Source organism: Mustela erminea, chromosome 21 (assembly GCF_009829155.1).
Source record: "Mustela erminea isolate mMusErm1 chromosome 21, mMusErm1.Pri, whole genome shotgun sequence".
Lineage (NCBI taxonomy): Eukaryota > Metazoa > Chordata > Mammalia > Carnivora > Mustelidae > Mustela > Mustela erminea.
In genome coordinates this window covers 25,215,980-25,287,574 of record NC_045634.1, presented here as the reverse complement: position 1 = coordinate 25,287,574, position 71,595 = coordinate 25,215,980, and the positions used below count along the sequence as shown (strand labels likewise).

General features: G+C 48.4%; 1 protein-coding gene across 1 annotated transcript; it reads left to right on the top strand.

Moving 5' to 3' along the window:
- Positions 1-57,395: 57,395 nt before the first annotated feature.
- HELT (helt bHLH transcription factor) lies at positions 57,396-59,543 on the top strand. The gene is made up of 4 exons (XM_032328807.1): positions 57,396-57,517; positions 57,972-58,076; positions 58,316-58,412; positions 58,839-59,543. Exons 1-4 carry the CDS (start codon positions 57,491-57,493, stop codon positions 59,333-59,335), a joined length of 726 nt encoding a protein of 241 aa, XP_032184698.1. The 5' UTR covers positions 57,396-57,490; the 3' UTR covers positions 59,336-59,543.
- The last annotated feature ends 12,052 nt before the right edge of the window (positions 59,544-71,595 follow it).

The following is a 71,595-nucleotide window of genomic DNA, read 5'->3' as shown; positions in this document are numbered from 1 at the left end:
AGGAGTGAAGAAGGACAGGTGGAGGGAAGCTGGTTAACAGTAAGACAAAACACAGACTACTGTCATGGAGGTCAGGACAGGCATTCTTAAAAACAGCATTGAGATATGATTATCACACTGTTAATGGTATGTATTTAAACTGTATAATTTTATAACTTTGGGACACATGCATATGCCTATGAACTATCACCCACATCAAGATAATCTAGATAATCTAGAGCTTCCTCCTCCATCTTTGTGGTCCTTTCTCCCCCCCAGTCACTCTCATTGCCAGGCAACCACTCATCCGTTTTCTATCACTGTACATTAGTTTTCACCTCCTAGAATTTTATGTGAACAGAACCACACAGTACATACACTTTTCTGTCTGATTTCTTTCACTCAGAATAATTATTCTGAGATTCATCCATGTCATTGCAAGTATCCGTTGTTCATTCCTTTTTAGTGCTGAGTACTATTCCACTGTATGGATGTACCACAGTTTGTTTACCCATTCACATGTTGAAGGGAGATTGAGTTTCCAGTTTTTGGCTATTCCAAATAAGGCTGCTGGGAACACTGGAGCACAAGTCCATGCAAGACTTTCGTTAGACACATGCTTTTGTTTCTCTTGGGTAAATACCTAGAGGTAGAATGACTGGATTGTATGGTAAGTATAGGTTTAATTTTTAAGAAACTGGTGGACTATTTAATGAAGTGGCTGTAACATTTTGTATTCCCACCAGCAGTATAAGAGAGTCCCTGCTGCTCCACATCCTTGCCAACATCTAGTGTGATCAGTCGTTTTAATTACAGCCATTATAATGTGGGCAGTGGTATCTCATTGTGATTTTAAATGGCATTCACTATTGACAGTGAGCATCTTTTTATCATGGGCCTATTTGCCATCCCTCTATCTTTTTGAAGTATCTTTTTAGCTCTTCTGCCCATTTTTTTTTTAATGGGGTTGTTTCTTATTATTGAGTTTTGAGGGTTTAAAACACAGATTTGGGATACAATTGGTCTATTAGATAAATTATTTGCAAATATTTTTGCCAGTCTGTAGCTGACCTATTCATTCCCTTAACAGTGACTTTTGAAGACCAGAAATTCTGAATTTTGATGAATTTCAATATATCAAGTAGTTCTTTTATGGATTGTGCTTTTACTATAATATCTCAAAAATCTTTACCTAGCCCAAATTCACAAAAGTTTTATCTCATATTTACTTCTATAAGTTTTATAGTTTTAGGTCTTACATTTACAGCTATCATCCATTTTGAGATAATTTTTGTGTACGGTGTGAGGTAAGGGGCCCAGTTTATTCTTTCACATGAAGATATCCAGTTGTCTAAGCACCATTTGTTGAAAAAATTATCTTTTCTCCACTGAATTGGCTTTAACCTCTGTCAAAAAATCAGTTTTTGTGTGGGTGTGTCTCTTGTCTTTATGCTCTATTCCACCGATCTTCTGTCTCTCTTTACACCAATATTATAATTAACATAGCTTTATAATAAGTCTTGAAATCAGGTAGTGCTAGTACTTCAACTTTTGTTCTTTTTCAAAGTTATTGTTGCTATACTAGCCCTTTGAATTTCCATATAAATTTGAAAACCTATTTTTTTAATCTTCACCCAAAAGTCTGCTATGATTTTATTAGAATTATGTTGAATCTACAGATCAATTTGGAGAAATTACATCCTAAATGGTCTTTGGATCCATGAACATAATATATAATTTTATTTATTTAGGTCTTTTCTAACTTTACTTAGCATGTTTTTGTAGTTTTCAGTACACAGGTCTGGTCTTTCACATCTTTTTTTCAGATTTATTCCTAAGTATTTCATATTTTTGATGCTATTGCTAATATATTTTTATTTAAATTTCCAACTGTTCATTGCTGGTATATAGAAATACAAATGACTTTGGTATATTGATCCCATATTTTTCAAGACTCATCTATTAGTTCTAGTAGCTTTTTGTGGATTCCATCAGATTTTCTACATGGATGATCATGTTGTCTGAGAATAAAGGCACCTGTACTTCTTCCATTCCAATCTAGCTACTTTTCATTTCTTTTTCTTGCCTTATTGCACTAGTTAGAACATCAAGTACAATGATGATAGAATAGAAATGGTGAGAACAGACATCTTTGACTTGTTCATGATCTCAGGAGGAAAGCATTCAGTCTTCTGACATTATGATGTTAGCTGTAGGTTTTTCATAGATTCTGATTATCAGGTTAAGGAAGCTCCCTTCTATTTCTAGTGTGCTCATCCTTTCCTATCAGGAAAGGATGATGAATTTGGTCAATCCTTTTTCTATATCTATTAAGATGGTCATGTGATTTTTTTGTAGCTTATTAATATGATAAATTATATTCATTAATTTTTCAAACATTAAACTAAACTTGAGTTCCTGGAATAAACTCCACTTGGTCATAATGTATTATTTATATATATATATATATTGTTGGATTTGACTGGCTTGTGGTTTTCATGTCTCATCTTTGGCTGAATACGGTATCAGGGCAATGCTTGACTCAGGGAAAGAGTTGAGAAGTTTTCCACCTTTCCAATTTTCTGGAAGAGTTTAGATAGAATTGAAGCAATTTCTTCCATAAATGTGTCATAAAATTAATCAGTAAAGCCATCTTGCTTGGATTTTTCCTTGTGGGAAGTTGTTTTTTTATTTTTAATTTTATTTAGTTATTTGAGAGAGAAAGAGAGAACACTCATGAATGGGGAGAAGGGGCAGAGGGAGAGGAAGAAGCTGACTCCCTGCTAAGCAGGGAGCCCAATGTAAGACTCAATCCCAGGACCCCGAGATCATGACCTGAGCCAAAGGCAGACATTTAACCAACTGAGCCATCCAAGTGCCCCTCTTTGTGGGAAGATTTTAACGACAAGTGCAATTGTTTAGTAAATATACAACTATCCAGGTTATCAGTCTCTTATTGTGTAAGATTTTGTGGTTTTGTGTCTGTCAAAGAACTTGTTTATTTCAACTACTTGTTGAATTTATTAACATTAAGTTATATACAATATTCCCTTATTATCCTTTTAATGTAGGTCTTCTTACTAGGAATTATTGCTATTTTGGAGTAGAGAAGTCTGTTGAGGGGGCATACTCTGTGCTTTGTGGGATGTTTAGCAGTGTCCCTGGTCTCTACCCACTGCATGCCAGTAGCATCCCCCCAGCTCCCCAACTGTGATAATAAAAACTGTCTCCAGACATTGCCAAATATCCTTGGGGTGGGGGTTAGAATAATGCCCAGTAGAGAACCATTGTTTTAACATCTGTAGAATCTGTAAGGATGGATTCTCAATCTTGATATTGGTGATGTGTGTTGTCTCTTTTTTACCCTCATCAATCTGTCTAGAGAGTCTTAAATTGATCTTCTCAAAGAAGGCAGGAGGGAGGGAGGGCGGCTGTTTCAGTTGCTGACTTGGCAGAGCCCTTGCTTCAATTCAATTTCATCCCAGCTGGCATCAGTTTTTCACGTTATGCACAGCCACCACAAGGATTATCCCAAATATCGCTCAGAAGGCACATGACAGAGAGATGAGCCCCAGATGTATATGAAAAATGGTTTGCATGTGTTCTATCAGCAGCTCTACAATGATCTACATTGGTCTGGAATCACTCCTCAGGCCATTTAAGGGCAATTTGTGAGTTACAGCTTATTTTGCTACTGTCGGTGTTGCTGGTCTTGATTATTTCCTTCATGTCTTCCCACCCATCTGTCCTTCCAATCACAGAAACAAAGATGAGCCCATGCGTGGAAAGGGGAGAGGCCACAGATCTCCAGAGGAGCTCGGCAGAACAACCTACTTTGCTCCTGGTCCTGGTCCTGGTTCCAGCACAGAATAAGCTCCCCCTTCATCTCCTCCCATGATCCCGAGCCTTCTCACTCCCCCTCCACTCCCTTGCCAGACTTCTTTTTCTTTTACTGTGGTTTTTCCACAGCCCCCAGAGGTAGGACCCAGACTCAATTACCACATTGCAACTATACTGAATGGCGCATGATTTTAGGCTGTCCCCAAACACTAACTTGCCTACTGTGTCTCTTAGTTTACAGTGAACTCATACTCTTAGGTAAGCATCTTCTGGAAAGTACCCAATGAACACGGTTGTACTTAAGTGACAGTATTTTAATGTGTTACCCCTCCTAGGGGTGTTTGGAGATCACTGAAGTGGGGGCTCTTTTCATCTTTCATGATGTTAGAACAGAAATGGAAGGTCTCTTCTATGAGAAGCAGTTTTCACACTTGGTGGACTTCTGGATTAGACTGTGATTCCCAAAGCAAATGTACAAGAGAACAGAAAATTATTTTCTCTATTTGGAGACCCAAGAGTGAGAAAATAGGCCATGGAATGAGAGAAGAGAGAATTTGAGGGGGAATCCCTGCTTTGAAGTGGGGGGGTCTAAAAGGAGAGGGAGTGAAGTTATAGGAGGCCAGAACTCTAAGATACCCTCAAAGTACTGTGCTTTACACTTCTACATCTTTCTATCAAAGAAATACAATCATGACAGCAAAAGCAGGCATTTGTGACAGGCTAGTGGAGAAATACTTTGTACACAGCCCTACTTCCCAAGGTCCCTCATAGTAAGCCCTGGTGAGGAACTGCCTGATCCACCCACAGATTGGGAGTCTGAGGTGGGGCCTCAGACTGGGGGGGGTTCATGGACCCGGGTCCCCATTAAGGACGAAGGCTCACAGCCAGGATGCTTAGGACTGTGAGGCCAACTGCCCATCTAAGCATGGGGCCTGGACCAAAACTCCCAGAGCTGTACTGAGGCAAGGAATTCAAGACTCTGTGGGCTAGATTTTCCACCTCCCTAATCACCTGTCCCTTAAATGAGAAGCGTGAGGGTACATCATCACGAATACTAAGTGCTTAGCAAAGTAGCACGTTGTTAAGTGTTGACGGCTAATATTTTTACTAATCCAGCATCATTTGGGATTGAAATTTCAGGCCCAAGTGGTTTGCTTGATCTTTGTGCCCTGCCATGTGTATTCTTCAGGAGCAAGCATTTGATTGGGTTAATTTGTCACCTTTCCATTTGAAATACAGAATCGCTCTAGATCGTCTGGGATGCAGCCAGGCTCTCCGGGGCCCATCTCAGCACATGGCTGCCTCTGGCTTAGGTATCAATCAGCTGTGGCTGGAAGGACATGTTTATGTCACTTCCCATCTGTGACACTGGCCGTGACAGCTTATGGAGCACATTTAGGCCCCATCCCTGGGAAGAGAGACAGGAAGAAGCCAGGGGTGTGGCAGGCACTGCGATGCACTAGATGGAACTGAACACTCCGCAAGACAGAATGACGTCATTCGTAACCCAGAAGGGAAAAAGGCTATACTAACAAGCCAACCGGAAAATTCTTTCCTTCTCCAAAAAAACATTTATTCAGTCTCCATTTCTACAAAGTGTCCATTTCGATGCTATATTGTAGGGTGCAAATATGACCAAGACATAATTCCAATGCCTGCTCTGGACAAATCTATATTCAAATAGAGGGGGAGAAAACGCGCTATGATACGAAAGTGCCAAATGCTTTTGTGGGGCAGAGCGGGGGCCGAGGGAGAGGACCCACCTGGGGTGAGAAGATTCGAGGGTCTGAGGCACAGGAGAAGCAGGAGATGATTTCCCCCCTCCCCACCCTGCTCCCAGCACACAGCAACTAAGTGGCGATGCTAGGATTTGAACCCAGGCTGTTTGGCCTCCAGCCCACCTGCTTAAGGTCGGCTAAATGATATGGCAGGAGAAGAGGAAGCATAGAAAACAGGATCAGAAAGATCAGGTAGGATCAGAACTTGGAAGGCCTTGGACGCTGGGCCGGGGGGTCAGATTTTACTCTGCCTATAATCAGAAACTTGGAAGCAAATCTGGAAGATTCTTCTGGTAGAGGCATGAAGAGGCTAGAGGCGAAACAGGGAGAAGGCGCCCTGTTAGAAGGCCTTGTGAGCATCAGGTGACACGGAAGCAAAGGTGGGACCTAAGGGAGAGGCAGTGGGAGGGGGAAGACAGGGACGAAAATCCAGCCCATGGTTGCACGGACGATGTAGGACTTGGTGGCTGTGGCCTGGGGGCCAGTCAGTTCCACACAGGTGAGATCACTGTCATGCAAACCAATCTTCAGCTCACAGTTTGGACGCCATTCTATAATTTCCAGAAAGGCAGGCGCTCCGGGGCTGGAGATCTGTTTCTGATGAGACAGCACCCCACCTCTGGAGAAAGAATGTGGCGCTGGCCAACAAGGCCCCCCCGAGACCAGATCTTCAGCTGCCCCTGTGCTTGTAGACTCTAGAATGACGAGAAATTCCAACTGCAGGGATCTCGGGGAGCTTCGGCCACAGACGCCCGTAGCAACGAGAAAGTGCCGGGCGTCTCCGGTATTCCAGCTCGTAGGTTTGCTGCAGACTGCGTTTGCAACAGGAAGGTTGGGACACACCGGCCTCTGTGGCCCCAGCCAGATGTGCCTGAGCAAAGACGGCTGATATTACAGGTACTTTCATCACTTCACAACTGAACCGCCAGGAGTTTGCCTGCGGCTTCTAAAGGACCAAGAATCACTTTCAGGAAACTGAGGCTGCCCAACGTGTCGGTGAGGTGTTCAGTGGGAGATGAGGAGGGGCGAGGGGAGAAGGAGAAAACACCAGAAGATGCTGCCCGTTCACACCTACAGGACAGAATGTGACACCGCTCCCAGGAATGAGGAGGTTTGGAAGCTCACTTAATGGGTGACAATAGGCCCCTGCAGGGCAGAACTGATGCAGAGGCCCGGGGGTCCAAGCTGGGGAGCTGGGCGCTGTCACCATCAAGGGATCACTGAAGCTGGGACTTTCCCAGGAGACAAGGCCCGGGAGAGATCCTCAGAGGGATGCTGACGGCGCGACACTGTCCCCAAGTAGCTCAAGCCAGATGAAGACCTAGCACATCTCCCACGTGAAAAGATAAAAAAGACAGACTGACAGACACCAAGGCTCCTTGGTAGATGCCTGGGTTGGTTTACCAGGGCCACCGTAACACATGCCACACTTGGCGGGCTTACGCGACAGAAAGCAGTTCTCTCACAGTGCTGGAAGGTCCAAGAGCAAGATGTCAGCTTGGTCAGCTTAACACCCATGTATTTTCTGGTACAAAGGAGAGGCCCTAACCCTTGTGCTCTCGTCCTTTTCTCCAAAGGAAGGGGTTTCCCTTGAAGTAACTGTTCTACGTGACTGTAGAAGACTACCCTAGAGTCTCCCTCTTTTTAACTATATATATATTTTTTCCTACGTACATTTAAGATGCACCTAGCTGGAAACAGCCATTTCTTTCCTTACACAAAGCCTAAATATGATACAGCTTACTTACCTAAGCTATTTTTTAATTATCTTTCCTCTTCAGAATCTAGATATGACATCACTGAAAGGCAGGGCAGCTGCCATGGTAAGAGCAGGTGTTTGTATTTGCAAGAGCTGAGCCGAAGACCCACGCCACCAAGTGACGTGGACACTGGTGTACAAGTGCAGGGCGAGAGCGTATTTGTGCTAGAAGTCTCCGCTGCTTGTTCCAAACCCTCTCTGTTCCATGCTGCGTTGCAGTTTCTGCACAGTCCTTCTTGCTACTGCCGCATTCTGCGATTTGCTTGTTTGCATGTTTATGGCTGCCTCCCCCTCTAGGGTGTAAACTCTAGGACAGCAATGCCCTTCTTGCTTGTCCTGCTCCTTGGACACATGGTAGGTGCTCAGTTAATGTGTCTTGGATGAATGAATGTCTAAACCAACACTCCCTTTGGTGCATCATGATCCCTTAAGATGTTTGTTCAAAGTGCAGGCTCTTGGCCTTGTCCAAACCCTGAAATCAGAATCTCTGGTATGGGGGAGGGGGGCACCCAGGACATAGCATCGCTCGTTCCAGCCTGACCTGGGTCCAGAGAACTCTAAAGGAGCATAGGGTGTAGCTGGGTGTCCATTCCTCAGCAAACTCACTCTCTAATTGGCAAGCAAGTAGCCAATGATTCTAGAAAATGCATCACTATGTGCTCTGGGGTGGGGTGCCCATTCCAGGTATAGAGGAATTTTATCAAGGGGGGGGGTGTCTATCTGGCTCATGTGGTTAAAGAAGCTTTCTGGCAAGATACGGTTCTGAGAAAAGACACAGAAGGTGTGTTGAGTAGACCAGCTGGCTTTACGAAGACTTTGAGGTTGTTTATGAGGTTGGCAAAGTTGTACAAACCCAGAGAGGCCTGATACCTACCGCTCTCCAAGTGAGAAGGACCACCATGGAGGAAATGGACGGGCAGGAGCTCTCATCTTGCCTGAGTGATGGACTAATTGCGGAGCTGGGGGCACACCATGGCTTCTCTCTGAGCTTTAATTTCTTGGCTGAGAAAAGAGGGAGAAAAATTTACGTCAGCCCCTCCCGTAGGCCTGGGGTAAGGGGGAAAGGGCAGAAGTAGCTGGGATAACGGTTGGGATACCAAGGAACAAGGGGAAAAGGCTCTCGTTACTAGGACCTCTATGATTTGGCAGCACATAATTACCAGTTCCTCCGTATCCCAGCACCATGAAGTGTCTTGAAGCTATGAATTCTCTGTGGGCACTTTACCTTCAAACCCACCAAGTCTTTTTTTTATTTTTTTTTAAGATTTTATTTATTTATTTGACAGACAGAGATCACAAGTAGGCAGAGAGGGAGAGAGAGAAAGGAGGGGAAGCAGGCTCCCTGCGGAGCAGAGAGCCTAATATGGGGCTCAATCCCAGGACCCTGAGATCATGACCTGAGCAGAAGGCAGAGGCTTAACCCACTGAGTCATCCAGGTGCCCCAGAAACCCACCAGGTCTCGCAGCAACTAAAACCCAGTTTCCACGGTTTGATTTTCCATGCTTGAGCTTGCATATTCACTATGTGCTTAAATCCCTGCATCTCCTTCCAAGTGGCTCCTAACCCACGCTTGGGGTTGCCCTGGCTTGCAGAAAAGGGTCCCTAGAATGTGTGTTCTGACTTAAGCCACAGAAAAATGGAACCTATGACACACTTTATTATTTTTTTAAAAGATTTTATTCATTTTACATGAGAGAGAGAGAGAGGGAGAGAGCACGAGCTGGGGGAGTGGCAGAGGCAGAGGGAAAAGCAGACGGCTCTGAGCAGGGAGCGGATGCGGGGCTTGATCCCAGGACTCTGGGATCCCGGCATGAGAGGAAAAGCTTAACCCACTAAGCCACCCAGGTGCCCCCATAGGACACACTTTAAAATCAAACTCTCTCATATTTGGAGCCCCCCAGGTTGCGTCAGAATGGCCTTCTGCAACGAGCCCAGTTCTGTGTTTCCTCCAGCAAGGGTGCTGGGGGTGATGGAGACCCCGACTCTTCCTCGGGCATCAGATCTAGTTCTTGGGAACAAGTGTTAAATCTGATCAGCACAGTGAGTCAAACATGCTTCACTGGGTGTCTCTGATCTCACAAGCCTTTGTGTAAAAAGGAAATTACAATTCTCCTCTAATATCAAGATGTGGATGTCGTGGGTTCACACCAGGATTCTTGCTGGAATTTCCAAGAATTCCCAAGGGCGCTGCCTCCCGCTCTTCTAGGACAGATCACTTTGCTTTTGCTGCCCTGTTTTCCCTCTGAGGTGCTGCCCTGATGCAGTCTGGGATCTCTACAGTCTCATGAGATAGTTGCCCCCCCACCCCATCCTTGGCGGGTGGCCGCCAATGCCAGCTGCCATCAGCCTCCTCACGTTCCCCACTGCTCAAAGATGGTGCATTGCCTGTCAACTGAGTGTCACTGGGGACAACTGAGGCACCACTCAGGGTGACAGGGCCACACGACCAGAAGGGCACCCAGTCCATGCGCAGTCACCCTCGTGGTCACCCACACAGTCATCCAGGGCTTCCCTGGGGCACAGGGCACTACGGGAGCACCTGCCATCCAGCTGTGAGGCTCCCCAGGTGGCTTTGCCCCTTGTCATTAAGGCCACAGAAGCCCCAGAGAGAAAAGTCCTACTTCTCCTAGTTTCTGTCCTCTCTTCCCTCCCTACTCTGGGATTAAACTCTTTTCAGGAAGATGAATGTTTGTTTACTCAGAGGAAAACACCCATCGCCACCCATGGGGGCTGGTGACCACCAGTCGGCACCTGTCCCTAGAGTCACAGATGGCCCATTCCTCAGAGCCCAGCCCACTGTGACTCCGATGCCGGCAAGAAATCAGCCCAGGAGGGCAAATTCTGTGTCATTCCCCTCACAGGAGGTACCCTGGGTACTCAGGTTCAGTAGACGGGGTAGAGCGGGGTCGCCCCAAGCAGAGGTGGTGGGGGTCGGGGGGACGAAGAGGTGAGACTTAGTGGGGCCCGAGTTTCAGCTGCAGAGGTTGACGAAGGTTTGGAGTTGGTTGGCGGTGATGGTTGCACAACAGTGTGAATGAGTATCGAGCTGGGCTTTATTTCAAGGGTTGTGACAATGCATTTTCTGTTAGGTTTATTTTCCCATAAAAACAGAAAGAATCAGCCCAGGTCACACTATGCGGGGCTGGACAGCTCTTGCCAGCAGCTTGCTCCGGCGCAAGCGACACGGGGACAGGGCCCTCCAGCCAAGTTCAGCCCTCCTGAGAGCATGTTTGCCTGGAGAGGTTCACAAACATTTCCCAAGAGCGATCTACTTTTCTGCTCAGGCTAAATTCACATTTGAGGAGAAAAAAAAAAATTCTTCTAACTCTGCAGGGGTGCAGTGGGCTGGTACAGACTGGCCTCAGGGGGTCAGGATCAAGCACGCGCTCAACTCACTGACCTAAAGCTCCTTCCTGGCCTGTTTGCTCAAAACAAGGAGTCTCTCCGGGGCCTTGGGAGCTTCCACCTCCCCCAGGCAGAAAACTGCTGGCAACTTCTCAGCGGCAAAGGGTAAAACACGAAGTTCTAAAAGCCGTGAGTTGTGCATGGATGGCTAGACTGGCGGGCACCTTCCCATCTGTGTGCTTGGAAGAGATCAATCTTGAACCCAAAGAACGTTTTGTCTTTGCTCCGGCTAAGCTGCCCCCCACTGCCGGGTCCTCCAGCCTTCAGCAGCATTCTGGTGGAAGGGTTTGGGTAACCTGACACGAAGTCAACGGTTGCCAACCTCCCACACTGGGAAAGGCTGGGGTCGTGCTCCTCCTGGCTGGAGGCCTTTCACAGAACCTGGGAAATGCTCGCTGTGGGACAGATCACTCTTCTCCACTCAGGCACACTTGTGCTCTCAAGGAAGAAAAGGGTCCCAGCCCAGGCTTTCCACTGGAAGCTACTGACGAGAGAAGGCAGGGGCAAGGCAGGACGCATTTCAATGCCAGATGGTGGCGGCCGCACGAGTTCTAGAAACACTTCCAGTGGCTAGTCTCTGGTCCCTGTAGAGACATGAAAGGCTCTGGGCTATGATTTTGGTGGTTGTTTCTGGCCACATGGTTCCCAAGCCTAACTGTCTGGTCCCTCTGGAAATTCTGTCAACTACCTGATATCCTTTCTCCTGTAGCTTCTTTCTTATTAAGTAAACCTGAGTTGGTTCCTGTTGCTCAAAACTAAAATTCCCAAATGAAAGTCTCCTACTTGCATTATACCCAGCACCACGTATGGGAGAAATAGTATTTATTTTAGATTAAACCCTGATGTTGCAAAAAACAAAAACAAAAACAAAAAACAAACATACTAGTGTGCTTTCCAGTAATTTCTAGCTCTCTAAAAACATCAGCAGTAAGTTCTTACTACCTAAAGGACAGTCTTCCTGGAGGAGGCAGAGGAATAGACATTGTAAAGAATTTGCTGTATACCAAGTCTTTCCCAATGGGCTGAAGAATCAATGCCCCAGCTTAATGGATACCTAAAATTCAGGCAGTGCCAGGCTCCAGGAAGAGTCCAGACCAGGGCATACAGGTCTCAGAAGACAGGCTCAAGGAGGAAGAGGCCCCTGGTCGTCCCCCGTCTCCTTCACCCAACCTTCCTCACTGTTCCTCATGCAGGCAGGCCCAGGCTGGGTCCAGGAGGGTCCTTGGCTTCACAAAGGATGGAAATCAGATGCAAGCCAGCAGAGCTGACTGAAGATGGATATATATAGAGAGAGAGATGGACGGATTGTCCAGGAGACTCAGACAGGAAAGAGCATGGAGCTCTTCTTTGCTTGGGGCCTGGGGTTTTTATTGGCAACTGTAGTCTGGTGCGCGTGTCCACTTAGGCATCCAGGAACTGGTCGGAACTAGGATAGGGTCCAGGGATCCTTCATAAGTCACTCATTCCCAGCACTCATGGGTCTTGGTGTTAAGGTCTTTGGAGTCAGTGTTACCACCACCCTGCCCAGTCACTCCTTTGTTGTGACCTACAGTGCTGGAACACTCCGAAGATAGCGTGATCTCTTTGTCCCTTACAAGGAGGACATATGCCATCTGCATTACAAGGCACTTGCAGAGTGGGGCAGGATGCAGGCCCTATCAAGGATAGATTCCTGAAAAGCAGCAAAGGAAAACAAAACAAAACAAAAACAAAAATAAAACAAAAATGGCAGTCTGTTCAGTTTCCTGGTGTCATTCCCAGGACTATGTTACCCATCCGTGGACGGACAGGGGTGGGGTGGACAGGTACGTTGAACTTGGATTCAAAAGGCTCTTCCTGCACAGGGCTATTCCTCAGCTGGGAGCTGGCGCCCGAGACTGAGCCATGTTTATGGTCCCGTGGACCCTCAGTTTCCCCACTGGTAAAACAGGTGAGAGATGTGAACGAAATTAGCTTGTTCTGAAATCCTAACCCAACAGCTAGTATGGGATGGGGAAGAAGTTTTGTTTTTCATGGGAATGAGTAAACACCCCCTAAAAATGTAACGAGTTCTTCATAAAGCAAATTTATTTCTGTTAACACACTAAGTTATATTTTGTTATAATTCACTTTAGTGTGACGTCGTGGGGATGGTGGTGAGTAACAGGTGCTTTAATTTCTTGATCTGAGTGAAGAACGAATTGGCAAATTCTATATTGGTCTTTTGAATCCTTTTGTGGAATTTTATCAAAATTCCACAAAATTGTGAAATTCCGAAATCTGTAAACTGTTAGATGATCTACATTCTAAGTTCCCTGGGTCTGCTCTAAACTTCTTGGTATCTATAGCTTTGATCCACTGGAAATACCTGGAGAATATGAAGAGAGCTGAGAGTCAGATTTTTGATCTAACATTAAAAACTGTGCATAATGCTTAAATAATATATTCTCATAGCATTGACTGAATTTAACTGAATTTTAACAGAATCTAACGGTTTCTTATAAACAGATTATAGCACTGCCTGCCTGCCTCCCTTTTGTCCCTGGTAATAGTTAACTCTGGCTTTAGCTAGCTACCCATGGTCTTTCAGAAAACCTTGAACAAAGGAAATTACCCTCACCTTTTACCTAGATAGCAGTCAGCATTTGCACCATTAACAACCCTGCAAGCATCCCAGGCTTGCCGCACAGCCAGAGCTGAGCTCCTGTTCAGCACGTGTCATCTGACTTCATTTCAGAGATAGCTGGGAGGTAATTTCAACTGGCAGGACCCTAAGCAGATGAGTTTGTCCCTGTAGAACAGTAGGCTATTTCAAAGTCTCCATTTGTGAGTTGCTTATAATGTTTACTTCCATTTACCACGTAAGGGCCCTACTGGGCCCGGAGAAAGGGCAGGAATCTTAATCTATGCTAACATTTAAATATCACTATACTGACAATATGAAGCTTTATTTTTTTTTTAAAGCTCCATTAATTAGTTTCTTTTTGCCTGAGAATCTCAACTTCCACTCAATGTATATGATCCAGACTCTTCCTGAGTTCTACTCTAAACTAGGTTTTGTTTTTTTTTTGTTTGTTTTTTAAATTTTAAAGATTATTCATTTATTTGACAGACAGAGATCACAGGCAGAGAGGCAGGCAGAGAGAAAGGGGAAGCAGGCTCCCCACTGAGCAGAGAGCCCCATGCGGGGCTTGATTCCAGGACCCTGAGATCATGACCTGAGCAGAAGGCAGAGGTTTAACCCACTGAGCCACCCAGGCGCCCCATTTAAACTAGGTTTTTATGAAACTCTCCCTTTTATTCAGAGGACTTATTTCAGTCTGTGATGGGACATATATTACATATATTTATTTGTGTGAATATTTGAATAAGAGCTGTCACTCCCTCTGGGTGCAAAATGCTAAGAGACCCAGGATCAGGTGTATCATTACACGCCCAGCAAGCCGCAGGCTCTTGAGAACAATGTTTCCTGGTTGCAGGATGAAGTTCAGGGCACTTGTTCCTGTTTAAGGACAAGCTGTCAAAAAGTACTGGCTCTTTCTCAACAACCAGCCTTCTGCTGCTGTGTGCCTTCAAGTCTAATGGCTTGACATTCATACTAAAACCAAATCAAGGTGCTGATACAAACCATTTGGAACTTGCATAAAATCAATAGATAACCCTCCCTTGCTTTTTCTGAAACCTTTTTCCCAGACTGTTCACCTGTTAAGATAGTTCTACATCTGGCCTAGTTTACAGCAGAAGGTGATGAAGTTTGGGGTTGGGCTTTTTTCTCTTCTATCTGTGACAGAATCTGCCAGAAGCCATGACCACAGGGACTCACCCAAGTTGGCTCTTTACAGAACCACGGGCTGGAAGAGGTGCCTCTCTCGTTCTGCAAGCAGAAGCAGCCCCACCCCAGGGACAGAGCAGGTTCTGGAAACAGGGTAAAGGTTATCCCAGGGCAGTGAGGAGGGAGATGCTAAACCAAGTCCTGGCACCAGCTCAGTCCGAGCAGGTGCAGGGACTGTACAAGCTGAAGGAGATGATTTCTAGAGCCAAGAACCTTGGCCTCCAGGTCATAAGCATCTCAGGGTTGGCCATGACTCAGACTGGGACTTAATTTTCCTTCAAGTTCTGATGCAAGGAGCCCATTCCTGAACCCAAGGCAGGGAAACTGCACAGGGGCGCCCCTGGCCAAGTACCCTCTCCTTAGCTAGCTGTCTTGCTCCCCCATGTCTGTGTCTCAGGGCAGTACGGAGCCAGACTCACCCTCTAACCTTGAAACCCGTGAAGGTGCCTGGGGTCACCTTGGTGACATGACATCGCTTATGGGACTTGGGAATATCTTCCTTGTCCCTCTGAACATTTTCCAAGCCCAGCACCTCCCACCCTGTCTTTCCCCCACTACTGATGGGGTTCAGCGCACAGGCTAAACAGGGGGGTAGTCTGATTCCCTTTGCCCTTGGTGGTCGTGAGGGAGAGGGGAACTGACCCTGGGTTCTCCCCTGCCTCGCCCCCTCTAAGGGGCACTTGTCAATGCTCTATCCCTTCCCCTGTTTGTCACAGAGAAAACTCAGATGTTTGGGACTTCTTCAGTGCCCCCTAGTCTGGAGCAGACCCCGCCGGGGTTCCACCCAGCGTTCCACTTCAGCATCTCTCTTCCGACCAGCTCCCCCTGCGGGACTCTGGGTTTCTGTCACGGATGCAGAGATTTCCTCTGTGGTCCAGGGCCAGGACCACTTGCCCCTCCCCCACGCCCACGTGTGTCGGTGGCCACGCCCCCACGCAGCCCTTCCTCTGCGTGCCCCTCTCAGCCGTCCTTTCCCTGCACTGCGACACTGGCCAGGCCTCTGGGACCTAGTGAGCCCCCATCTCTAGCACGTCCTGAAAGGGCTCGGCTTCTAGCCTCTCTATTCTTGAACCCAGTAGATTAAAAACTGCTAGGTTTTTAAATTAAAAACCACGGATTGCACCCACAGGGTGTCCCAGGGGACTTGCTAGAACTCGGAAGACCGGGGCTTGATGCAGCCCTCGTATAATGCATCATTATTCAGAGGTGGCCCTGGAGAATGTGCCTTCCAGCTGAAATCCCCATGTCTGACCACGTTCTGAGTTCGAGGTGCTAATCCATCCGGGAAGGCATGGTGACAGCACACTCGGAGCTGCACACACCTTGGGTTCAGATCCCAGGGTGATCACTTACTGGTTTTGCGACCTTTAAAAAATGATTTAACTTCCCGGTGCCTCTGTTTCTTCCCCCACAAAATGGGGTCAGTGTGACAATTAAAACCCACGACACATGCAAAGCATCGGAACCAGCAGTAAGTACTCCTTAAAGGTAAGATGTCCTCTCCCAGTACGTCAGCCATACATGGAATTTCATTCCAAAATACTTTTCACTAAGTCCTTTTCTTTACTCAAAATTCCCCGATGCTTGCTTCCAAAGGGTAGAGTTTGGAAACCAGGGAAAAAGCAACTTTATGGTGGAGAAATCTGACAAACCGTATCTTGACCACAATGGGGTGCCTGGGTGGCTCAGTGGGTTAAAGCCTCTGCCTTCGGCTCAGGTCATGATCTTGGGGTCCTGGGATAGAGTCCCAAATCGGGCTCTCTGCTCAGTAGGGAGCCTGCTTCCTCCTCTCTCTCTGCCTGCCTCTCTGCCTACTTGTGATCTTCCTCTCTGTCAAATAAATAAATAAATAAATTTTAAAAAAATCCTGCAAGAGAAAAAGGACATTAGGAGAACTCTGAGTAAAGAATGGACTTCCGTTCATAGCACTGTATCAGTATCGGCTCACTAGTTGCGGGAAACATGCTGTAGTAATAGAAGATCTTAACATCAGGGGAAACTGGGTGAGGGATATGTGGGAACTCTTTGTATTATCTGTACAACCCTTTGGTAAATCTAAAACTATTCTAAAATAAAAAGGTTATTTAAGTAAAAAAGAGAAATCCCAACAACTCCCACCATCTACACCACCCACTCACTACTGGGACACCCAACCTACCTCCTCGCATCTCAGTGGGAACCCTCCCACTCGACCTGGTGGGTCTTCCAGACCTCACCACCCCGTCCCAGCAAGCTCTGCTCTGAAACCCACATGCTCAGCTCTGCCTCCCCCCACCTTCCTTCCAAACTCGAGATCCTGCCAGGCCGTTGGGGTGGAGGGACCCTTCTTCCACAGTTTTCCGGCCCTGACGCCTCAGACATCCCGATAGTGCCCTCTTCTGAATTCTTATACTCATTCCTTCCTTCTCTCCCTTTGGATTCGCATTTTGTCAGTCAATGTCATTGACTCCATCCCCCCCCCCCAGCAAAGCATAAACCACCAGAGGGCATTTCTGTGGGTCCCCACAGCACTTCTCCTGTTCCTCCCATTCTCCAGATCTCTTTCCTCCACCTAAGAGAGGCTTCGCAAACTGTGGTAAAACGTACACAGCATGAAATTTAGCATTTTAGCCATTTTTAAGTACATGGTCCTGTGGCATTAAGGACATTCACGTTGTTGTGCAACAATCGGCACCATCCACCTCCAGAACTTGTCCATCTCCTCAAACCGAAACCCCGTTCCATTAGACATGAGCCCCACATCTCCCTCCAGCACCCCTCCCCCAGGCCCCCAGGCACCTACCATTCTGCTTTTGTCTCTATGAAGTTGACTGCTTGACCTCATAGAAGTGCCATCATACAGTCTTTGTCTTTTGTGACTAGCTTACTTCACTTAGCACGTCTTTGAGATAAATTCACGACGTAGCATGTGTCAGAATTTCTTTCCTTTTCCAGGCTGAGTAGTATTATGTTGTATGTACACACCACCAAAACAAACAAACAAACAAAACACCTGTTTTTTAAACTGCCTAGAAGAACCACGGCTATCACAGGAAGACTCTAAGGAGATCATGGGTGGAAATACACCAGACCCAATTCTTGGGTTCATCAACCTCTGCCTGCTCAAGACCACTTGGGGCAGAGTAACTGTGATGGATGAATGTTTGCATTCTATCCTAGCCCCCAAGTTCATGGTATCAGGAGGTAGGACCTCTGGGAGGTGATTAGGTCATGAGGGTGGGGCCTTATGAATGGGGTTAGTCCCCTTTTAAAAGGGACACCAGGGAACTGTCTTGCCCTCTCTCCCATGTGATGATACAATAAGAAATGGGTCATCTGCCACCCAGGAGAGGGCCCTCCACAGAACGTGACCATGTTGACACCCTGGTCTCAGACTTCCAGCCTTCAGAACCGTACACAACAAATTCCTGTCGTATACAAGCTCTGCGGTCTGGGGAGATTTGCTACAGCAGCTCAAACCAAGGAAGACACAGCCACAGTCAGCCTCCAGCCCACTCCTCTACCTCAGTCTGCACTAGGCAAGTGGGGGCCTTTGTGTGGGGTTTGCTAACATCCATTTACAGACATGAATGGGGAGCCTGGGTGACTCCATTAGGTTAAGCGTCTGACTTTTGATCTCAACTTGGGTCTTGAGCTCGGGGTCATGAGTTCAAGTCCACATCGCACTCCATGCTGGGCATGGAGCCCACTTAAAAAAATGAGTAAATAAAGTGAAAACCACCAGTATCACAAATGAGATCCCATACCTATCAGGCCTTACGTGGATTCTTGGATAAAGGTAGCGACTGTGTCCACATCTTGTCATCCTCTTCATGTAATTATAAACCTGCTCTTAGCCCCAAACAACTGGATCACCTGTTCTTCCCACTGGCCCCAGGCCACAGCAATTTGCAGCTGACTGACCGAAAGTCAACCATCAGTCTGTGCTGTTCTCTCCCCCTGAATGCCTCATTTACTCTAACAGTGTTGCTGCTGTCCTGGGTTAACAGAAGCTGACATTTGCTCATCTTGGTCAGAGTAAATGAGGGTAACCACTTTAAGGATAACTCCTGAGAGATCTGTGACTTAATCCGATTAAGGCTGGTTTCTTGCCCTTGTCGGGCAAGTAGCTCTCCCACATGGCGACCTCCACAGAGTGACTCGGGGCCACCTTCTTTCTTGGGACGTCACTACAGCACACACCTTTCCTCCATTGTGGGGGGAACAGAGAGAGCAGAAAAGCCACCCCTGTCTGAACAGTCTCAGACTGGAGATGACATCTCGCATCTGTTTAGAGTCACGTGACACCACCTAGCTGCCAGAGGCGAAAACCCCTTCCTGAGTGTCCAGGAGAAGGACATCACAGAGCATGGTCTCTGCAACAGGATCGTAATGGATACCTCGAGCTCAGTGACCCTCTCTGAGACCGGAAAGGTCTTTGGCTAATTCTCTGCAGACCCTACAACAGAGATTTGCCCAGAAAATTCTGTTGTCAGGCTTCACGGTAATAATAGTCATCATTTACTGCATGCTTACTCAACATCAGATATCAAGCCAAATGTTTTATGGGCATCATTTCATTCCATTCTCTTGGCCACTTTATCAACTAATATAATCACTTAAAAAAAAATTTTATGTATTTGAGAAAGAGAGAGGGTGTGTGAGTGAAAGAGAGAGCTCGAGCAGGGGGAGGGATAGAGGGAGAGGGAGAAACAGACTCCCTGCTAAGCAGGGAGCCCAACATGGGTCTCCATCCCAGGACCCGGAACCATGACCTGAGCCGAAGGCAGATGCTCAACAGACTGAGCCACCCAGGAATCCCTAATTATTCTTATTTTACAGATTAAAAATACTTCTGATTCCCTGAGTTGGTTATCTAGAGTTGCCATAACAAAGCACCACAGACCAGGGGGCTTAAGCCACTGACATTTATTTCTCATAGCTCTGGAGGCTGGAAGTCTGAGATCCGGTGTCAGCAGAATTCATTTCTTCTGAGGCTTGTCTCCTTAGCTTCGAGATGGTTCCCTTCTCCCTGGTCTTCACATGTTCTCTTCTCTCTGTGTGTGTATATACTTGGGTCCTGATTTCTTCTTATTATAAGGACACTGGTCCCACTGGCGTGGAGCTCACCTTAAAGACCTTGTTTTAACTCCGTTTCCTCTTGGAAGAGTTCATCCCCAATGACATTAAGACTTGAACATATAAATTTTGGGGGAAACACAGGTCAGCCCATAACATCTCCCAACTTTTCTTTTGTGAACTTATCCCATAAAAGTAGTTAAGAATGTGTGTGAAGATTTCACCATTAGTTGCTTATTGTTTAGAACCTTGCTTCTAATAACAAAAATTACTTTTAGGAATGAATTCAGCAGCGATGGACAGAAAACCCAACTTCAAACTGCTTAAAGCTATCCAAGAGCTTGGGTGTAGGTGATTATTGGTATTGGTCACCGGCTCTCTGAAAATTTTTTGCTGTTCTCTCACACTTGTCCCCTCATGGTCACATAATGGCTGCATGTTTTTGTTTAGGTATTAAGAACATGGAAAGAAGGATCGCATTTTCTGCCTCTTTCTATGAGGAAAAAAAAAAAAATTTTTTCCAGAAATCTCCACAGAAAATTTTCCCTAATGTCTCATGGATTGAAACTGGGTCCCTAATCCGGTGGCAGCTGAACAACTGGGAAGTAGAGAAGTTTAGGGTGAGTTTTAGGTTGTGTAAAGCTCTGAGGTACCGGGTGGGAGAGAAGGAAAATCTGTATAGGGGTCACTGAGGCTCTATGTCAAAGATTAACGTTACTAGAACATTGGTGGATCAGGACTGCTGCAATTCAGGACTGCTCCAGTCCAGTCAGGACTGCTCCAGTCCAGTCAGGACTGGTGATGTGGGCTCCGCAAGTGGATCCAATAGTTCTTTGGAGAATGGCTGACCCTTACCTAGGGGTGGCTCAGGCAGCCCTCCCTTCCAGACTTAGCACACATTTTTGGAAGCAAGGGTAAATTTATGAGTGTGGCTAAATTTATGGGAATGTGGTACTCTAGGATTCAAACCACTTTTCTGTAATGATACTCCAGCCAGCAAGAGAATAAGGCGTGCAGATCACCCGGGTGACCAGCTACGCTCTCCAACAGCCTCTCCATCTTGTGTCTAGAATAAGAATCAAGGCTTCTGGCCCCTCGGGATTTTTAGGCAATTGAGGAGAAAGGCTGCCCAATGGCCACGTTCCGGGACTCAGACAATCAGCTGGAAAGATAGAAAGTGAGTCCACAGGTAGGTTGTAAACATGCCAAGCAACTTTTACTTCCTAAAACTTCTCTAATGAACATGGTTCAGCTTTGTAATAGGAAAGAAAACATAATAATTTTTAGGAATAAAGGTAGTTACTCTTGGAGTGCCTGGGTGGCTCAGTGGGTTGAGCCTCTGTCTTTGGCTCAGGTCATGATCTCAGTGTCCTGGGATCGAGCCCCACACCAGGCTCTCTGCTCAGCGGGGAGCCTGCTTCCCCCTCTCTCTCTGCCTGCCTTTCTGCCTACTTGTGATCTCTGCCTGTCAAATAAATAAATAAAATCTTTTTTAAAAAGGTAGTTACTGTTGACCCAAAGAGAACAAGCGCAATTTTCAATTATTTCTGGTTATCCTTCTCATAGTAGCGAAAAAAAAATTATTGACCATCCCTATGCCCAACTTTTAGGGTATTGTGGTACCATCCATTTGAAAGAGTTTAGAGTCATGAAAATAATAAACGTGGAGATTGTGTCAACACACGGCAAGTGTGTGTGCAGAGAAGGAAGAAAGACACGCATTCATTGATTGGTACCATGGAAAATCACATTTAGACAGTGATAAGACGGAAAAATAAGAGAGGCAAATAGTGGACATTTTCAAGTGAAAGGGTTCTTTGTGTTTATGGAAGGTGTGAAATGTAAATCTCTGTAAAAAATGGTTTTTAAAAAACAGCACATCTGGTTTGCTGTGGCCTCTGTCACGTGGCCCCATTTTCCCTCAGGTTCAAATCTTCAGGGCTGTCTTACGCCAAAGAACGTAAGAAGTAAGTTCCTTCTCCCATCTTCCTCCCTAGCTCTGCCCTTCCTAGAATCTCAGGGCTCCAGGTCCATCGTGGGTCAGTCTGTCTCTCTGTCGCCTTCTCACAGACCAAGTTCAGAGAACCCATTCTCTACAAACTTGCCCTCTGCTCCTTGGTAGTTAGCCAGCGTGGGTGCATTAATGTCTGCTATATAATCAGTGAGGACACACCAGGGTCTGCTATCTTACGTGGGAAATATTTTACTTTCCTCTAAGATACTGTTTTCTACTCCTTTTGTGCTCCGATTTGAAAAGTAACAGATGCCCATTATAAAGAACATCTAAATGTTGCAAATTACATTGCAAAGGGATCTGTTACGTCGTGGGAGCCTCCACGATTGCAGTCGTTCCTGGGGGCTCCTCACCCACGGTGTGCATGCCGCGTGCGTGCCTTGTGGCTCTGCCACTCAGCCAAGGCCGGCCGGACCGGGGTGGACACCTGCCACAGGGTTCAGCCAAACCGTGAGCCGGCCACCGTCTCTGAGGCAGGCTCTTGAGAAAGTCGGACCCTGCAGCCACTGGAACTCAGTGAGCTAACAAACAGATCTTCTCTCCTGGGGAACTTCAGCGTGAGGCACGCAGGCGAGAAAAGTGGACGAGGGGGGATATTTGCCTAAGGATGTAGGGTAGGAAAGAAAAGAATGAAAGCTGGCAGCGGCCGGAATCGGGCACACGCAGGAGCCACGGAGGAGAATTAAGGGGAAGAGACGGAGTTCAGCTGCTGGTAGGAGAAGAGGGAAGGAACCACGTTTGTATCGTACCTGGAGGTAAACAGTGGCTGGCACACGGAAGCCACCGATGGGAGTAAGAAGATGGCACACCCAGGTATTTTACAGAAGTTGGGGGAGAAGTACTATTGTTGCCTTGATGTCTCCCCCCGCGCGCACACACACACGCACACACACACACAGCTTGGGTGACCACAGAACCACTCCACTCCCCTTCATCTAAAGTGTCAGGACGAACGCCTGGGTGGTTCAGTCGGTTGTGAATGCCTTTGGCTCAGGTCATGATCCCGGGGTCCTGGGATCCAGCCCCAGGTCCCCAGGTCCCCAAGTCAGGGTTCCCTGCTCAACGAGGAGAGCCTGCTTCTCCCTCTCCCTCTGCTGCTCCCCCTACTCGTGTTCTCTCTGACAAATAAAGTATTTTTTTTTAAGATTTTATTTATTCATTTGACAGAGAGAGACACAGCGAGAGAGGAAACCAGCAGGGAGAGTGGCAGAGGGAGAAGCAGGCTTCCCGCCAAACAGCCCGATGCGGGGCTTGATCCCAGGACCCTGGGATCACGACCTGAGCCGAAGACAGACGCTTAACAATTGAGCCACCCAGGTGCCCCATAAATAAAATCTTTTAAAAAATAATAAAGTTTCAGGAAAATTCTGATCCACCAGCTTCATCCCTCCCTGAAGCCAGAATGCAGTGTCCCGCGGCTCGTCCAGCTGAACTCCCTGTGACCGTGAAAACTGGTCTGCATCTGAGTGTCCCCTCCACCCGCCACACTGAGCTGCGTTCTTGAAATCCAGCTAGTGCAAATGAGAGACCAAATTTCAGATTTCTCTTTAAATGTTCAGTCTAGGTGATTAGCCACACGAGGCTTACGGCAAGGCTACCAGACAGCCTTGCTCTGGGACAAATCTGATCCCCGAGGACAGGAGAAACGGAAGGGTCAGGAGCTTGGTGCCCAGCGTCCCGTCAGCCCGGCTGTGGGGGGCCCGCCAATGCTGCAGTGCCAGGACAGGGCTCCTATTTTGCCCTTCCTGCTGCGGCACCTGCTCAAGTTCCCTCCTGCTCCCCCCCCTTTGTCCCCCCACCCCCACTCTCTTTAGCCCCCTGGGGACCCACCCTGTCCTTGGGCCCCTTCACAGGGTGGACACCAGTGCTCCGGAAACCACGTTCCACTCAGCTGGCATCGGCCTGCCCCTCCCTCCTCTGAATCTTTCACTCAAGTCACGACCTTGTCTTCGAGAACCGACCTCACCCCGTGGGACTCCTCCTAAATGCCACCTACGCCAGGTGTGCTAGAGGGCTGAGCGGACAGAGAAGAGGCATGCGGAGGAAGAGGGGCTGCCGATCCGACCCTCTCCAGCCCCGCTGTCGGGAGCAGTCTCCAAAAATGACGAGATCTTGTCAATGATCATAGGGTTAACACAGTTCGTTGCTAATATGGCTGTGATGGCAAAAAGCTGTTAGAGGAAACCACAGATTTGCAGTACGTTTCGGAACACGAGTGGTGCGGAGAAACACAGCAATGTCATCGCTTGTCCGTGTTCATTGCCTCACTGACCAGAGCACAGCCCCCCCACCCAGGACATCACAGAGGGCCCCACTGGGCCCCTCCTGCTGTGTAGAGAAGACTGAAGAATAATGGGGGTGGGCAGTAGTCTGGAAAATCTAGTATTCCATTAAAAGAGCTTGCTAAAGTACAGCCATAAAAATCTTATGTGAGTCTGTCATCTACCACTTTATCCCTCAGCAACTCAACATTTAGTGTCAGACCTCTGAGGCTAAAACGATTAGCTGAAATGTGGGTAAACACATATGTGATACTTGATGACACACTCTAAGTCCCACTGCCGTCTGAAGATGTTTAATAATCAAACCGTATTTCTTTTGCCAGTAAAACGTGGCATCTTCTCTTTAGGTACAGAATATGTCCTAAAACCCGACTGGGGAGCAGAAGGCTCCAACTGAGTTCACACCCCGGATGCAGGACCCACAGCGATCATCCGACACAGGTCGTGAACAGGTGAACTGTGGCCTGGAGGAATTCTCAGAAATGGTGACCAATCTTCCACACGCCGAAAGGCAAGAGGTAACAGTTTTGTGAAGCTTTCCTGGGTGTTGTTTGGCCTTCCTCTGACGAGTCAGGTCTGTGACATCCCAGGGGTGCCCCGAGGACACCAAAGGGCACCAGAACCCAGGCTGCAGAAGACACGGGGCGATTGTGTGAACCCCCACAGCCAGATGCTAGAAACCCTTTGCATCGGTCTCTGTCCCACACGGTGGGGGGAGTGGGGGTATTTTGTGCACAATATTTGGTTCTGCGAGCTGAAGAGTTTGGATTTCAGCTGAAACCTTAGAGATGAGTTAAATAGTATGTTGTCAGCCCTACGAAGTGAGCGGTTAACACTGAACACACAAGCGCACTTTGTCACACCTGACACAGAGGCGTTCGGATCTGGTGAGCAGCTCACACTTGAAACAGCTCGCTTATCTCTTCAAAGGTCTGAGAGATTCAACTGATTTGGTGCATCACAAGAGCTTCAACAAGGCCCTGGTCTCCAACGGCCTCCACATCTCCGCCTCCACAGGACCCCAGACGCCCCGCCTCGGTCATCCGCGTGCACCTCCAGCTCAAAGCCTCCCCTCTGGCCCCTTCTCTCCCACAGAAACCTCCATGGCATCCGGTGAGCTGGGAAACTCACAGAGTCCACCTCCTTGCCCTCCTTCACCCCCAGCCCCCTGAGCCCCACGCCCGTGGGCGCTGGGTCAGAAACACCAGTCAGGTGCTACCCTGGCCAATCAGGCTTCCTCCTGCTCACCCGGGTTCCTGCAACAACCTGCCCACTGGCCTTCTGTCTCCAGGCTCCACCTTCTCGGCTCTCCTCTCTGCCCGACTGTCCTCCTGAGACTGATCAGGAGGTTTTCAAAAGATAGAATTCAAGCTCTCCAGAGGAGCCGACAACACCCTTGAGCCTCTGACCTCCATGTTAGCTTGGCACCCCTTCTCCTATCCACCTGCACACTCTCCGTGTGCCAGCGCCGCTGAGCTGGGCTTCAGGTCCTGGCCAGGTGCACGCTTCACCCCTAGCCCTTACCCCTCTGCCCACCTGCTCAACTCCCTCATCCTTGGAGGCCCTCCTATAAAGCTCTCCCAAGGCCCCCTAACAGCCACACCTCTCAGAGCCTTATATCATGTTTCGTACACGCGCGCATGTGCGTGTGTGTGTGTGCATGTGTGTGTCTCCCACCAGACTCTGAGCTCCTGGGGGGTAGGCAGGAAACTCAGGCCTGGGGCACACCATCTAATAGAGTGTAGAAGATGTTCAGGGCTTGGCTTGGAAAATCAGTTCTGTCCATGCTGATTTGACCAGTCCCATTATGGCTGAGACTGGGGAGGAGAAAGCCCCTGAACACAAGATCCCACTCACTAAGCTTCTGTGCCAGGTGTGAGACACTGTGCCAGGCACTTCCTACATCATCTCACCAGATCCTCACCATGGGTCTGGGAAGACAGGAGTACTGTCACATCTTACAGGAAACCAGGTCCTACAGCGTACTGAGCCTCAGAGAAACCAAGTCTTGGGCCCAAGGCCCAAAGCCCAGTCTCTCAACTACTATACTGGCAAAGCAAGTGTTCTAGAATATGTCCTTTGATATCCAACAGTGGTGGTGTGGCTAAGTGTCCTTGGGGAACCTGTCACAGTTTAGGGGTAGCTGGGGTTGGGGGGGAAACATGCTGGCTGGGCAGGAACACTCAGGGAGTGGGTTCACTGGAAATGGCATTCTGATTGGTTGAATGGAGTTTCTTCCTATCTGGGGTCTCATCTACTGATTACCGGGTGCCTCGTACGTGTACACTAAGTCCACATACGAAGCAGAAACATCTAGGACCCTGTTGATCCAGCCCACTGACCAATTATTAAGTTTGGGTTGAGTGTGGAGTGCCCTGGGCTGTGGCTACCAGAATCTTCCCTAGAGACTTGGCATTAACTGATAAAAATGGCTTTGGATGGTTTAGGCAAGACCCATCCCAAAATACATGCCATGCTGTTACTCTGTCTCATCTGTAAAGGACCCTCCCTTGATCTGACCCGATGAGGGACCCAAGTGTGGGGCCTGGGCAGCTCCTAGCTGGGCAGACGCCAACTCGCCCTCTCTCCAGAGGCCCCTCCTGCCGTTTAGTCATGCTCCGGATCTATTCTGGGCCACGTTCGTTTCCTGTGGTGGAAATGAGGTTTGGACAGTGTTCCTTTCACATGTAATCTGTTCATTCTCATTACAGCCAGGGTCTTCAGCTCAGTGAGGACTCTTCCTGAATTAGACGAATGGATCTGCCAGAACACAAGGCCCCTTCAAAAGACCCCACCCACCCTTTTTTTGCACCTCCTCCTGAGGCAGGAAATCATGGGATTTGTAGGAGACCCTTGCCTTTTACCCACTGTCACTCCACAAAGGATGTGCAGGAAAGCCCCATTCTGGCTGCTGTTTGCTAGCCAGGGAGACACCTAGTGGTGAAAGGGATAAACTACAATAACAAGGGATTCAGAACTTTTTTTTTTTTTTTAACAATTTTATTCATGTATGATGGACATAGAACCATTGTATATGTTAAGATATACATATGCATTGTGAAATGACCACTGAAATCAAGCTAATTAATATATCCACTGCCTCCACATAAGTTCCTTTTCTTTTTGAGAGAGTGTGTGTGTGTGGTGAAAAGACTTAATCCGAGATCTGCTCTCTTAGCAAATCGTAAGTACACAACACAGTATTGTTAACTATAGTCACCTTGCTGCACACAGATCCCTACAACTATTTCATCCAGCCAAAGGAAAACTTTGTGCCCTTTTAGGTTATTTTTTTTTTAAAGGTTTTATTTATATATTTGACAGAGCGATCACAAGTAGGCAGAGAGGCAGACAGAGAGAGAGGGGGAAGCAGGCTCCCTGCTGAGCAGAGAGCCCAATGTGGGGCTCAATCCCTGCTGAGCAGAGAGCCCGATGTGGGGCTCAATCCCAGGACCCTGAGATCATGACCTGAGCCGAAGGCAGAGGCTTAACCTGCTGAAACACCCAGGCGCCCCGAGGTTAAGTATATTATTATGAGTCTCTCATTGGTCTTCATTCATTTCTTAGGGTTTGTAAATAGTACCACTGAAGGTAGAGGCTGTATATCGGAGCCTCACTACATTTTTTAAATCTGGTGTCTCTAGGGGAACTGGCCTCACTCCCTCTTTCAACTGCTTTGGGTCCACGAGTGTATGTCTAAAAACTAAACTCTTACTTTCAAAGTATGTTTTCATTATCCCCCAAAGTAATTTCAAGCATCCCTTAACTGAGGGGCAGGGTTAGCATTTGGCCAAATAGCGGTAACAAGAGGTGGGGGGAAGGGCCAGCAGGGGCGGGACAGGATTCTGGTCCCTACTCTTGCCCCATGGGTCCTGCCTATCAAGCAAGCCCTGAGCCTCAGCTACCAGAGCTGCCCAACGAAGATGGTTAACTACAGACCTCAAAGCTTCCTTCCCACTGTAAAGCTGCATAAATATAGGTGATGCAATGGACTATCATTCAGAGCTCTCGGGGGCTTGAGAGGCTGAAGGTGCTAGAAAATTAGAATCTGTCCCAGTAACCTTTCTGGTATGTGAGCACTAGTTATGTGCAAGGGAACTGGCCTAAGGGTCCTCCAGTCCCATTCTGCAATCCCATTTATGAATTATTCATGTCTTACACACAGCATGAAAGGGGAGGGGGTAATTGCTGAGTTGACCTCTGAGAGGAGATAAGGTTGGAGAAGGAATGTTGTTTGCCAGAGAGCATAAACATGGGCTTTTGGGATGAAAAAGGACTTTACAGATGATCTAGTCTGCACCCAGCCACCTCCAGATGAAGGAAACAACACCTAGCCTGACTTAAGAGGTGGGATCCAGATCACACAGCTAGCTTACTGCTAAATCAGAACATCCCAGCGAGAACGAAGAAACAAGGTATTCATGACCCCGCCCATCCAGAGAGAGAGAGACAGGTTTCCAAGTCAGTATTCACCAAAGGCATAGAAGACAACACAGAACTGTGACGAATGTTAAAGGTCATTGCTCTGTGCATGCCCCAGTCACAAGCAGACCCCAAATGTCCTCGAGAGAGGAGAGAGAGCTGGTCCCCAGGAAAAGGAAAGGACAACTCTGGGGAGGCTACTGATTTCTTGGATACAGAGCCTGACCAGGGACGAAGGCCCCATCTTCCTGAATCTTGGGTCAAGTAATAAAATGTTCCATTTAAGAATTTTCTAATGGTGTTACTAAACACAAAGAATTACAATACCACTAAATTTTCTCCCCGAGTGTTGGCAAACTGAAGCAAGGTCAACCTTACCAGCCTCATGTCTTTCTACTGTGCTGCTCCCCGACCCCCCCCCCCCCAACCTCACTGCTGGTCCCCTTGCCGGTCCCTGAACCTGGCGGTCCCCTTCCTGCCTCGGCACCCGTGCGCAGACGGCTCCTCTGCTCGGCATGCCAGCCTGCTGGGACCCACCTGACTCACTCCCCCGTCTCCCTCAAGCCTGCTCAAATGCCATCTTTGCAGGAGGCCTTCCCTGACAACCCTATGATCTAGAGGGCCATCCCGCCCCTGGTTCCCCTTGCTCGCTTTCAGTAAAACTCACCTCCTCCAACCCCGATGCTTGTCTCTGTCTCCCCTCTAGCGTGCAAGCTGGCTCTGCCCGCAGCCCCGTGTTCCCCCGGGGGACAGACGCGTCCCACCCGGAGCTGGATCTCTCGGCTGGCACGCAAATGCTGCACTCCGACTCTGCCACCAGGCAGACGTGTGGTTTTGGCCAAGTTACTTGACTTCCCTCTGTCTTGAGCTTCTCATGCCTTAAGGGGAATATCTGCCTCACAGGATGTTCCAAAGGATTAACCAAGATGGGGCAGCACAGGCCCTTCCACTGTGCGAGGCTACAGCTTGGCTGTTTCCTTCCCTTTTGCCGGTTTCTGAGGAAAGGTTAAAAAAAAACCCAAAACACAAGAAATTACATTTCTCAGAGTCTCCTGTGTTGCCTTCAATTCCAGGGCTAAACTCCTGGCAGACACTGAAGAAATACTTTGGGAGTAAAAGCAAATTTAAAGGGGAGTTGAGGGGCACCTGGGTGGCTCAGTCAGGGAAGCATCTACCTTCAGCTCAGGTCATGATCTCAGGGTCCTGGGATCGAGCCCTGAGGCATCGGCTGCTTCTCCCCCGCCTTCCCCTCCACTTACACTCGCTAGCCATCCTGCTCTTTCTACTCAGAGAAGGAAGCTGACCCAGATTGTAACCATTAAGGCAGACTTTCCAGAGACAAAGAATGAAAAATGCATGAGTGTGTGTGTTGTCGGAGAGATGGCACCAGCACTGAGAGAGGTGCTCTCGCCTAGAGTGGATGATTCGTCCCCCCAAAACCCCAGCCCGGCCTTCTCCTGCCTTCGCATGTTCTTAGGAATAGTTGAGAACGTGCCAGGTCTGTGTCGGAGGAGGGCTACACGCCGGGACCCACCGTGAGAGGCCGGACAATGGTCCCCAGGGTTATCTGTGTTGCAATTCCCAGAACTTGTCGATGTCACTTCCTACACAAAGGGGACTTTGCTGGTGTTTAGGTGAAGGATTTTGAGGTGGGGAGATTATCCGGAATTAGCCGGGAGAGAGGAGTACCCTACATGCAATCACAAGCGTCCTTCTAAGAGGAAGACACAGGGACATCTGGCTCCAGAGCGGAGAAGGCTCCACGCTCATGGTGAAGGTACAGGAAGAACCCTCAAGTCACAAGGACACACGGCCGCTAGAAGCTGGGAAAGGCAAGGAAACAGATACTCCCTGGAGCACTTAGAAGGAACCAGACCTGTCTGCGACTCACAGAGGCCAGGGAAAGTGATTCTGGACTTCCGATCTCCAGAGAACTAACTTGTGTTGTCTGAGGCCACTCCATTGCGGAGATTTATTCCAGCAGCATTAGAAAATCAGCAGTTAGATGACGACACTCCGGTTCGCTGTGGGAAGGCAGCGCCACCCACATGCGGAGAGCGCTGGGGGTGGCCCGCCGGGTGGTGCGATGGGTCAGGTGTGTGGCTCAGTCACCCCACTCGGCTGGCAGCCACCCAGAGCTCGCCTCGGAGAGACGCTCCCTCACACAGCTTTCTGGGGAAGGCGTTGAGCTTCCCTGGGAAGAGATAAGAACGTCCTGGCCTCCTGTGGCGTCAGAAACCCGTCCCTCCTGCAAGAAGCAGGTAAGTGACAGATCTCGGACACACCTTCCCCTGATGGCCTCCAGAGACGGCTTTCCTTGGCAGAATCACAATTGAGCCATTGGGCAGCATTCAAGTCTAGCAAGTTCAGTCTGCCTGGAACGGGCTCCACTTGCTTTTGGAGCATTTCAACACTTCTAGGCTGTGCTCGCTCCCACATGCTCTGGAACGCTTCTCGACACCCTGATCACTCCCGTGAGGCCCGGACAGGGGCTTTACCACGAGAGGCCCCCAGATCAAATCTGAGGCCTAGGAAGCTGTCTCAGCTGGAACCATGGAGACACGACGCGAGTCAGAGTGAAATTTCGCATAGGTCAAGGCCGCCGAAGACAGTGTGTCTGGCTTAGCTCTTAGTTTGTTCATTGAAGAGCAGGTCTGGGGCAACACCTAACCGAGCGGGCAGAACTCCAGCTCTGTGATGCCGCTGCTGCAGGCGGCTCGGCCTCGCCGTGACCTCCTGAAGCGGGTACTGGAGGGGAGGGCACGGCGCAGGGGGACCCTCCGTGAGGCCACCCCGCTAGCAAAACCGACGGAGGCGCGGGTTGAGCGATCCTCCTCAAGTCCACACACGTCCACAGCACTATAAGCGGTTTTGAACGACACGTAAAAGGCCACCCAGAGGCCCCAGCTTTAGGCCCATCACCAGAAGGGAAGCATGACAAAGGGTAAAGAATGTGGGATGGGCCGCTGCTGCCACAGCCTGCAGGACACCATTTCGGCCTGTTTCTTGCTCCTCTTTCAGGACTGACAAATGCACAAAACCCTACAGGCTTCAGGGAGAAGGGACCTAGGCGCCCCAGGCCCCTCAGGGCTGGGACCAGGCATCTGAGGGTGTTAAGTTGTACAACTGAAACCTCTTAACTCAGTGGCCCGAGACTGGTTTTCCAGGGTCCTGGAATGCTCTTCCTGTCAAAGAGATCTGCCCGAGTCTCTGGTGAGGTTTTGGTCCCTCAAGAGCAATGAAGAGAGTCTATTACAGAGCCAGCTGCACGGGCTGGAATTCCAGCTCTGCCATTTATTACCTGCGTGACCGTGACCATGGCCAGCTACTTACACATCTCCACCTCAGTCTCCCTTGAGAAAAATAAATAAATAAATAAATAAATAAACACCACCTACCTCACAGGGCTGTGGTGACTACAAGACAGTTCAGTCTGTGTTCATGTCTCAACAGCGCCTGGAAAAAAACATTCAATAAAGGCTATTAGTTTACTACTGAAGACAAGCAAAGGAGTCCCATAAAAAGTCACTACTGAATGACCAAGTTTTAAAATCGATAGTTTCTATAAGCTTTATGTTATGATCAGGAAGGCTAGCTGCTGTAGCAGATGATCGCCAAGGGCTGTTGACTTGACACAGGAGAACCCTACTTCTTGCTCAGGAGAAATCGAAATTAAAGCATGTGTCATTGATCGGCAGGCAAGCGGCCCTCCAAGGGATGCCTTGCAGGGACCAGGCTTCCTTCCATCTCATGGCTCCACATCCTCCAGCTGGGACTTGTCTCCGCTGGAGCCAGTCAAAGGCAGACTCCGAAGGAGTGGCAGGGGAAGGTTTACCGGCCAAGCCTACAGGTGGGACCTCTCAAGTGAAATCAGTCCTTTGGCCAGAACCCAGCCTATACCCTACCTGGAAAGAGGCCGGCCAGTTAACAGCAAGCATTCCCCACCAGCCCCCATCAAAAGATGTGCAGAACAGGATGACATTGCCTTCAAAATCTCCCACCTCCGCCCCCCACATCTGAATTGAGTTTTGGTTTCTAGTTGAGTTTTTGTTTCTCCCTAGCCATGGCCCACTCGGAATTCCATATATTCCAGGGATTTCTGGATTGAGATACGCTCTGGGGAACTAGAGTCCCCTCTATATCTCAAGTTCCAAATGTTGACACTTTCTCAAGTACCCAGGACCTTATAAATGACAAGTTGGAGTTTTCTCTCTTGCGGTAACATGTTTTCAGTTTAATCCATCACATTTTGATATCCCCGGATTCACAGACTGGTTAAAACAGGTCACTGAATGAGTAGCTGGTTTCTAGTTTATGCAAAAGAAGAAGAGTCTCAGAATCTACTGTGTGAGAGACACACGGGACTGACGTGCAGTGAGCAGGCTACAGAGTGGATGTGGTGAAACATCTACTTTTTTAAGTGACAACAAAACTTCTTCTTAATTATCGCCAAACTGCGAAACAGACTTAAAAGCTGGTAAAACTATCAGAAGCACCACAAATTTATTCTTGACTTTGCAAACAGCTATATTTTTTTGTATTTTGATAGACGCTTCATTTTTTAAAAATGCTAACACTTTGGTTTTTAACAGGGAGCAACAGGGATATATAGGTTTGGTTGTGGTTTGCAGAAAGCTTCAAGACAAATGGGCAAAACCTTTCAGAGTGGTGATGCCTCAAGGTATTATTACAAAACAAGGTCTGTCTGGTGAATGCCTCACATTTAAAATATCCACACCATAAGTACAAAAGTGTGAATGAAGAAGTAAAATGCTAAAATAATTTAAGGTTGAAAAATGGGTAGAATAAAAAATAAGCCAGGAAGCAACAGGAAAAATCATATAATATACTAAAATTTGACTATTACTGCCTAGAAGTTATCAATGAAGGTTATAGAGTAGTTAAGAAATTAACTTTAAATTTAAATTTAGGAATGGTCCTAAAACTCCTTCAAAAAAAAGTTAGTCAAACCGAAATCTAACAGAAAAGTTTCCATATAAAACCCTGAAATCAAGGTTCCTAGTGATAAAGTATGCTTTACAAGATCCTAAATATATTTAGTCCGTAAGAGGGCTATAATGATCTATGATTGTTAGTTTTTTGGGAAATTGAATCTTATTTCAATACTGTTAGAGTGAACTGACAAAACAAAACCAGTTAACTAAATCTTTCCAGAAAACAGGGGCGCCAGGGTGGCTCAGTGGGTTAAAACCTCTGCCTTCGGCTCAGGTCATGATCTCACGGTCCTGGGATCAAGCCCCACATTAGGCTCTCCGCTCAGCAGGAAGCCTGCTTCCTCCTCTCTCTCTCTCTCTCTGCCTACTTGTGATCTCTGTCTGTCAAACAAATAAATAAAATCTTTAAAAACAAAATTAAAAAAAATCTTTCCAGAAAACAGTTTGCTATTTAAGAAAAAAAAAACAAACAAACCAAAAAAACCATTTTGCTATGAAAGTCATTCCCACTCAAATCAAATGATAAATTTAGTAAATCAGCAAAGGTGGCAAATTCAATGAATTCATCATCAGGCAAGTTTTATTTCCACAAAATCGAATTTTGGCAAATCAGTTTTCAATGCATTTACCTAAAATCAACCTATATCCGCTCCATCCTTTTGCAAATAAAAGGCACCAGATTACAATGGGACATCACCTGGGCAAAGACCAGTCATGTTTTGTATGAACTGACCGTAGTTCATGAACAATTCATTTGTCCCTGATCCAGCCTTGAGCTCTCCTGCAATAGTTATCACAAATGCCTCCCTCAAAGGGAGGGAGTGGTGGCCGAACCTGCCGAAATGCAAAGGGGACACTGCTGCCAGTGAGGCCAGAAATTAGCCCATGTGTCACCCTTATTAGAAGTCGCATGGCATGTAGCCTTGGGCATCTCCTGCCTTCATTAGTTCCAGTCCTCCCAGGACTGCTGTAATCAATTACCATAACCTGGGTAAGACAACAGAAATGTATTCTTTCACAGTTCTGCAGCCTAGAAGTCCGAAGACAAGGTGTCGGCAGGGCGGGGCTCTAATCTGTCCCATGCTTTTCTCTTGGCCTCTAGTCCTGCCGGCAGTCCTTGGCATGACTTTGCTCAAGGCTTCGGAACTCCAGTCTGCCTGTATTACATGGTGTCCTCTCTGTGTCCTTACATCATCCTTATATATAGATACGTGTCTATATATAAATATCTATCTATATATAAAATTTTTTTTAAAGATTTATTTATTTATCTTAGAGAGGGAGAGCAAGAGGGAGGGATGGAGGGAAAGAGGATCCTTAAGCAGACCCCCCACTGAGCAGGGAGCCTGAGGAGGGGCTCTATCTCCCAACCCTGAGATCATGACCTGAGCTGAAATCACCGCTTGGCTGCTTAACCAACTGAGTCACCCAGGTGTCCCATCATCTTTTAAAAACAACAGTCATATTGGATTAGGACCCTCATCTTTTTTTTTTTTTTTTTGAAGTGAGCAAAATATAAACATTAAACCAATTTATTTGGATGTAGAGGAACTTGTACACATTCTTAACTCTCATCTATGTTGAATTTTTTTAAAAATTATTTTATTTATTTATTTGACAGAAAGAGATATCACAAGTAGGCAGAGAGGCAGGCAGGAAGCAGGCTCCCTGCTGAGCAGAGAGCCTGATGCAGGGCTCAGTCCCAGGACCCTAAGATCATGACCGGAGCCAAAGGCAGAGGCTTTAACCTACTGAGCCACCCAGGCACCCTTATGTTGAATTTTTAATAGCTTTTATTTTTTTCTTTGCTTTTTAAAAATTTTTAAGCACTTAAAAATAATTACTTTAATTTCAGAATTGCTACCTAAATTTTTGAGGCAAATAATAAGATTAAGTTTAGATACAAATTTAATATAGAAATATCTCTATCTAATAAAGAAATATCTCTATCTCTATATGGCATAGGACCCTCATCTTAACTAATTACATCTGCAATGACTGTATTTCCAAATAATGTTAGGACTGAGCAATCAGGACTTCGACAAATCTTTTCTGAGGACACAATTTAACCCCTAACACCACCTTTGCCCTCACTTTCCAAACACTGATGGTCAATGACTGTTACTGTAAGTGACCTCTCCCATGCCCTTTGTCATTTCTCTTTTTCTAATATATTTGAACAATAATTTTCAATGGTAAGTCAGACATACCAACACACTTGACTGACGCCAAAGCAGCTCTGGCTGAATTAAACTTTATAAAATCTCTTGCTAAAATCCTGGCTAAAACAGAACCCACAATTTGTCCTTTTCTCATCTTATTTTTATGCAATAGCTTCACTTGCCCTAGCAACCTGCATTTCATATTTTCTGGAACGATTCCAATTTAGTGTCATTTTATCCTTTTTCAGTAAAATCGGTATAGAGATCACTTAAATGCAAGATCATTGTCATGTTTCTTAAGGCCTCTTAAGCAAATAAATTCACAAATTAAAAAAAAATCTATGTCAAGAGTCCCAATTTGGAGATCAGAAAATTTGTCACTAACTGACGGAGATTAAAAAGTAGGAGTCTGGTAGTACCTAGGCGGTGTAGTCGGCTGAGCATCTGACTTTTGGCTTTGGCTCAGGTCGTGATCTCAGGGTGGTGAGATCGAGGTCTGTGTCAGCCTCTGAGCTCAGCATGGAGTCTGCTTGGGATTCCTTCCCCCTCTCTTTGCTCCTCCCCCCACTCACACGCTCCCTCCCTCTAAAATAAATAAATAAAGTCTTTAAAAAAAAAAAAGGGTCTGGTGAAAACTGGGGCAGGACGGTACATGGGAGATCACTGAACTCTGGAGAAAAGTCCAGGACATGAGCATGAAACCAGGATAGGCCCGTGGCACATCTAACTTCTCTCCCTGTGGGTGTCACACCACCAAAAGGAAGGACACCATGATCTTATAATTTAGTTCTTAGTGGAAAATGTCCATCCTCCTATTCTTCCTGGTAATTATCTGAAGAAGGAACCTGAAACCAAGAACAGGAAGTAGCACAAGAGTTAACACTGGCAAACAAAAGGCTTATCAGCTGAGAAGAAGGTAGGTACCAGCGAGGTACCTCAGGATATGAATAGGAGCAGACGCATTATCTGGAGTTTATCAGACTTACAAACGAGTGCCGATACTATAGGATAATTACTACACTGGAGGTAGGATGAAAGTGAAGTGGGAGAGGTATGCCATCTATCTCCTTGGTGCATCTCAGAAGGCATGTCTGAGCAGTTTTTATGGAAGAAAAAGCATTTGGTCGAGGGAAAGAGAAGGGAGGGGTGTTCCCTGTAGAGAACATGACAATCGGGTCAGTGGTGCTGGAGCACAGACTGGGGGCCTGGGAGCAGCTCAGAAGGGCCTCTGTGAAGGCCTTCAGTACAAGGGATTTTAGGCTTTGTCCTAGAGCCAGTTGGGAGCCATCGGCAAATTGTGGTGAGGAAAGCATCATTACCTGACTTGTGGGACAGAAAGATCTTTCTGGTAAAACTTCCAAATTCATTCCACAAGGGCAACATTGCTCTCATACCAAAAACCAGACAAAGACACCACAAACAAACAAAACTACAGGCCAATATTGCTGATGAAAATAGATGCAAAAATCCTCAACAAATTATTAACAAACCAAATTTGGAAGTACATTAAAAGAATCATTCACTGGGCATCTGGGTGGCTCAGTCAGTTAAGTGTCTAACTCTTGATTTGGCTCAGGTCATGATCTCAGGGTTGTGAGATGGAGCTGGGCATGGAGCCTGCTTAAGAGTTTCTCTCTAGGGGGTGCCTGGGTGGCTCAGTGGGTTAAAGCCTCTGCCTTCAGCTCAGGTCACAATCCCAGGAAATCGAGCCCCACATTGGGCTCTCTGCTCTGCAGGGAGCCTGCTTTCTCCTCTGTCTCTGCCTGCCTCTATGCCTACTTGTGATCTCTGTCTGTCAAAAAAAAAAAAAAAAGTCTCTCTCTCTCTGTCCCTCTGCCCTTCTCCCCACTCCCAATTTGTTCTCTCTCTCTCTCTCTCAAGAAAGAAAAAGAAAGAAAAGAAAAGGCTCATTCACCACGATCAAGTGGGATTTATTCCAGGGATTCAAGGATAGTTTGATATTTACAAATCAGTCAATAGGACACATTAGATCAGCAAGTAAAAACCATATGATCATCTCAATAAATGCAGAAAAAGCATTTGATGAAATACAACATCAATTCATAATAAATTCTCAACAAAGCGGGTTTAGAGGGAACATACTTCAACATAACAAAAGAGCCATATATGAAAAAACCACAGCTAACATCATACTCAATGCTGAAAAAATGAAAGCTTTTCCTCTAAAATTAGACAAAGATGTCTAAAAGACAAAATACCTAAAAAAGACAAAGATGTCCACTCTCAACTACTTTTATTCAACATAGTACTAGAAATCCTAGCCATAGCAATCAGATAAGAAAAAGAAATAAAAGGCATCCAAATTGGTAAGGATGTCTCTATTTGCAGATAACATGACATTATATACAGAAAATCCTAAAGGCTCCACCAAAAAAATTATTAGAGCTGATAAATGAATTCAGTAAAGTTGCGGGATACAAACTTAATACCCAGAAATTGGTAGTATTTCTATACACTAATAATGAAGTAACATAAAGACAAATGAGAAAGATAATCCCATTTATAATTGCACAAAAAGAATAGAATACCTAGGAATAAGTTTAAAGAAGGAGGTGAAACCTGTGCTCTGAAAGTTATAAAACACTGATGAAAGAAATTGAAGGTGTTACAAACAAATGGAAAGCTATGCCATGCTCATGGATTGTAAAAATTCACATTGTAAAAATGTCCATACTACTCAAAGCAATCTATAGGTTCAGTGCAGTCCCTATCAAAATACCAATAGCATTTTCCACAGAGCTGGAAAGAATAATACTAAAAATTGTATGGAACCACAAAAGACTTCAAAGAGGGGCCCCTGGGGGGCTCAGTGGGTTAAGCCTCTGCCTTCGGCTCAGGTCATGATCCCAGGGTCCTAGGATCGAGTCCCACATCAGGCTCTCTGCTCAGCAGGGAGCCTGATCCCCCCACCCTTCTCTGCCTGCCTCTCTGCCTACTTGTGATCTCTCTCTCTCTCTGTGTCAAATAAATAAATTTTTAAAAAACTTTAAAAAAAGGGAGATCTAAAAAAAAAAAAAAAAAAGACTTCAAATAGCCCAATCTATATGGTGACTGGTGATGAGTCCACTCTCATGGTGATCACTGACTTATGTATAGTGTTGTCAATCCACTATGACAGAGAGGAACAAAGCTGGAAGTATCACAATCCCAAATTTTAAGACATACTACAGCACTGTATAGTTAAAACTATATGGTACTGACACAAAAATAGAGATAGCTCAAGGGATCAGGATAGAGAGCCCAGAAATAAACCTATGCATCTATACTCAATCTTTGACAAAGAAGGCAGGAATATAAAATGAGGAAAAATACATTATGTGCAATAAGTGGTGCTGGGAAAATTGGACAGCTACATGCAAAAGAATGACCACTTTCTCACACAATATACAAAAGTAAATTCAAAATGGATTAAAGACCACTTAAATGTGAGACCTGAAACCGTAAATTCCTAAAAGAAAACATAGGCAGTAATCTCTTGGACATTGGTCTTAGCAACATAGGGACAGGTCTCCTTATGCAAGGGAAACAAAAGCAAAAATAAACTATGAGGACTACAGCAAAATAAAAAGCTTCTGCACAGCAAAGGAAACTATCAACATAACTAAAAGGCAACTTACTGAATGCGAGAAGATATTTGCAAATAATATATCTGGTAAGAAGTTAATGTCCAAAATATGTAAAGAACTTATACAACCCAACACCAAAGGAGCACAGCAATCCAATTAAAAAATGGGCAGAGAACCCAAATAGACATTTTTGCAAAAAAGACATAAAGACGGCCAAAAGAGCATGAAAAGATACTGCACACCATTAATCATCTGGGAAATGTAAATCAAAAGCAAAGTGAGCTGTCACTTTATTTTAGTCAGAATGGCTAGTATTAAAAAGAGAAGACACAAGTGCTGGTGAGGGTGTAGAGAAAAAGGAAACCTTGGGCACTGCTGGTGGGAGAAACACACACGCAACCACACACACTAGAATATGAGTCATAAAAAATGAAATCTCATCATTTGCAACAATATAGATGAACCTGGAGGGTAATGCTAAGTGAAACAAGACAGAGGAAGATAAGAATCATGTTTTGTTCATATGTGGAATCTAAAAAACAAACAAAAAAACCCAGACTCCTAAATACAGAGAACAAACTGGTGGTTGCCAGAGGGGACGTGGGTAGGAGGACGAGTGAAACGGGTGAAGGGGATTAAGAGATACAAACTTGCAGTTATAAAACAGAATCGCAAAGATGAGCAGTGCGCCATAGGGAATATGTTAATAACACTGTGTGGTGACCGATGCGGACCATGCTTAGCGCGGTGAGCGCCCAGTTGTGTACAGAATTGCCAAATCACTATGTTGTACACCAGAAACTAGCATGCCACTGGATGTCAATTATACTTCAAGAATAATTTTGTGTAAAAGATCTTTCTAGACCCTTTCTGGAGGTTGGCATAGAGGGAGAGCGAATGGGAGCAGAAATGCTTAATGTAAGGCCACTGCATCTGAACAAGGTCTTGGCAGTGGGATGGGGGACTGGGAGATGAAGGGTTGGTTAGAGAGCAGAGGAGAAGAGATTTAAGAAAAATCACAAAGGGTGCTTGGCAAGTGGGGGAAGGAGGCCCTACAACAACGCTCTGAACGGTCCAGGCAGCCGACTGTGGTGGCAATCACTGGACACGTGAAACGGGAAGACGGGAATACTGGAATGCATTCGGGCATGCCGCGGAACATGATGGTTCTGTCCCGAAATGCTGAGTGTAACTGATCTGCCCAAGGGGCATCTAGGTGGAGAGACAAAGCAGGGGTTCAGGAGAAAAGTCTAGAGGAAGAGAGAGATGTTCACCTGCTAAGCCTGTGGGTACAGCTGAAAACATGCTCGTGAGTGCAGTCACTCAAGCTGAGTAGGAAGGCTAAGGAAAACACCTACGCAGCTGGGGACAGGATCCAGCAAACATCCATACTGAAAGGACGGGCAGAGGTAAAAAGAAAAACCCACAGAGGAGATTGAGGACGGGTCCGAAATCACAGGAAGACCAGGAGAGTAGGGTCACAAAAACCAAGTGAGGAGGGAGCTTCAAGGAGGGTGACACCTGCACCAAAGGCCGGAAGAAGCCAAATGTCCACCCGGTTTCAGCACGAAGATGCACAGGACGGTCTGACGGGGGCAGTGAGCATAGAAGCTGGATTTTGGGGGACGGCGGCTGGTTACAAGTGCGGAGACAGAGAGCGGAGCCCGTTCTTGCTAGGTGCTTGGCTAAGGACTGAGAGAAAGAGCTAGAAAGAAAACAGAGGCGGGCGAGTTTTTATTGTTGCCGTCTGTTTCAGGACATGGACATTTTGGGCAGGTTTCTATGCTGGGGGAAGGAGATGGATGACATGGAAAAAGAAGGGGTGACCCACGGAGCAAGGTCTTAGAGGCAGGAGGTTAATGGGGTCCAGAAAGCAGGGGCCAGGTGAGCGGCAAGGGAAGAGAAGCTAGCCCCTGACGGGAGGATGGGCTCCTTCTTGCAGGGGTGGGGAGGACGGAAGAACGAATGCAACCCGGGAGGGGTGTGGGTAGAGAGGAGGGGCAGAGAGTTTGCCTTGGCAGTAACTACTTTCTTTGTGAAGTAAGACACAGAGACCTCTCCAGAGGAGAGGGTTGAGAGAGTCTGGAATTACAACCGAGAGAGTAGACACACGTGTGAGTAGCCCTAAGGGTCCATTTGGGGCTGGATGTCCTCAAAGTGGGGGTTGGGGGAGGACACCCATTCATGCTGCTTTGTGAGTACCCGGGTGACTCAGGAGCCCGGCGGAACAGAAGACAGATGTGAAGCAGATGTGACTCCATGCCTGTCGGTCTGCCGAAGAAGGGGCCAGAAGCTGGGAGAGCTGGTAAGAGAGGACTTGAATGATGTAGCTCGGGACACAGGTGGGGATAAGCAGGGGCGCATCATGCCTGGAGAACATCGAGGAGACCAGAACAGTGATGAGAATGGTTTGGGAAGCAGGACGTTTCTTCACAGCACCCGCCTCGGAGCACCATGAAGTCCTTGTTTGCTTGTTCTCCTGCAGCTGGCCTGGGTTCTAAGCGAGAAGGGACCGTGTCTCCTTGGCCTGCCCACCGCCACATCTCAGAGCCTTGCCGAGTCCCTAGAGCATAGAAGGTGCTGATTAAATCTTTGTGGGATGTGGAAAGAGAGAGCTGGAAGGCCTAGGAGAGACTGGAGGAGGGTCAGAGAGGCTCTTGGAATATTCCCCAGGGATAACGGGACCCAAGGCAGAGCGGCTGCCATTGGTGGCTGAGGCAGAGCAGAGAGAGAGCACCACAGAGGTAAAGAAGTGAAAACACACACACACACACACACACACACACAAATTCTGGGTCACAGTTACGGTGGTCTGGAAGTGGAATTGTGGGGCTGAGAAGGTGGTCCCCTCATGACCCTGTGGCAGGGGAGTCGTGGACAGGAGAGAATGAGCGACTCAACAGCAGGTTTCTTTCTTTTTCTTTTCTTTTTTTTTTTTTTTTTTAAAGCAATGCTATGAGAAGAGGTGCAAATTTAGGAGAGTAGGGCAGTAAGCTGTGCTGAACACCCTGAGTTTGGGACAGCCAAGGAGTGTGGAACAAGACTCCGGCAGTGGGGAGCCGCGCCCGAGGAGGCCTGACAGTAGTACTTCTCAACCTTGGAGGCACACTGCCAACACCTGGAAGGCTCTGAAAAATATGACGCCTGGGCCCTGGGCTCAGATCTTCCAATGTAGTAACGGGCTGGGTCACGATAAAGCACTGCAGGAGATTCGGGTGGGCAGCCAGGATGAGACCCTCTGGCACCGAGAGGAGGGTGCGGAGCCTGAAGCACAGCCCTCCCCCCACTACCCTTACGAGCCAGGTGACCGCGGGCAAGTCACTGGTCTTTCCCCCCTGAGTGTCCTCCCCCAGAAAATGAGGATTGTCACACTTCCAAGAACTGAAACCATTAAATCAAAGAATACGTGTAAACTGCCTAGCCCCGTTCCCGGGACGTACAAGGGCTTCTCAGCAGGCCCGAGTCTGGGGAAGGGCAGAACTCTCGGCCCGCATGCCCTAAGAGAATGGGGCTTTCGGTGGGCTAGGAAGGGGAAGGAGGAGTCTCCCCAGCCTGTGATGCAGAGACGGACGCCCACTGTGTGCACATGGTCTGGTGGCTCACACCACAGTCTTCAGGACATACCGTGGGGTACGGGAGGCAGTCAGAGGTCTCATCCCTCAGAGCAGGGTGCTGGTGGCCAGGACTCGGTTGGGGTACGAGCTTGGAAGTGTGACAAATCCACGCACTCCCGTGGGTGCTGGGCCAGTCTGCAGGGAGCACCACTGCGTGCCAGGCAGGGGCCCTTCAGTCCGTAACCAAGGTGACGGAGCCCCTACTGTGTGCCAGAGGCCACACTAAGTCCCAGGGAAATCATGATAAACCCGGCAGAGATGGTCAGGACCCTGCAGCCCATAGACCCTCCTCCTCGACATCCGCCCGTCTGTCCCCGTCCCAACACCCCCACAGTCACCGCCATTGGCACCCACACGTCATTTCTCTCATGGGTTCTGGCAAGAGCTCCTCACTGTTCTCTCAGTCACCAGCAGTGAGCTCCTCCAGTCCACTCTACGCTCAGATCACACATCAGTTACCAAGTCGTCACTCAACAACTGTAAGGTACCTGTGTGATTACGCATCATGACACAAGCACACGCTGCCAGGACGATATATTAGGGCAAGTGACCCCAAAACTGAGAAAGGCGGGGCAGGCAGATCTCTCCGGCCTGCCCACCCTCCCCGTGGCTCCTCCGTGCCCCGCTTCACACACTCCCTCTGCCTCGATTGCCCCACTGCCCACGCCACTTCTCCCCAGACTACCCTAACCCATGTCCTCCTTGGGGTCCCTCCTGCCCATACCCTGCCCCCCAGCCACCACCGTCCACCAGCACTGGGCTATCCTCAGACCTCTAAGTCCTCACTGCAAGGGGCTTTCGCAGGTGGCCGAGCCTCTCAGGTTTGTTTCCCACCATACCCAGCAGCTAACACGATTCCAGGAGAAGTGGTCAGGGTTCAGAGACACAGAACCAATAGGGGTGTGTGTGCGTGTCTGCACACGCACGGAAGAAGAAGCGACAGACCAATGTTTTTAAGTCATTGGCATGTGCGATCCTGGAGACTGACACGTCCCAGCCCCGCAGAGGAGTGGAGAGCGGGAACCAGAGCCCAGGTTTCGTGGCAGGAGAGCTCAGCCAGGAGCTGTGCCCAACACTGCCGTAAGGACAGCCTGAGAAGTCAGCGGGCAGGAGAAACCCCACCGACGCTGGAAGACAAAGCATTCAGAAGGGTTGCAAGCCTCTGGTGTCAGGATCCAGGGGCTGATTCCTCTTCCAGGCAGGGCAGCGTGGGCCCTTCAGCAGCTGTGCACAACCCTCCCAACCCCGGTCCTGTATCTGATGGGAGCGCGGTGCAGGGCTAAGCTCCACTTTGTGAGACTTAATCTTGACCTTCCACCTCCTGAGCAAAAAGCAGCAAGTTCACCAACCTGCCTTTCTTCCTTTTGCCCTCCCTTCTTTCAGTATTTATTTGTAGACTTTCTCCACGCCAGGCCTCGTGCCAGATGTTAAGGACACGAAGATGAATAAGCCAGAGTCCCCATCTCAGAGAGCTCCCATTTCGGAGGGTGGTGTGGCGGGGCTATGATGATGCTCCGTGCTGGGTGTACCTGCCCCCTTGCCTACACTTCACATGTGACCCATCTCCCTGGGAAGCCAGCCCTTTGTACGGGCTTTCGGCCTGTTGTTCACTAATATCCTTCTCTGCCCCTTCCAATTTATACAGAAAAATACTCTGGCCAGGGGCACTTGGGTGGCTCAGTGGGTTAAAGTCTCTGCCTTTGACTCAGGTCATGATCGCTGGGTCCTGGGATCAAGCCCCGCATGGGGCTCTCCACTCAGCAGGGAGCCTGCTTCCTCCTCTCTCTCTGCCTGCCTCTCGGCCCACTTGTGATCTTTGTCCGTCAAATAAATAAATAAAACCTTAAAAAGAAAAAAAAAAAAGAAAAAGAAAAATACTCTGGCCTGAGAGATGAGGCACCCTAGCAAGACACAGCTGGTATCCAAACAGCAAGTCCAAGGCAAACAGGCTTGTTTCTTTTTAAACCCGCAACCCACCTGGGTCAACACGAACTAGAAGTTGTTGAATCCTTCCAGCCACTAGAGGGCACCAGCCAACCCCTGATCTGTCCAAACCAGCCCAGCATTGTGGTTGCAGATCCCTAATACTAATTAATACTGTTTATCTTTTCTCAAACAAGGCTTGCAAATCAAACAAGCTTTAAACTGATCACACAGACTTTCCTCTTGACCCAAGAAGAGGGTAAGGGGAGAGAGAATCAACTGGCCTAATTCAAAGAAGAAAGGCCACAGATAAGAAATGGATCAGAACCAATGACAAAGCATTTTTTAAAACCCATGCTCATCATAACCTCACTGCATTGACATGCCATTGTATAACAATGGTTAGGGACCACTGCATCAGAATCAAAGATCCACATCCAAGGACCACACCATGGGAAATTTTTTTTTTTTTAAGTAGACTCATACCCAACATAGGGCCCAATGTGGGGCTTGAACTCATGACCCTGAGATTAAGATTTGAACTGAGATCAAGAGTCTTGAGCTGAGATTAAGGCACTCCAGATATTCCTTTTAATAAGCCTGGAATGGGACCCCAGGATGTGTGGTATCAAAAAGGCTTTGGTGCATAGGAGCTTAGGAGTTATTGCTATGTAACTGGAGTATCAGAAATGTGGACATGAAGAGAGAGAAAACTGAATTCAAACATCTGATGATTGTGGGTTAACTTGCACCTTTGGGGGCTGTAAGGAGAATAAATCTACAAGGTCACTGGGCATACTGAGAACTGCCTTCCTGCTTCGTGAAGTAGCAGCTGCATCTGGTTGTTGGACGGTGGGTGTGAGTTATTAGCTGAGAAGTGCTCTTCTCTGACTTCTGATCTCAAAGGGATCAAGGCTACAGCAAGCCAGGCATCCTGCTGGAAAGGGGGCTGGTGCTGGAGTTAGGTCAGCCTCATTTGTATTCAGCTGTACCCTTTAATGGTTTTATGCCCTTGGGTCAAGTGTCCTTGAATTCCCCACACCTCTCCATAAAATAAACATGATACTCATCTCACTGTGGGGATTCAATGAGCAGAGACTGGAAAGCACTTAGTGGAAGGGAGGGGAGGAATGCTGGCTATGTGCTGACCATTACTCTTACGAACCCAGGAGAAAGAAGAGCAGCACACCACTCACCACTGCCCTCTGCAGGATGCCAGTGGCCTGGGCTCTGTGTGGATCCGTGCTACACAGACACACCCCAAGGCCCCCCCCCCCCACTCGCCCCCATCCCCGGTAGTTTATGGGGACGAAGGTCTTTCCTGGCATGTGGTCTGAATTCAACACCTGATACGCTTACAACACTCCTTCTCTCCTTCTGGAACCATCTGCACCATGGCTCTTAGTAATCCTAGCAGTTATGGGTGTTCATAAGCCTTAGCATTTATAGGCCCCCAATGAAATCAGTCATCTTCTGCACCTCCTGCCCCGTATCCATGCCCGTCTTACATCTTTCCCTTCTTGCTAATCTCAGTGGGGTCACTGTGTAGCCAATTCCCCACACCAGAAATCCAGTAATGATCTTCCCCCCATCTTCTCCGGCCACGCTGAATCCTTCCCCAGGTCCTGCTGATTTTCTCTCTCCAACACGTGCAGCCATCTCTACCTCCCATGCAGGACCTCAGCATCTTTACCTCCACCTGTGACAGAAATTAAACTGCTTTGCACCAAGCCTGTCGCCCATCCATGACTTATTCCCTACCTCAGTCCTCCTTGAAATTCCTGGTCTCCTAAGATTAACTTGTGGTTTCCCCAAACTAGAAAGCCATTCCATGCCCTTAGGCCCTTAGGGTTGAATGGTGGTGCGTTGAATGGTGGTTTCTCAAAAGTTACGTCCATCCAGACTTGTGGTTGTTCCATTATTTGACAAAAGGGTCTCTGGACATGTTATTAAGGATCTTGGGATGAAATCATCCTGAATTATCCAGGTGAGCTCTGAATCCAATGACAAATACGACAAATGTCCTTATAATGTCACGTGGACAACCATGTAAAGACAGGCAGAAACCAGAGTTATGCTGCTCCAAAGGACTGCCTATGCCACACGAAGCTGGAAGAGCCAAAATCTCCCCTCGAGCCTTCAGAAGGCCCACGGTGCTGCTAACCCCTCCATTCTGGACTTCTAGCTTCCAAAATGTAAAATTAATTTCCATTATTTAAAGTGATCGCATTTGTGGCTGCCCTAGGAAACAATACACTCACTCACCACTGAGAACTCGATTCTCACATCATCTCCTCCAGGAAGTCCTCCGGAGTTCCTCTCACCATCACCTGCCTCCTGCCAGCTTGTGTCAGAGTCCCTTCCCGGGTCTGCCTCACTCAATAAACTCCTGAGAGGCAGCGCCCGGGTTCTGATCTCCATCGTCACATGACGGGTCAGCACTGTTCCAGGAAGACAGCAGGCGCTCTACCAGGATCAACCCATGCGGAGGTCGGCCCGGGCACACCTGCTTGGGGCCTGGCGCTGCGGCAGGAACCTCCCGAACATCACCTCGCTGAGAACCCTCAGTAAGCCGAGGAAGGAGGTAGCGGCTCTGCTTCACGGAGGAGAAACGGCGGGGCAGCGTCCCGCCCAGGACCTCCGCAAACGCAGAGTCGGGATTCACATCCAGATCTCCCGGAATCCCAGGGGCTGGCGAGCGTGAGCACGGCGTTTTCAAAAGACCTGTGGCCAAAAAGAAGAAGGATGTTCAAATAAAAAGTTTTTAAAATTAAAAAAAAAAAAAAAAGAAGAAGGATGTTCGAGGAGGGAGGGGAAAAGAAAGACTGCGTCTGAATTAGCTAGGCCCGAGCCAGAGCCAGAGCGCATGCGTGCGTACGTGCGTGCGTATGCGTGCGTGCGTGTGCGCATGTGTGAGGGTGCACGTGCGCGCGCGCGTGTGTGCGATAACAAAGGCATAGGTTATAAACCAGAGATGACCTAACTCATTCTGCAGCCTAAACGCAGAGCTTTTTTTTTTTTTTTAAGATTTTATTTATTTATTTGACAGACAGAGATCACAAGTAGGCGGAGAGGCAGGCAGAGAGCGAGAGGGAAGCAGGCTCCCCGCTGAGCAGAGAGCCAGATGCGGGACTCGATCCCAGGACCCTGAGATCATGACCCCAGCCCGAGCTTAACCCACTGAGCCACCCAGGCGCCCCTAAACACAGCAGCTTTAATCCTGAGGCCTGGGAGCAAGTAGTCCTGTGATGGAGAAGGGATAAGAAAGGAAGAGGGGGGCGCCTGGGTGGCTCAGTGGGTTAAAGCCTCTGCTTCCGGCTCAGGTCATGATCCCAGGGTCCTAGGATCGAGCCCGCATGGAGGGGATGAAGGGGGGGGGGCTCTACTCAGCAGGGAGCCTGCTTCCCTCCCCTCCCCCTCTCTGTCTGCTTGTGATCTCTGTCAAATAAATAAATAAAATATTAAAAAAAAAAAAAAGGAGGAGGAAGAGGGAGAAGGGAAAAGGGAAGGTAAACAGGAGGGGAAGCTCCACTAATGTTGGAAACTGTGCTTTTCTATTCTCCTCCACCCCCCCCCCACTCCCTCTGGTCCAGCCCTCTGGCCCCTTCTGGCCTCAGGGCAGAGGCTGTCTGAGCTCTCACTATGGTACTTCACCAGGTTTGAGAGGCTAAGTAATGGCCCCCAAAGACAACCACGTCCCAGTTCCTGGAGCCTATGAATGTTACAAATGTCACTGCAAAAAGGACTTTGCATACTTGACGAAGGTAAGCATCCTAAGGTAGGGAGATTGACGAGGTGGGTCTGAAATACAAGCACAGGTATCCTTAGGTGAGCGGGGCAGGTGGGGAGGAGAAGGTGGGCTGACCCTGGAGACACAGATTGGGGAAAGCAAACATAAGTCAGGGAGTGCTGGGCCAAAAAGCTGGAAAGGCGAGAAGCAGATCCTGCTTTAGGCCCTCCAGAGGGAGGGAGGCCCGGCTGACACCAGATTTCCGCCCCTCCATACCCCACCCCCCACCCCACCACTACTAATTTCAGACTTCTGGCCTCCTGTGAGACAATAAATTTCTCTTGTTTTGGGTTTATGGTAATTTGTTTATGGTGATTGTTACAGCAACCACATGAAAGGAATACACCAGGTCTTCCAAAATTATACTCAGTGTTAATCAAAACTTATTTTCTTGACAGCATCCTTTAATTTTTTGTGTTACAGAGGACCCAAGTTGAGTTAGATCAATTCACCCTAAGGACAGTCCCTAATGCTCTAAGAGGCGATGAAATTTTTAAAGGAGGGGATTTCAAATTCTTCAAATTCTTTTTTTTCCCTCTCTCTCTCATTCAACTTTTGTTTTAATGGGTCTCAAAATTCTGTGACAGATTTTTGGTGAAGTTGTTTCCATTACAAACTACTGATTTTAAAAACTGATAACTCAAAACTGCCACACACACACACACAAACACAAATGGTCCACAAAACATTCTCCTTGCCTTCTGAAGTTTTTACGATGCATCGTTATCAGCAACCAGTCTTTTACTCTTCAACTTAAATGGCCAAATGACACAAGCGGCTCTGAGACCGTTCTCCTACCACTGAGTAAGACTTGGGTGGTGGGTATTGGAAAGAATATTCATTTAGTCTTCTGAGCTTTCTGGGCAGACTTGGTGACCAAGCCATCTCCAGCTGCCTTCTTGTCCCACTGCTTTGAGGACACCCACAGCAACCGTCTGTTTCATGTCCTGAACAGCAAAACTGCCCAGAGGAGGATAGTCAGAGAAGCTCTCAACACACAGAGACTTGTCACGAACAATATCAACAATGGCAGCATCACCAGAGTTCAAGAACTTGGGACCATCTTGTAGCTTTTTTCCAGAACGACGATCTATCTTCTTGTTTGGCTCAGCAAACATGCAAGCAACATGAGCTGTGTGACAGTCCAGCACAGGTACATCTCCAGCACTGCTCTGGCCTGGAAGATGCAGGATAATCACCTGAGTGGTGAAGCCAGGTGCTTGAATGGATGGATCATGTTCTGCTGTCACCAGCCACACTACCACGACGAACATCTTTGACAGATACCTTCTTGGCACTGAAGACATTGTCTTCTTGACGCTGTCCCAGGAAGACCTCACTCAAAGCTTCATGGTGCATTTCAACAGAATTGACTTCAGTGGTAACATTGACTGGAGCAAAGGTGACCAGTATGCTGGGTTTCAGAACATCAGTCTCCACTTGGCCCATAGGGACAGTACCAATCCCACCAATTTTATAGACGTCCTGGAGAGGCAGAAGCAAGGGCTTGTCAGTTGGACGAGATGGTGGCAGAAGGCAATCCACAGCTTCCAGCAGTGTGGTTCCACTGGCATTCCCATCCTTATGGGTGACTTTCAATCCCTTGAACCAAGGCATGTTAGCACTTGGCTCCAGCATTTTGTTATCATTCCAACCAGATGCTGGCACAAAAGTTACTGTGTTGGGGTTGTAGCCAATATTCTTAATGTCGGTGCTGACTTCCTTAACCATCTCCTTACATACTGTATACTGTCCGGCTGTAGGACAACTCAGTGGAACCCATTTTGCGAACACCAGCAATTAGTTCTTTCACACCCAGTGTGGAAGCCAGAAGGGCACACCCATGGGTCTGCCCATTCTTGGAGACGCCTGCTTCAGATTCACCAACACCAGCAGCAATAACCAGGACAGCACAGGCAGCCTGAGATGCGCCTGCAATCATGCTTTTGATAAAGTCTCGGTGTCCTGGAGCATCAGTGATGGCCACATAGCACTTGCTGGTCTCTAATTTCTACAGGGAGGTATCAATGGTGATACGGTGTTTACGTTCAGCTTTCGGTTTTTCTAAGACCCAGGCACACTTGGAAGGAGCCCTTTCCCATCTCAGCAGCCTCCTCCTCAAATTTTTCAGTAGTTCTTTTGTCGATCTCACCACGTTTGTAGCTAAGATGACCAGCAGTGGTAGACTTGCCGGAATCTACATGTCCAGTGATGATGATGTTGATTTGAGTCTTTTCCTTTCCCATTTTGGTTTAGGTTGAGCACCATTTTTCATTACACCTGTGTTCTGGCTGCAAACCCATTGCAAAAAAGCTAAAATTCCTCAAATTCAGGTCTCATCGGTAAGATTAATGTAAAGAAATAGAGCGGATGGAAACCTTAAGCAGTGGGGTACAAATGGGAAAGTGGAAGACAACAAACAGGCAGATTACAAATGAAGGTCTCCCCCAGAAGGGCTGTCCCCTTAGTAGGGTCCTTCTTTTGACCCGTGAGAACTTACAGAGTCTTCAGATACCCTACATTCTTTCTCAGTGGCTTGGATGTCACTGCATCCAATGTCTGGCACACAGTGAATGCTGGATCTGATGGTGAATGAATGGAGAGGACAGGGAGGAAGAGGAAGAGCTGGCCTGTCACCTCTAGGCATGGATGGGATCAGGTGACCTACCCTCAGACCTCCGTGATTACAGCCCATACAATGGAACTGTTATTAACATTGCTATAATGTCCATGTCTCCCCAACCTGAATCTTTTCCCCAAGTTCTCAGTCATGTATTGTAATTTACAATACTTTATTGTCTTCAGTAACATACACCTCTAGTTTTCTGTGCAAATTTACTCCATAGAACAGATGAAATCTTCAGGCTATAGGAAACACCAAAGCTATGAGGCAAAGCTGCTCAGGGGTAACTTCTGGATCCACTCAAGTTAACTAAGAGCAAAAAGCTGTAATTATCAACCCAAAAGAAAGCCAGTTGCTGAGAATAATCAAAGATAAAGGACAGCGTTCACGGCATCTGCAACACACTTTCTGATGCAATGCTAACATCCAAATATGAAAGGCAACAGCCTCATCTCTCCTGCAATCTCCTAAAAGTAGTATTTCTCCGGGTGCCTGGGTGGCTCAGTGGGTTGAGCCTCTGCCTTCGGCTTGGGTCACAATCCCAGGGTCCTGGGATTAAGCCCTGCATAGGGCGCTCTGCTCAGCGGGGAGCCTGCTTCCCCCCTCTCTCTCTGCCTGCCTCTTTGCCTACTTGTGATCTCTCTCTCTCTCTCTCTCTGTCAAATAAATGAATAAAATCTTTTTTAAAAAAGTAGTATTTCTCAGTGTTTATATTTATACTCCCCCCCTAGTTCTTGTAGTTCTCTTTAAAGTCCAAAAATAAATGGTAAAATCGGACAACATGGGGTCACGGATGCCAAAATAATCCTCAAGACTCCTCTCCCAGTTTTTACTTCATTCAACAAAACAATGTGGGAAAACTACATTTGAGAGCATCTACTACTTTCAAGTACTACATAGACAGGAAGCAAACAAGTACTTGCACATAGGAGACCTCACTCAAGGGAAGTAGTACAAATGCCCTACAAAATATCTGGAGAAGCAGAGCTACAAAGCCCCCTTTGTTCGTAGAAGACTTTCAAGCTAGCAATTAAGGCGTACCACCTAGAACAGCCTGGAAGTCCCCCTCTTCCTTTGCTGTCCTGCTGCCGCCCGCCCGGGGTAGCCATTCCTACCTGGGATTGGCCATCATGCCACCGTCAGTTGTTAAATACCAAATGGTGCTTCCGGCTTCAGCTGGAGCAGTGCTCCGGGCACTCGGAAGTACACTGGAGTCCACAGAGGGCCTTGTTCCAATGCAGATTCAGATTCAGTTTGGTCTGGGGCGGAGCCGGAGGTTCTGTGTTCCTAATGAGCTCCCAGGTGGCTGGTCTGAGGCATACAGTTGGAGTAGCAGGGGATTAGAGCACTTTGTTTTTCCTTAAAACAAAGCCAACCCAACTTCTGAAGGCATGCGATTCCAGTAGCAGGTGTGACGTGTCAGGATTTCCATAAGGGTCGAAAGAAGCGGAAAAGCCTTTGGATAAAGGGTGGTGCTAAGTAGCAAGTGTGGTTTCAGAACTGCTGGCCTGGTCAGCAAAGACTGACAGGTACTGTATGGCAAAACAGAAAGCAAAGAACAGACTGCTTCAGAAACGAGAACAAAGGAGATATGGACAAAGCCCTGGGAAATCTATGATGAGCACAGGTTTCCCAAGTCTCTGGACTCCTTCCAGCACCTTCTGTGTGCGTCTTCATGGTTGGAGCGACTGCAGTTACACTGGCCCTCCTCATCTTCTTCAGGTTGCATGGACAGGCACTGACCCCCCCACTTACTTCCTGTGGATGCCATCACTGAACTGAGAATACTACTGGTGATCAGAGCAGGGTGAGGAAGCGGAGATGCTGAGTAAGGAAAAGTCCAGAAAAGTTGCCAGCCTAAGAGGGTACCCGATACATGCCTGCTTGGAATAGGCATAGGTCGTGACCACTGTGTTGAGGCTACTGGACTGGGGCCATCAGTAGAATATTTTCTCCTTTCTTAGAGTGCCAGCCCATGGGCCATGTCCTTTTCTACTGGGTATTCCCAACTTCTGGCTCCTATCAGGATTCACAACATGCTGCCATCACAGCACTTGTGAGAAGGAGGAGCACGCAAAGGGGGACCAAGGACGCAGCTGATGCCTCCAGTAACAGTCACGCCAGCCAACGGCAGGCAGCTGGATGTCCTACAGAAAGCTTGCCAGTGTTACGTCACAGCGCCCTTGACTAGACTCTCCTGCACAGTAACAGAGAGGAAGCCGGAGCAGCTGGCCCTGGAGGTCACACAGCAAAGCCACAAGCAGGGGAACACTTTGAGCCAGCAGCTTGGTGTGCACTGCTGAGCAGCCTCAGGTCTTCCCCTCACCCCCTCAGACACTCCCGCAGTAAAATGGTGTGCTGGATTTGATGGTCTTTCAGTTTCTTCTCAGAGGAAGCATCCTGCCATCCCACATCCCGTGACGCTACTGACTTCAGAAAGAGAGTCTAGGAATTCAACTCCCTTCGTCCCTCCTCTTGCTGGTCCCAAGAAGCGGAGGAGGGTCCGCCAGAGCCCTGTCTTCTCCACTCTCTGGCAAAGACTCACATTTTCTCACTTGATTCAATCCCCAGTCCCATTAATGAAACTAGAAAAACCTGCTCTCTGCATTAGAGGTTAGTGTTGGAGGGAGAGCTCTGAAACCACCCAGAACACTTTGTCTTAGAGCAATTTGGCTAAAATGACCAAATAGTCACTACATTTTCTCGTTCTATTCACTTCCTCTTCCCCTTCCCAAATCCATAAACCTTCAGTTTCTAGAATTGGGAAGAAACCCCTAAGAGTCCTTCTTTGCAGTGTTTGGAACCTACAGGTCAACTCTATAAGGAAAAAAAAAAAAGCAATGATCACAACCCTAACATACATATTCTGCTTGTGACAGCCGTGTTCTCCACAAAGGTCTTCAGATGCTAGGAGTCTAAGTGAGGACTAATATTTGGTTAGCATTGTTTAATTTCTAAGTAGTCTTCCTAGGTTTGCTTTGAGGCTAATGTTTGCCTCATTTGAAATGATTCTGATGTTAAGAAACTTCTGTGCTTAGAGCCTTTTTTTCAGTCTCCCGCACGCAGAGAGAACCCTGCTGGCCAGCAAGCACAGGTGACACCACCTGAGAGACAAGTATCCAACACCCCCCCCCAAACATTTGTCCAGTTTAGGTCAATTTAACAAATCTCATGAGAAAGTACTGTGGCCTTTTCAGGAGAGGGAAGCTCTCTTTGAGATGAGGGGGAAAAAAAACAGAACATGAAATGAATGAAAATATCACACACAGGTGCAGAACCCACGAAACAGAATCACCAGAGAGCCACTGCAGGACAAACTTCTGGGCAAAACAACACTGAATTGGGCACTTCAGTCTTATTTTAGGTGCCTTGCTTATATTTACTTATTTCATTTCAGGGGCCACCTCGTGGCCTAGTCAATACACTTGTGGTTTCCATTTCACAGACAAGGACACAGCTTGGTTCTGGGTGGGAACAGGTCAAGGTCAGGGAATACTTTATCAACTTTATCAATCCTGCCCAGGAGGATTCAAGGGAAGATGGCCATGAGGGTCCCGGCCAGGCACTTTCTGGCACTTTCTGGCAGTGTGATTGGAGCTTTCAGGCTGGGACAGAATACAGTCCTTGCCTCCCCTGAACCAGGTGAGGCCAGACATACCCTCTCTCCCAGAAAGGATTGCCGCCCCCGGGGGACGATGCATTGAGCAAGCACATGCCTGCACCCCACCTCCACCCACCTACCCACCTTCACTTGGACCCCCTGCCAAGCCACACTCGGGTACTTACAGCCTTGGGCAGGCTGGGGAGCCCAGCTCCTAGAGCAAACACGGGAAACTAAACAGTTTGCACAGAATGAAATTTGGCCCGTGGAAGGTGCCTGCCTGCAGCTGGTGGTTAACACCAGCAGTAAGAGGATCAACGCCTAGTCCGCTGGCTTAAAAGGGGGGTGGGGTGGGGTGAGAAGTGTGCGCGCTCCCTTTTACCCATTCACGTTAGTTAATTTGGATGATAAGGGTTTCTGTTTAATCCTTTTGTGTGCGAGTGAATGTACTGAAATCGACAACCCCTGAGAGGGCACCCGCGGCTGGCCAAGCGACCTGCGGGAGGGTGCGGGTCGTGTCCAAGCTGGCGTGATGTAAAAAAGAAACGTCCCACCGAGACTGAAAGCAAGACCAAGAGACACCTTAGGGGTGCGTCGGGCCGACCAAGCCCCACACCTCCCAGGCCACATCGGGTGGGCTGCCCTCTTCCCCAAGGCACAACACCCAAACTGCCTCTGCGCCCTAGGAGTCCCCTAGGTCCCACCAGCCAGCGGGGGCCCCCTCCCTAGCCACTTCGCCTGAGGACTAACGACCCGCAAAGGGAGAGCCCAGGCCCTGCTATGGCCTAGCAGAGTAGAGAGAATATAAGTGAGGTGGGGGGCAGAGAAGGAGGGAAAGCTATCGAAGGCAAGGTCCCCGTTGTTCTCAGATGGAAGAGATCAGAAAAAGGTGACAGCTCGGTGGCTCTAGAGCAGGTAGTAAAACCAAAGTCATTTTTATAGTTTCCATCTGCAAGAAAGCTCACATCCCACCTATATCCCGCACGCCTGGAACCCCCGGGGTGCGGGTCCAAGGCTGCAAACGCGAGCGAGCCCTGCGGGTGGGGGAGGAGGCCCCCCGGCCGCCGGCCAGGCTGCCCGCAGGGGCGCAGGAGGCAGAGAGAGTTCCCAGCCGCCGCCGCCCCCCTCCTTCCCCTCGGGCCCGTCCGGCAAATTTCTTCCCTGGTTTCTGTTCGTGCCTTCCCTCCCTCCTCCTCCCCCGATATATTCGCTCTCTAAAACCATAAAAAAGAGATCAACTTCCCTAACTTCACGGAGCCCTTTTCAGTGACAAATATTGATGCCCAAAGTGTCTGCGCTCTCCCGCCCCCAAACGTTAAGAAAAGGCGCCCGCGAAAGGGGGACATAAAAAGTTAACAATGCTGTGAAAATATGTTTGCAGAAAATAGACAATCGTTGGATTAAACGTATTCAAGTATGAAATAATGCCTTTTTGTGTCAAAACTTGGGCGATGGGCGGGTACAAAAGTTCCCTGTGGCAGCTACTTGCTCCCTTTGTGAGCCGTGCGCTTTGGCGTCTCCACTTGGGCGCATTACTCAGAGCACTCTAAGCGCGATTGTTTCTCCCTTTCTAATGACATTTACCGGATCAAAACATGCTGTTAATTCGATCAGAAGGCTTCACCCTCCCTGACAAAGCCACAATAATTTCTCCTGAAGTTTGTTAAATTGACCAAAATTAGGCAAATGAATAGGGGTCTGTAGGCGCCCCCTCTCGCAGGTGACGTCGTATAATGCTCGCCTGGGCCAGCTGCATTCCCCCTTTTCTTCTCGGCCCACTCTTCTCCATGTTGCCCCCCCAATCCTCCCAGCCCCCCCCCACTCTCTCTCTCTCTCTCACACACACACACACACACACACACACACACACGCCTGCCTGTTTCTCCTCCCCCACCCTCTGGCATTATTAAAATTTAGCCCAATGAAACTATTCATACTTTTCAATGGACATTTTCGTATAGGATAATAGGCTACAAATTGAGCCTCTTCCCCCCGCGAAGAGAGAGCCCGAGGGGGGGAGAGAAGAAAGCAAGCGACGTGGCCAGGGAGTAGGGGGGAGCGTCGCGTGCCAAAGACCCGCGGGAGGGGCGAGGCGAGGCGGGAGCCTCGTGTGCCAGCCGCAGCCCCACACCTGCCGGGATGTCCGGACAAATAAAGCGGTGTAAACAAAAAGGGGGGAGATGGACGTGTCACCAAGTCGTGTGAGAAAAGCCTGGGAACAAACGGGGCGCCTCCGTCTCCAAGAGCTCTCCCTTGAACCCGGCGGAACAGCCTATTAAAGGCTTACTTAATTACTTTAATGACTCTGGACAGGCTTTAAAACGCACTCGGCGCTGGGACTGCGGGCTTGCTGGGATTTGTAAACAGGCAATCGTGTGAGACTCAGCGGTGGGACTAAAGGAGGCGACACTGTTTTGTGAGGGTCCTCGCCCCCCGGTGCCCGCGGCCGCTGCGCTCCGGCGCTCTGCGCCTGCGACTGCTGCAGGCGCTCGCTCGCCCGCCGGCCCCAGTTTACCGCCTCCTTTTCCCGCCTGGGCTGTTGCCATGCAAATGTTATTCCCCCGCCGATCACGTGTCCTTTGAAGGGCCACGTGGATTAACAAAGCTGATCTGCCCCCAGCTCGCCCCCCTCGGCTGCTAATTTTTTTTTTTTTAACTTCTTTAAAACTGATCTTGAATGCATACATCCCCCAAACGCAGCTCCCCTAATCCTATGGAATAATTCAACTCGTGAATGCACTTGGAGCCCTAGATGACCGCTTTATAAGGCAGTCCCTCGGAGTTGGGAGGCTGCAGTCTACCTGGGACACTCGAGGAAGCACACGAGGCGGAAAGTGGACGGGTGACTCGCGCCACCGCCTCTCCCGAGGGCGCGTACTGACCAGGATGTCAGACAAGCTCAAGGAACGCAAAGTGAGTCGGCTGAACCCAGGCGGCCCTTGCGCCCTGGTGGTGGGGGCGTCTGACTCCCCCAGCTGCCACCTGGCTGGACAGACGGCAGGGATGCGGCACGCGGGACTCTCGTGCGGAGGAACCTTGAGTGGTTTGAGTAGGGAATGAGGTTAGAGAGAGGAAACTCTTTAACTGAGGAGGAGCCCACGCCGAGGCTGGTGGCCACCTCCCCAGTCCCTGGCGCTCAGCTTGACGGCGTGGCCCGGCTGGGTAGGGCAGCTGGAAGAGGAGCGCACCAGCTTGCGCGTGGGAGGGCAGAGCTCATTTAACCCTTATGTGGAGGGGCAAGGACCCCTTGGGGGGGGTCCCCTGGGCAGCTTTGCGGGCTGGGAAGACGGTTGACACGCAGCTACAGCCATGACTTTGACGACTCTCTAGGCAACACTATCCTAAACGTACAAACCTCTGTTCGCAGAGAACCCCCGTTTCCCACAAAGTGATAGAAAAGCGGAGGAGGGACCGGATTAACCGCTGCTTGAACGAGCTGGGCAAGACTGTGCCCATGGCCCTGGCGAAGCAGGTAATGTCAGAGGCCGAGCTTGCACAGCCAGGCGCTGGGGATCCTCCGCTGCCACTCTCGGCAGGGATGCAGCGGGTCTGGAGACTGGGGGCCCGAGCGCCCGGTGAGCCCCAGGCGACCCTCTGCGCAGATCCACTGCGGCGCCCTGCTCACTGCTCCAGATAAAACCGCGCATCCAGACTGCTGGGGTCGGCTTGAGCCTGCGGGGTAGCTGCGAGGAGCCCTTCCTCCTTTTGCAGAGTTCCGGGAAGCTGGAGAAGGCGGAGATCCTGGAGATGACCGTTCAGTACCTGAGAGCCCTGCACTCGGCTGATTTTCCTCGGGGAAGGGAAAAAGGTGGGCGCGGGTTGGGCAAAGGGGAACCTGGGCAGGGAGAGTTCGCCGCATAGAGACATGGGGGTGGCAGTGGGGAAGGCCTGCAGGAGAGGTCTCCACTCTGGATGCGGCCAAGGGTGGGGGGCGAGGTTCTACGTAAGCAAGGGGGCGGGGGTTTCTGGGGATGCTGGATCCGTCGCCTGCTCTCAGGTGGGAAGGGTGGGGTCTGGTTCTTAAGGAGAAGGAGGTCGTTTGCTTGTGCTTTTCTGGCCTCCAGACTGGGGTAGGAGAGGACAGGCATCAAATGGGAACTCTGGCCAAAAAAAAAAAAAAAACCGTGACGGGAGGGAGGTGCCTGGCACACAGGTCGGGCTCCCGGTGGGGAAGGGGCTGCTCATGGTTTGTTTTTGTTTTTCCTTTCTGCGGGTTTACTCGCCCCTCCAGCAGAACTGCTAACGGAGTTCGCCAACTACTTCCACTACGGCTACCACGAGTGCATGAAGAACCTGGTGCATTACCTCACCACCGTGGAGCGGATGGAGACCAAGGACACCAAGTACGCGCGCATCCTCGCCTTCTTGCAGTCCAAAGCCCGCTTGGGCGCCGAGCCCGCCTTCCAGCCGCTAGGTTCGCTCCCGGAGCCGGATTTCTCCTATCAGCTACACCCAGCCGGGCCCGAACTCGCGGGCCACAGCCCCGGGGAGGCTTCCGTGTTCCCGCAGGGTGCTGCCCCCGGGCCCTTCCCTTGGCCGCACAGCACCGCCCGCAGCCCGGCACTGCCCTACCTGCCCAGCGCGCCCGTCCCGCTCCCGAGCCCTGCGCAACAGCACAGCCCCTTTCTAGCGCCAGTGCAGGGGCTGGACCGGCACTACCTCAACCTGATCGGCCACGCCCACCCCAACGCCCTCAACCTGCACCCCTCCCAGCACCCCCCGGTGCTCTGACGCTGCCTCGCCGGCCAGATTTCCCCAAGCTTCGGGCTCTGCTTAGGAGAAATACTGTATATTGTACAGGTGTAAATATTGTGCCAGCAAAAAACTGGGTGGGAGAAAGCCAAGAGCAAATTAGCCTCCCGGAGGATCTCCCCCTGCCAATAAACAATTTCTGAGAAAGACCCAAGAGATGGATTTCTTTGTTACCGTCTGTTCCTTCACAACCACGCTTGGAGGTGTCGAGGGCGCGAGTCTGATAGGGCCAAGGTGATGATCTTCAGGACGTGGGGGTAGGGGGCGCCGCGGGGTCTGAGGAGCAGGGAGGAAAGTCTAAATAGAGCCTCGTTTCGGGGCGGGAAGTCGTGGCTCCCTCTGGGCTCCAGACCCGCACGCGACAGGTGCGCACCTTGGGCATTTGCCTCGGAGCAGGACGCGCGCGAAGAAATAGGCCCATGACTCTCGGAAAATGCAAACCGAGGACCCGCCCCAAACTGGCTTTAGCGGACTTACGCCAGCTCCGACCCCGTCGCCCTTCCTACCGCGAGACAAGGCCGGGGGTCGGGCGCGCAGTACGCGCGGGCTGGCCGGGAGAGCGGCACAGCTCAGACCCCCGGGATGCGGGACTCTTTACGCCCTTAACACGTCTCTGAAAAACAGAATAGGGAGAGGAAGTAACTTCTGAGCCTTGGATCAAAAACAACATACGGCGAAGTTTGTTACTTTAGGATGACAACTACTGGGCGCCGCCGGAGGGTTCAGGGAAGCTGGCCTTGCCTTTTTGCGCACAGATCAGCTCAGCTTCAGGGACTCTAGGCAACCGAGTGAAGAGCCGGCAGCGATCGGGTCCAGAGACGCACTCCGCGGGGGACTGCTGCCTCGGCAGACCCCCCACCATCCGGACGCTGGGCCGTCTGTCCAGGTTCACAGGCCCGGTTAGAAAAAGGCCCCCTTTCCCCCCTTGCCGAGAGAGGGAGGCTGGATTTTAACCTTCTGCTCAACCCAGAGCGTCGTGAGGAAAATTTTCAGGGCCCAGAGGAGAGACTGCCAGTGATCTTTAGGAGATTAGGGTTTTCAGTTCCAACCGGATCTGCGCCCTACCCACAACACAGCGATACATTTGAAATAGCAAACAAAAATGTTTTTCTAAAGGCCCCAATAGCAAAATGAGCCTGCTATTGTAGGGTAAAATGAACAAGGTATCCAAGCTGCTAGGCTGATGGGTTTGCGGCGATTGGAAAATTTTTTTCCTTCATTGATTTTTTCCCCCTTTGTTCCTGTATTTCCTTTTTTTGTTCCCTAGCTCCGATACCCTTTAAATAAATAATTTGAAATCATGTAGCATGTTTTCCTGTTTCCAGAGGCCATCTAACCGAACTACAATGACTTGTCTTCTCCCAGATTAGCTGGAGGACAATAAATTAACTTATTCCATTTCTGCGGACAGGGTTTAAGGGAGCTCAGACCGGAGACTATTCACTGAGGTCATGGAATAGATGACCTGTAATTTGTAAACCATCAAACCTGATTGATACAGAGACAGGCGGTGGGGGGGGGGGGAGGAAAGAAAGAAAGAAAAGAAAACAAACAAAAAATAAACCGTCTTCATTACTTTGCCCATAAAGTGAAATTTAAAAGCGCATGGAGGGGGCACGGGAAATCGATAAACTTTAGAAAAGTTCTTGAAGTAAGGAGTTCTTGCCCTAATATCTACTCCACGTCACTACAATACTGATCTATAAAATGTGAGATGAAAATACCTTGTCCCCTTTCGAACTAAGAGAGCAGGAGGCTGAAAGCAAATGTCAGGCCAGGAGGCCTTCTGGATCACAAACATACATTGCGCAGTATGGGATGGAAGTGAATTATGCAGAAATGGGAGAATGCATGGTGCCTATTATTGGAACACATGTCTTACACCCATTTTCATCAGCGCTGGATACAGAATATGAAGAAGGCCTTTCAGGCTCTTTTTTTCTCTGAGCATTAAGCCAATCTGAATTCCCTTTGGCAGTGAAGCATTAAAGATATAGTGTTACCCTGGAAATATAAATTATTAATATATTCAGCATTTTTGTCACTTCTCAACTGTTAACCAAATTAGACAAAACTTTCTTTTACTAAGTAGATTTTCTCTTTGGGATTAGCTTTGGGAATGCACAGGGCCACCACAGTAAAAACTTTGGTCATTTACATATAATTTTGCAAACTTCCACTGGCCCATGACAGTCTTTGTACCTCAAATGTTGGTATTCTTGATTTTTTTTTTCTTTCTCATTTAACTGTGGAGGATAAAACCCTGCTTTGGATTTACAATGACTTTAGGATAAAAGTCTCCCTCCCCTTTCTCTTCCTCCCTCTTTCTCTGTGTGTGTGTGTGTCTCTGTGTGTGTCTGTGTGCGTGTGTGTTGTGTCTTTTTCAGAAACCTCCATCTCAAGTTCCAATTCTCCAGGCTTGGCCAAAAGTCAAACTTGGAATAGTCTGACTTTGCAAAAGATTAAAAATGTCACTCCAAAATGGAATCGATTCAAATCAGATTGTGACTTTAAAGTGTTCTTTCCTGCACTTTCTCTGACAACACATTACTCCCAGCCTCCCAGTCCCAAACCCCCACCTCCTCCCCCCTCTGTCTGAGTCTCTTATGCCCAATCCCTCCACTCTTTCTTTTAAGTAAGTTGTATAGTAATGGTTTCCAAGAGAGGCTCAACCAAACCCAGAAATAACAAAAAACAAAAAACAGTGGGTTTGGCTGGAGGTGACCCATTGTGATGCCTCTGAAAGGGGCAACCTCTTGTTTCTTGGGCTTCATCCTTGAGTGGGCAAGAATAAAAATAATCATCCCCATGAAATCAAAGGTTTTCTCCAGAGGCTTGAGGAACAAAGCTGATGGCTGGTGCTCTGGGTCGGTCCCTGTGGCTCTGTAGGGCCAGAAGTAGGAGCTTCTAGGCTCTCCAGCCGCCCCTGCCGAGAGAGTGGTAATACAGAGCTCACTTGTGCTTCCAAGCGTTATTGAACAAACACAGTCCACATATCCTTGGGGGCCCTCCAATCTGGGCTGCTACATACCCGGCACGGAAGCTGGAGGAGCAGGTCTTCACTGGCCCCACAAAAGTATGGCATTCCTAGGAACATGGTAATGCGTGTCTGCATACAGTAACACGCCAAGAAGAATAAGGCAACGTGCAGCATTTAGTAGGTGCTCAATAAACATTTGGGGAGTGACTAAATGACGTGCCTAACAGTGTTGAGCCTTTTGGAATTCTTCATCTGCCCTAGACCTCTTGTTTCTGGCCCCGAGACCCCTCCTAGAGACCAGAAATCACTGGTAGAGCCAACTGGAAACACATGGTATAACCTCCAAACATTCTGAGGGTCGTCAGGCATAGCAATGGCTCTGCCTTTGCCTAGAAATTCTACCTGTGGTCTGGCAGCAGGAGATGGTGCTTGGCCTGCTTGGTGAAGGCTATTAACTCTTGCTGAGGGCCCAGCTAAATGCAGACCCCAAATCCAGGGTTTGAACTCAGAACTAACCTGATGGGGTTCTGATCCTTTCATACGAGAAAGATCCAAGACTGGACTGAGCCAGATTCTACCCTCTTTTCTGCATCATTAGTTGTTCAGAGTGTGGCTTCTGGAGCCAGACTACCTGGATTTGCATTCCAGCTCTGCTGCACATGAGCTGTGTGCCTTCGGACAAATGACTAAGCTTCAATATGTCTGTTTCATCATCTGTAAAATAGAGATATTAAAAGTGCATATACCTCCTACGGGTTGCTAGGAGGATTAAGTGAACTGTTACATTCAAAGAACTCTAGACAGTGTCTGGCCCACAGTGAATGTTCAAGAGTTGTTAGCTACTGTAATAATAATTATCTAGTACTCCATCCTTTCTCCCAAAGAATCAAACCTTGGGGCTACCTCAAGATAAAAAGTAAAATGTCGAGGCAATCATTAAAAATACATAAACCAGGGCACCTGGGTGGCTCAGTCATTAAGTGTCTGCCTTTGGCTCAGGTCATGATCCCAGGGTCCTGGGATGGAGCCCCACACCTGGCTCCCTGCCTGGCAGAGAGCCTGCTTCTTCCTCTCCCACTCCCCTGCTCGTGTTCCCTCTTTCACTGTGTCTCTATCTCTGTCAAATCAATAAATAAAATCTTAAAAAAAAAAATCTGACCCCCCTCCCAAACAAATCTTAAACCTCCATTTAGGGCAAGTGGGGATAGGGAGCTCTAATTCCAGCACATGGTCAATTTGAGGGCTGTGGGCCCTTCTCCCAGCTGTGACTGTTACTCGGAGCCCCCCGATAACCTTGGAGTACCATGTCTCACACTCTCCCCTGCACAGAAAGCTGGCCTTGTGTTATCCTGCAATAGGTCTTGTACCTGCATTCCCACATTCTAGCTCCAATTACACATCAGTGCCTGTCTGGAGCCCATCGTTGTTTGGAACATGGGGTACACAAAAAAACAAATGCAATATTCCTTACGTACACTCTCTAATGCAGCTTTCTGCTCTTCTCAGCATCTCCCCCCACCCCTGCACTCTCCCCACGCAAGCCCTTCATCTGTCCTCCTCTTCCCCTGTCCGCTCCACTGCTGGCTCCAGGCTCCACCCCTGATGCAGGTGAAGGCTGAGCCCTGGAGGGACCCTGCCCCAAGTGCTCATTCCCTTGCTGTCTTGGCCTTCAGTCCTCATCCTCCCCACTTGTTGGATTGCTTGTCCTGCTATCTACTTCTCCAGGGGCCGGGGGCCTGGCTTAAGAATGTGTCTTAAGAATGTGACTTAAGAATGTGTGTCCCCCGTGTGGAAGGGACATCCTTGGAGGAATCCTTCGGACACCCCTAGCGCTCCCTTCCTGGTTTGCAGCTGTCAAGGGCGGTCCGTGCTCGGGAGCTGGGCCCAGGCACCCAGATGGCCACAGAAGCCCTTTCTCTCTCTGGCTGCTAACCTGCCCACAGGGAGCAAGCAAGCATCCCTACTAGGCTGGTTGGCAGATTTCTAGCTCTTCCTGTACTTCTTCTGGATAAGTTTAAGTTTAAGGTCAAGTGTTGCAAGCCCACCTCTTCATCCTCGGATCAGTAACAAAATAGACATTTTTATCTCCACCTGACACCTACATCTGTGTCTCAAATGATTCAGAGCACAGCGAGGAGGAAAAAAAAAAAAAGACTAATTAATCAGATAGCCTGAAACCCCAGAACCTGGGGGGTCTACACGTGTGCAGCTAGAAAGGTAGATACACACATACGCCCCTGTGCATCGGCCATGCCGACCCCGGAGCGCGTGCGTGTGTGTGCACAGGATGTCTGCTTGGGTACACGAGTGTGCACGTGGACGGGCAAACTGGAGCCGGAGGAAAGAGCCACCCACTGAAGAGAATGGCTGGGTGAGAACTTGAGGGACCCAGCTATTTCTGGTTGGCTTGGCAGATAAGTAGCAGCCGTGACGAAGGTCTGCACACCTGTTCCGTGATAAACTTTGCCAAGCCCTCTGCACCGTGGGAAGAGCTGAAATAAAGCAGAAGAGAGGCAGTAGGCGGTGTGGTGCCCGTCGGGGCCTGGGGGAGAGCAGGAAAGTCACCGAAGCCACAGAAAAGGGGGGTGGGAAATGGAGCAGGAACTCTGCACTGAGCTGCAGAGCAAAAAGGACCCCAAGAGAGCTGGGAACCTGCGTGCCTTGTAATTTCTCTATTCCTGACAGGCCTCATTTATAAGGTGTAGCTTAGAGGCAAGAGTCAATGAAAATCTAATAGTTAAAACTTTTTAAATATGATGAAACTTTTTAAATCCAGTATTTCTCTTGCAAGTTTTGACAAAATGAAAGTCCCTCCCCTCTATCACTGTTTTGTTATTTTAGGTCCATCAGGAAAGGTCTTTCTTTCTTTTTTTTCTTTTCTTTTCTTTTTTTTTTTTTTAAGATTTTATTTATTTATTTGAGAGAGCAAGCGAGCAAGAGAGAGAAAGCATGACCAGGGAAAGAGGCAGAAGGAGAGGAAGAAGCAAACTTCCTACTGAGGGGGGAGGCAGATGTGGGGCTCAATCCAGAGACTCCAGGATCATGACCTGAGCAGAAGGCAGATGCTTAACAGACTGAGCCACCCAGGGGCCCTAGAGGTCTTCTGCAATAAAAGAGTTTCATTTCTACTCACTAAACACTAGGACTTCATTTTCTTTTTTCTTTTCTTTTCTTTTCTTTTTTTTAAGATTTTATTTATTTATTTGACAGAGATCACATACTAGGCAGAGAAACAGAGAGAGAGAGAGATGGGAAGCAGGCTCCCTGCTGAGCAGAGAGCCCAATGTGGGGCTCAATCCCAGGACCCTGAGATCATGATCTAAGCCGAAGGCAGAGGCTTAACCCACTGAGCCACCCAGGTGCCTCAGGACTTCATTTTCTACATAAACAGGATTCCTATTTCGTATGTATATCCAAATATAAAACTGTGACCTAGTCCCGTTGCTTTCCAAATACAACCTAAAATGTACTTAGCGAAGAAAAAGAAATGCTAGAGGGTAGCCACGGGGAGAATGCACACAGGCCATGGAACTACAAGGTACAACGCGGCTCCGTACTTCTGGGATGTATTCTGTCCCACTTAGATGTCCAAGCCACGACTGCAGCCCATACAGCCTCCGCAAAACTGGGGGGAAGTCGGGGAGGACAGTTCTGGACACTTAGAGAAGTTGTTCTGGAAAAAGTCAAATTGCAGGGAGGGTCATTTGCAAATATATATTCTGGCCGCAAGCCACCAACAATAAATTGGTGGAAGCGTGAAGAGTCCCTGATCTCACAGACCCTTCCTCCTCTGACATCCAGTTAAGAGGGAGGTAGACAGGAATACATCGGAACCTCATCTGAACTGTAGCACAGCTCAGTCAGAAGGACCCGAGCAACATGGGTGTTGTCGAATTAGAGCTGAATTGTACCTGTTCTGACCCCGAGGCCCGGGCCAATGATGGCTCGAACATGTGCGCTGACCCGAGGCTATAGGGGTGGGGCAGGGGAGACATTTCATGGGTGTATCGGTAATTTCAGAGGGACAGTGCTGGTTCAGAGTGAAACATTTCTTCGAATGCAATTAAAAACTGAAAGAGAAATTTTAGGCATTCTAAAACTACTGAAAGTTGGATGATGTTATCTGCTTTCTTGGTAGGAAAGGAACACTGATCAGTGAGACAGCATTTTTGCATCTGTTCAATTAGGAATTACAGAGAGAAACACCAGGAAAGCTGGTCATGCTTTGGAGGATGATGGACTTTAAGAAACAGTGAGTCCCAAGAAGCATCGAATGCTTCCTCTGAGGACAGTCCTTTGGGTAGTAACAAAGAGATGCGGAGAACGAGAACATACGATAAATTTATGTTGTGCCTGAAGGTGGTTTGGGGGCATGAGGTGTTTGCTGTGGTTTGCAAGCTTCTTCCAAGAAAGATTCTGTGGTCTGTTTTTACATATAATGTCTGGTCGCACTTTGCCAGGACACATGAACTTTATCTTTATTAAGGAGGAAGGTGCAGAGCTGAGGTACTGACCAGAGGTCTGGGAAGAAAACTATCAACATGCAGCCTCTTAAAAGGCCCTCTGTAGGGTCTTCTAGTCACCCTGGAACCACAGGAGAGAAGATCATTGGATAAATAAACTCTTTCTCCCCAAATATATAAATATATCGCAACATCAATGTTTCTTCCCTTCCCTTCTTTCTCTACCCACCCCCACCGGTCTCCATCACCAACTTTTTCTCTTATTAGATAGGATCTACTTATCCTGAAGATTTCTTTGGAGTTCCTTAATGTAGGCAGGGGTATCCTATGCAAAAGAAGGGAAAGTGCTCCCATTTTCTTTTCAGATCTCCTTACCTCCCGGGAGACTCACCATCTGCCTCCCCCCATCCACCACTGTCCCTTGGTCGGTCCCTCTCCCTTCTCCTGAACTCCACATCCAGTCATCACGTCGGGTTGAGTTTACCTCCTATCTTTTGAATCTGTTCACTTCTCTCTCCTCTGCCACAGCCAGAGCCCAGGCCACCAACGTCCCCCTCCAGCTTCCCAGCCACCAGCTGCCACGTTTACTTCCTCTAGTTCACTGTCAACATGGCCGCCAGAGTGATTTCCTTCTAACGTACAGATCCCAAACTCCCCTGCTCAGCATTAACAGATGCCTCCCCAGGCCTCCTGGGATAAAGTCCAAGTTCCCTGTTCAGGTCTTCCTATTGTGGCCCCCCATACTTCTTGGGCCTCCCTGCTTGCTACCAACCCAGACTCTACATCAGGCACACTGTGTCCTTCACAGCTCAGGAGTACAGAGCTCTCTCTCCTGCCAGGCTCTCGTGTATGCCACATTTCAGAGGCAAAGAGAAGTTCAGAGAACCTTTTCCCCTAGGTGACTGGTCAGGACGCTCAGACCTACCTACTCTTCGTGGATGGGATGTGGATATTGACTCACCTCACGTGAAGGGGAAATGCCTACTTGCAGTAGCACTGAGCCCACACCTACAAATCTCTCTCTGAAATGGCTTCAGAAACATGGACAAAATCATATGAAAATGATGCTCTTGTCTGTATGTTTTTTCTGGACTTTAAAAATAAGTAGCACCATTATTTGAAGCATTAAATACACTCACCAAGAGGCATGGCGATTAAGAACATAAGCTCGGAGCTAAACTGCTTGGGTTAGAGTCTTGGCGCCACCATTTTCTAGCTGTATGACCTCGGACAAATTATTTAACAGCTCTGATCTCAGTTCCCTGGTTAAATGGACCAACAGTACCTACCCGTAGAGGGGATGTGAGAACAGTTAAGGCAGCGGTGCCTGGCCAGTGGTCTATACCCAGGAACTTAGCTATTACGGCTGAAGTCTGCATGGGATTGTTATACAGACTAAAGCAACTGCCTTTCAAACTGATGACCTATTAGTAATATTGGATATTTGGAAAAAAAGTTTATCTTGTCAATTCATTGTCTCTTTTTCTTTGAACCTGCCTTGATGTTCGTGTTTTCCTGTGTCAGAGAAGACATCAAGATGGAAGAAAGGAAGGTATCTTTTGTTGTTAGGACTCGCTAGGTACCAGGCACAGGGGCAGCTCCAGAAGTTCTAAATAGAGCTCAGAGCAGCTTGGGGATGGAGCAGGACGCGGGGACATGTCTTAAGCTGCGGACACACTGTTCAGGGAGGCCGTAGCTGAGCTGATGAAAACTGAGAGCCCAGTCCCCCAAAGGCAGTCCTTGCTGTCTTCCCTGACTTAGCACGCTTCACATGCTGCTGTCCCATTTCATCTTCACGGTCACCCTCGAGTTTCAGATGAGGGCTAACTCAGAGAGTCCGTCCTAAGGCACACAGTCTCTTTGGGGCAGAGCTGGGATTTGAACTATGATATGTCTATGTCTGCTTCCCAGCCCAGTGTCCTTTCTTCTCTGCAGCAGCCGCCACAAGTCAGGAACATCTCCGCACTTTCTTAGAATAGCAGGGTTTGGACAGAAGCTTGAGAATACTCTTCGTGTACAAAGTTGTGGTCCTCCAGGACTTTAAAACTCGGTGGCTGGACGTCCCAACACACAATCTTTAAAATGCAGGTTTCAAAAAACCATGTAACATTACAAGACTAATTACAAAAGCAATAGGTACTCATTGCAGAAGACTATAAACACTTTCGAAAGTAGAAGGAAAATACAAAAACACCCATAATACCACTATGTAGTTATAAGCACATTTTTTATATGTTTCCTTAAAACCTTACTGTGCACACACTAATTTTAAAATGAGTTTTAAATAGCGAATACATTTATATGATATAAAATGTTTACAGTACAAAAGGGTTAAGAGTGAAAAGTCAGGGTTCCTCCTCCCCAGGCCTAGCCATCCTATGCTTTTCCTGGGAAGCAATCACTATTACCAGTTTTTTATGTATCCTTTAAAAGCTAGTCCATGCATACGTATAAAGAAGGTCATTTTACAATTCTCTTTATTTTAAAAAATGGTACATTAAAAAAAAAAAGATTTAGGGCCCCGGGTGGCTCAGTTGTTAGGTGTCTGCCTTCAGCCCGGGTCATGATCCCAGGGTCCTGGGATCGAGCCCTGCATTGGGCTCCCTGCTCTCCGGGAAGCCTGCTTCTCTCTCTCCCGCTCCCCTTGCTTGTGTTCCCTCTCTCACTGTGGCTCTCTCTGTCAAATAAATAAATAAAAATTGTTTTTAAAAAACATTTTAGAAAGATTTATTTATGTTAGAAAGAGAGCATGGGTGAGCAGGGGGAGGGGCAGAGGGAGAGGGAGAGAGAGAATCCTCAAGCAGACTCCTGGCTGAGCACAGAGCCCAATGCTTGGCTCAATCCAATGACCCCGAGATCATGACCTGAGCCCAAATCAAGAGCTGGGCGCGTCATCGACTGGGCCACCCAGGTGCCCCAAAATGGTATGTTATTTTATGAGTAATATAAACATACTGTTTCGTGCTCTCTTGACCTGACCCACCTTCCATCTCCTTTAGAGTCATGTCTCCTTCCCAGCATTTCACACTCATATTCACTCAGGAGGTTGCCTAGGCCAGTCAAAATCGCCTTAAAATCTGCCTTTCTGGTAAATCCAGTGTGAGAGGGACCAAAGTCTTGAAATTTTTCCCAAGATCATCCGGTAACTATTGCACCGAAGAGACAGGAACCAGAAACCCCATCACCTGAAGCGTCTCTTTAGCAGGGCGGCACATATGCAGGATGTGTGACGTTCTGTCACAGCTCTCTGAACAACGTCCTTCTGGTAAGTTAAGTCCTTCTAAGTAGGAAGGGTCACTGGGTCTAAACAACTTGCCTGTTCTACCCGTTACAACTCTGACTCCCAAAACTAGTCAAGCTCTCTGCTGCCTTTGCAAATGCGCTTGGTCCTTTCTTCTAGAAACTTGTTCCACCACCATCGCAACCTCCTCAGCTCTCTTCTTTATCTGGTGCACTCCTGTATATATATTACGTGTGTGTGTGTGTGTGTGTGTGTGTGACTATTAAATTAAAGCAATATTTTCTAACCTCAATTTCACAACTGGACAAGTGACAAGCATTACCTACAGTCGTGGAAGCAACCCAAAGACTGAACCACAAGCAGCCACTGAAACAGAAGCTTATGAAAGCAACACAGGAACGAGTTAACAGTGGTTTCAGGAATGTGAATTACCTGCGCACAAGAATAAAACCCCAAGGGAAACTTGGCCAATTGCACTGCGGCGATGGTGAGAGCATCATACATTAGGGAAGAGATTAAAGATGGTCATAAAATGCTTGCTAAGAACTTTGAAAATCTGTTTATTGTAAAATCAAATAAAGATGCAGAAAATGGCATGAAACGATGACTAGTTTAACAGCGTGCTTTAAGGTGGATACCCTTACCTACCCGGCAGGTGAAACAACGCTGCCATTTCCTTGTCGCCTCACACCCCCCCCCCCCAATTACCCACTGTCCTGCCTTTTACGGCAAGTACTTGCTATGAGGATTAAAGAATTTATTTACTTACTTGAGAGAGACAGAGATGGTGACAGAGATGACAAGAAAGAGCATGAGTGCGGAGGGGAGGGAGAAGCAGGCTCCGCGCTCGCTGACCAAGGAGCCCAATGTGCGGCTCCAACCCAGGACCTCGGGATCATGACTGGAGCCAAGGCAGCTGCTCAGCCAACGGAGCCACCCGGGGGCCCCTAGCTGGGTGTTAAAACATAGCTTTATCACCCAAATGTGCATCCCTGGACTATGATACAGCTTAGTTTTTGTCTTGCTCATCTAAAAATGTTTGATACGCCTTTTAAATCTCTTTCAATCTATAGAATCTCCCCTCCAACCCGCTCAGTTCCTTACCGTTGATCTGTTGGGAATGCCCAGGCCATGCGCCCCAGTTTCTCTGAGGCTGGATGTTGCTGGTGGTCAACTGGCGGCCGCTCCCCACGCCCCTCCCGCAGCTCCCGCAGCGGGGTCCAGAGGCTGGCACAGACTCAGGTTTGAGTGCGCTGACAAAATGAAACCCTTCGGGTTCGCGAACCCTGGAAGGAACCACAGGTGGCCTCGCCGTTCACCTGGGGCTCCCTCCCTGCCCTCGGACACCTGCTGGTCGGGGCGGTCAGACACGGATTTGCTCGCGGTGTCGGTGCACACCCGCATTGGGCCCTAGGAGTTCGCTGCTCTGACGGCTCTTGTGACACAGAGGAAGGCACCAGGCTCTCACTGCTTTAGGCCAAGGCTGGCCTGGCCTGCGAGTTTATTCCCTGACACCACACCCACGAAGCTCCGGGAACGGACACATTCTCTCCTC

What these genes read in the sequence shown, in the direction of transcription:
- HELT (XM_032328807.1), top strand. Translation starts at nt 57,491, where the DNA reads ATGTCAGACAAGCTCAAGGAACGCAAA. An exon ending in ACAAGCTCAAGGAACGCAAA is followed by an intron (nt 57,518 to 57,971) that starts GTGAGTCGGCTG and finishes CTCTGTTCGCAG; the next exon opens with AGAACCCCCGTTTCCCACAA. An exon ending in CCATGGCCCTGGCGAAGCAG is followed by an intron (nt 58,077 to 58,315) that starts GTAATGTCAGAG and finishes CTCCTTTTGCAG; the next exon opens with AGTTCCGGGAAGCTGGAGAA.